The sequence below is a fragment of the Lycium barbarum genome, chromosome 10 (assembly GCF_019175385.1).
Source record: "Lycium barbarum isolate Lr01 chromosome 10, ASM1917538v2, whole genome shotgun sequence".
NCBI classification, from domain to species: Eukaryota; Viridiplantae; Streptophyta; class Magnoliopsida; order Solanales; family Solanaceae; genus Lycium; species Lycium barbarum.
Window position 1 is genome coordinate 46,948,080 of NC_083346.1, and position 72,089 is coordinate 47,020,168.

A 72,089-nucleotide genomic window follows, 5' to 3' on the forward strand; every position below is an offset into this window, starting at 1 on the left:
AACTGGTACCAAAGATTTCTGAGCATTCTGGAATTTGACATTTGGAGGCTACATTGTTAAAAACGGACCGTATTTCAAAACGTATTTGGAATTCGGGAAACCTTTCTTGATGAAAGTTGTAGATCTTTGAAATACCTTTCCAATGGTATATTATGGGGGTCAAGAAGACATTTGTGCAAAGAGTTATGGCCATTTTACTGAAGAGACAGTCCATACAGAATACAGACCGTATTTCAAAATACGGCCCGTATTTCAAAATACGACCAGTATTTTGCTGGATGTAAAATTTAATTTTCCAGAACAGTATATATTCGTCCATATCAGTTCAAATCATTATTTTTCATTCCTTCAAGCCCTAGAACGACCTCCTACCCTCCTCCATCATCAAGAACACCAAGGTAAGCCTACTCTAATTATTCCAACTCAATTCTAACATATACTCTAATAATCTAAACAAGAAATTATCATTCCTAAACTAGGGTTTTCAAGAAAATCCATCTCAAGGTTCAAGAATTCAAGATTTTGGAAATCTTCTTCAAAGCTCAAGTCTTTAATTCAAGTTTTGGAGCGATTAAGGTATGTAGAGTTGCTATTTACGTGTGGGAACATCATTGTTCTTCCCCACGCCTCATCATCCATAAATTATGATTCTTTACGAAAACTAGGGTTTCTATACCATGCTCATGATAACCCTAGGTCCATGTCCATGATTATATTGTGCATGAATTGTTATAATTCCATCATTGAGTTCTTAATATTTCTTTCTGATTATTAAGAATTTGTCCGTAATCTATGAAAAATCCATATATCTCATTCCATGGGTTTATGCATGCTAGTTTGTGATATATTATGCTATTTTCAAGAAAATACTATACATGTTTTACAAGTTCATGCAAGCAAGCTATTGTCACGACCCAACCCCGTGGGCCGCGACCAGTGCCCTAGCTGGGCACCTGTACGTACCCGATACCCAAATTAGCATATTATCAGAATAATAATATAATAATAACATTAGTGGATGCTACAGAATTTAGCAGAAGAGCAGACTTGGCACACAGAAGCCGATAAGGCTGTCATATAACAAAACATCCCAAACATATGTACAGAACCCACACAGATGTATCCACAGACCTCTACAGAACATATCGCAATCATAAGACGGGACAGGGCCCCGTCATACCCTGAACAAAGTACATATCCAGATAGCAGTGACAGACTGTACCAAAAGATGGGCTCTGTAGAAGAGAGCGCCCCAAAATAGCAGAAATGGGATCCTAAACGTGCGGATCAGCAAACCTGTCGTCCGTACCTGCGCGGCATGAAAACGCAGCCCCCGAAGAAAGGGGGTCAGTACGAAATATGTACTGAATATGTAAAGCGGAATCACAGAAGTCAAATCATAATGATTACAGAAAATGGGTACAAAATCCAGAGTGTCAAATGCATATTTCCAAATCAGACAGAATGTGTACAGAAACATATGTCATATCATATCATATCCGGTCCCTGCCACGGGACTCGGCAGACAGAATGTGGCCACCCTCCCGACGCTGGTGCCACTATACAGAGGAATCAGAAAAAGGGGCGTGGCCCCGTATCATATAATGCCATATCAAAATGGCCATAACAGATCAGATCAGAATAGGCGGACATGGCACATCATACTCCACAGACCCATGTACGCGTATACCTGCCCCCTCACATCGGGACGCGGCGAACAATGCAGAGAATTACGCTTGACAACATATCCTGGCCCGGGCTCAGTGTGGGAAACATTGGGACATCCACGAATGGAGTAGTGAGAGACTAATGCAATTTAAAAATATCATAAATGGTTTCAAAGACTCGATGAAGCGTATCAAAGCCAAACAAATCCAATGGAGTCGGACGGAATCAGAACTAATACAATTCGGATATCATAATAATTTACAGGAATATAACCTTCCTGAAGTCATTCCGAGTGTCAAAATAATTTATAAGATTTAATAGAATATTTAAAATAATATTCTTTAAGCGATTAGTAAGGTAATCAAAACATTTCTTTCAAAAATCGCTTAAAAAGTAAGCTTTAGCATATTAGGGGCAAAACCGGAAATAGTGGGCCCGCCTCGGGACAAATAAGGCGGCGGGCTCAAATTATGCCCTCTAAGCTTATGGTATCACCTAAAAAGGTTATACAGACATTCTATGACTTTCCAAGTAATTTGGAGCAAAGTTGCATAATTTCAAGAAATAGCGTATCAAAGATGGTTCAATTCTACTGAAGGAAAAACTGAAATTTTGTCTTGCGGATTCCGAGGGCCAAGAGGTCCTTCGAGGCCCGGATCCGACTCTAACACACTAAGGGCATGCCAAGGGAAGAATTGGGTTTGCTTTACATACCTTTCACGCTCCTTAAGCCTTTCCAAACTCACTTCCCGTTTCGTCGAAAAACTGCAATTGGTCAAGTTTACCAATTGTGAGTTATTAATGCCATTATTACAACTTTAATCATATTTGGCTACCGAAATTTCGGCAGCACTTCCCCTATACATATGGCACCCCGAGAATTCAACTCGGCTAGAAATCATCAACAACAACCCAAACGACGACATTAACATCAACAAAGAACATTAAGAACACAAATATCCTTCAACAAGACATTTTTCTCACAAGTTGACATAACCTTCATTTCAATCCAAACTTTCACTAATATCAATAATTTCACATTCATCAACAATCAAGATCATCACCATATAGTTCTAGATACATTTCATATCGATTGCCTTAAGATATACACTTGATATACATAATATACAATTGTCCGCCAAAGTCTTAACTTATGCAAAACATCAAATCTTTGGCATGCAATTCCATAACAAGTTTCCAACTTCCAAATTCATCAATGATTATCACCATTAACAACCAAACAACTTCATTTCCTTAATGTCGGAAAATCATACTAAAACGACATAAGTTTCTACATTCCAATTCAATACAAACTTATATCATTCTAACTTCATTTCTATGCCAAGCATTACAACAACACTCCAATACACTAAACAAACTTAATCAATTCCACTCCATAGCCAACATACCACACGGCCATATGCTTATTTTTCCATATCAACTAAATTCATCCAACTTTCAATTCCCACATGCATTTCATCACAATCATAACTAGAATATAACATAAATTCAATACAATTTGGCTATACAACATGCATATACACACGGCTACAAGCCATATACCAAACCCACATTGCAAACTTCCATTTCTTCATACAATCAACACATTTCCATATACTACAACACAATCAAAACTTCACAACACAATAAAAAGGTAGAAATTCATACCTTTTCTTCAAGTTTCCTTCACTTGGAGATATAGTCACTTTGATGATTCTAATGCTCCCCACTCCAATCCAACTATACCAAGTTACAAAGGAACCTTGACTTAGTAGGAAATCAACAAGAAATAAATTTTTGAAGCAAGATTTTTGGTACCTATTTTTTCCTAGCAAACCCGAAACCCTCTTCTTTCTCCTCTTCTATTTTTTTGTTCTTGGTTATCTCATTTCATACTTATCATAGTCTTCAATTATATAAGTATTGAAGTGCTTGGTCACATGACCAAGCACATGACCCATAAAATGGGCTTGGACCAAGCCAAAGTGGCCGGCCAAGCACCCCATTTTGGGCCTCACTTTGCTTCAATTATTTTTTGAGCCCAATACTTATGGATCACATTTTGTAATTCCCGAAACTAATTTCCAAAATTTCAAAATTACCCTTAACCTTGTCCCACACTTTCATGACTCTATTCTTTCATGCATAACTCCTATGTTCAACAAAATATCAAATTGATCTTATATCTCAAGAATCCAATGTAATTCAAGTCTTTCCAAACGTGTGAAAACACGGGTCATAACAGCTATAATTTATGATATCCATGTATAAGCAAGTTATATTCATGAAAACCATGGGCAGCAAGTGCCACTTATTTTACATGTTCATGATTTTGGGTGTTGCTTTAATTACCGAGGAAGGCTTCAGATAGCCTGAAACTACGTAGCTACCGTAGGATGAGGATCGCTGCACCCATGTCCCGGACGATCTCTCATAATGACTGGATCCTTTCATATTTTATTAAATCTCATGTTCCCTGACAAGGACTGAGTATTCTGCTGGCGGGACGCAAGCACCAGACCATGGATCGGTTATAAGTTATTGCTCTCCCTACTTATGATATTTTTATCATGTTTTATATATATATGTATATATGTACGTATTCATGTTCATGACCAGGTTTCAGTTCCTATCATTATTATTTCATGTCCCATGTTATTTCATTCAGTTGCTTTACATACCAGTACATTCTAAGTGCTGACGTCCCCTTTTTATTGCCCGGAGGGCCTGCATTTCACGATACAGGTACTGATATACAGGACGACACATCTGCTCAGTAGGACAGCATTCGTATCAGCTTATTGGTGAGCCCCATCTCATTCGGGGTTTAGTCAACTTTTGTTTTATCATTAGTTATGCATCTAAGGTATGCTGGGGGCCTTGTCGCAGTAAGTATGTTTTCCAGTCAGACTCATGATAGAGGTTTCATAGATTAGACAAGTCAGTTATGTTATGTCAGACATTCGGAGTAGTATAGCCATTTTGGCTAATTCATGTTATTTCTGCACTCATGTTTAAACAAGTATTTTTATTAAGTATTATGACTTACTATGTTTTATAAAGGCTCATCATGCATTCACGTTATATTCCGCTCATGTTATGCCTCATGATGATTCAGCAAGCTGTGTGGTTCACTCGATCACATGCAGTAAGACACCGAGTGCTGTGTTTCGCCCAGGCCATGGTTCGGGGCGTGACAGCCCCCTCCCGATGAGGCCTCGATTGCCTCTATCAACCCCCTAGTTCGTACTTTGGCTGGGGAATCCGCGAGCTCTGTACGGCTCGAATCGTCCTCTCTAATTCACAGTATTCGTACTGAACCTCGAATCTGGTCTTTTAGTGGGGTGATTACCCCCTTCTATCGGCTCGGCTGTTCGCTGATCTTTCTCAATTCACATTTTAGCCATGTATCTGAGGTTTATTTCACTCCATGTTTTGGCAGGGAACTCCCTTAAGCTTTCCTTCAATTTTTTGGATGCGTCCGAACTGTTCGGGTTAGATCATCTGCGAAGGCGGCTGCGGCCCAATCCTCTGGAATCGCAGGCAACAACATCCTTTCCCTTTGGAATCTTTCCACGAATCCTCTTAGCAACTTGTCTCTCTTCTACTTTATGGAAAATACGTCTTGCTTATGCGTCTCGACCCTCCTGGCCCCCGCGTGAGCTTTGACAAAAGCATCTACCATAAAGGGAAAAAAGTCAATAGAATTTTTGGGTAAATAAGTGTCCCAAGAAAGTGCTTCTTTAACGGGCGTGTGTTGGAGTTTTTTAGCATGACTGATTCAATTTCGTGTTGTTTGAGGTCGTGCCTGGCAATAGCCTCTTCAAAGGTCGTTGTGTGCTCCTCCGAATCTATGGTTCCATCGTATTTAGGCATGTCAGGAATTTTGAACCTTTTCGGAATAGGAGTCGGTGTTACACTCTCCGTTATAGTGATATCTCGTATTTCTGAACTCCTACACCCTTCACAATAGATGGCGCCCCCGATTTCTGGTTCATCTTTTCATGTAGCTCCTTTTTTACCCTGACGAGCGCCTCATTGATCGCGTCCAGTCATTCTTTCACAATGTCGATTTCTCTCTCTCTTGACCTGCGGTGCTGTGGAGGCTTTTTCTGCATTTTGGTTGGACGTCGGAGTCCCAACCCTCAAATGGTTGATCATGGCGGCCATAGCCGTCTCCATTCGCTGCATTATCACATTATACGACTTAAGCATGGCTACAACTTCATCGTTTGTCAGGGAGCCCCCCTTCTGAGGACCTCCCCTCCGTATGGATTTTTGCTTTCTCGCCCGAGACCTTGGCCGAGCCCTTTCTTTAAACACGTGCCTCCGAGGTCCCTCTGACTCCTCCGCACTTAAAATGCCTCCACTCCTCTCTTCACTAGGCTGTCTTCATGGAATCCAACCTTTGCCATTTCTTTGCTCCCAAGAAGACTCATCTTTATGTTCAGACACTAACACTTCCACCAGATTTGTCACAGCTCGCGTGCTCTCAGGTTCACGAGATTCGTGGGAACTAGTGCTTACCCTCGACATGTTTGGTTCAGTATCACGATCACCCTCTCTCTTCTATGGGTGAGTTCTTGCTATAAATCAGGACGACACCACAATTGTCTATCCCCACAGACGGCGCCAAACTATTTTCCGGTGAAATCAAATGTAACCAAAAAATCAGTTAGAGATTTGTTTTTATAGAGTTTAAAGACAAGTGGGACGTATCCAACCCAGAGAACTCTTTTTATGAGCCCGGTCCAGAGTATTTTGGATCGTGATAGAGTTTAGCAAGTAACCAAGATAATATGGTTAGATTCAAATGGCTAAAGTGATAAGAAAGTGTTGGTTTCATATATATTCCTTAGAGAAAATAATAACTGGATTACAAATGGTGAGAGCAAGAGGATGAATGAATCTGCCTCTTCCTTCTACCCTAAGCTATCTTATATAAGCCAACGTGCTTCCCTGCTGTGACACACTGATCGAGGTCTACAGATGTGACCTAAGCTGGTGGGGGTGGAGGCCAGTTGTATACCACCTTCGGCCTCCCTGATCATCCGGTCATGCGGCCTAACCCCGGGAGCGTATTTCTCCCAATATAGATAAAGCATAGAAACACATCTAAAGTATAGTGAAATTTTTAGTTACACACCTGAACTGTGTGTGGGGGGGGGGGGGGGGGGGGGGGGGTTTATGACCTCGTTGGACTTTTTTTTCCGTAATTTTACCCCCTTCAGTAATGATCTGGGCTGAAAGGTGCATACATGTTATAAGAGTGCGTATCAACCAACTTAATCCCATATATTCCTTATATATTTGCCACGTAAAGTTCCAAATCAAAAGCTAGTATCGTCTATATAAAAAAGGTCCTCTTCCCATCTTGTTTACCCATGACGAGCATTGAAGCTACGAAAATTCACGTTAGAAATTCTTGTTGGTTTGAAGAGGTAAGATTATCTTATTGTAAATTTTAGCTCTCAATTCATTTCTAACTGTTACATCTGAAAGCTGGAGTTTTTTATATATTCCCAAACTCTGTGTATAATTTTAGGATTAGCTATGTAACACCCTAATGTTGATTCACAGAAGAAAAAGATAAAAGAGGAGATTTTGGTCAAATAACTGTGAAAGAACGAATTAAGGGGTTGTGAGATGGAAGCGGGTCTGGTCAATTTTGGGTCTGAGAGAATAAAATTAAATAAAATGAAAATAAAACTCCTTTTTTTGAAGAAAAAAAATCTTGTATGGATGCCTTTATGTAGTTGCGTACGAAGAATTTTCAATAAGCGATATTGATATTTATAGAAGGAATGACAAAAATCTAATTATCACATTTATGGGCAAGACATATCCTTGACCTATAGGTTTAGGTTAGTTTTAAGCTAGAAGAGATCATAGGTTCAATACTACTTAACTGCAATCTTAAGATATAGATGTTACATTTTCCAAAAATATGCTTAGGTTGAGGTTGGTCCAACTTCAAAGATAAAAATGAGTTTTTAAACCTTTACAAACTTTTTTAGTTGTATGACCTTTTTATAAGATATCTTAATCTTTTACACATAAGAGATCTGAAAAGGTCATTTTCTTCTATTCAAATTGTAAGTGGGCAAGAGATTTCATTTCCTCACAAAACATGGCGTTGAACCACATATATTGTCAAGCAATGTTATTTCGTTCAGAACATCACTTTATGCATAGTATTAATATATCTATTTAGTAAAGTAAGCGGTGTCGCGTGACACTCCTTCTCTCAACGTGGGTCCGCCCCTGCTTGTATGCACAATGTCAAGTTTCAACTTATTTTCTTTACTAAGGCGTTATTGAAGGGGCTAAAAAATACATAATAAAATAAATAAATAAATAAATAAAAAATAATAAGTATAGGATGTCATATGACCTGCGTAATTAAGTGTAACTGGTAATTTTACTCCTCTTTAGGTTGGTGTTTTTTATGCTTTATTCCAATTTTTAACATGTGGCAGATTCACGTTACTATTATAAAATTTGTCCTTAACCCAACACACCTTTAATATTTTTGTACAAAGATTAATTTCTATCACAAGTTAGACACCGCATGGATGCAGTCATGCAGCACCATTAGATCAAATTAAAGGAGATTCCAAGATATTACCATGATAAGTGGTGGCAAATTCTACCGTACCCAAATTTATGCAACATCCTCCCAATCAATCAAAGTTCAACACAATCATTTAAAATATAAATTAAAGTTGGTGAATTCATTTGCAACCCGTAAGAAAATGCGCTAAAAGGGCTAAAAGAAAAGGGTTCAATAAATGGACCAATATGTCATATATCGGTAAACTCGACCTTTACCTCTTGATATTTTTGTTACAACGATATTCATCCCGTTAACAATGAAAGAAAAACAAACAAATAAAAAGAACATAATAACTTTCACAAACTTCTGTCTAACTTTAATTTAAAAAAAATCCAATTTCAATTCATATACTCATCCACACGCTAATCTCCTTCCCATTTTAATAGGCGTTTGGACATGAATTGGGTGATATTTGAAGTAAAAAAATAAAATTTAAAATTAAGTCAAAAAATATATTTTAAATTGAAAATATGTTGAACATGCATTTCACTTGAAAAGTATTGAAGTTCGTGAGGAAAAAAATTACTACTTTGAAAAATTGATTTGTAGCACTTTTTCAAACTTGAAAATCAATTTCAAGTTGGAGTTGGGAAATTATAACAATTTGTTAATCAGATATTGATTCTAAAATATTTATTTATATGTCCAAACGGGACGAATAGTTTAGCCCGGCAAAAAGAAAAAGCAATTTCACTGAAGGGAATCGCAATCAATTGTGGCAAGTGTAAATGATTGCGTATTGTCTTATAATCGAGGGGAGGCTTCACTCCAACTTTCTATATGAATAAATTGACATGATGACGTGGTCCAACAGGTCCAAGTGGCTAGCTGACTTGACCAACTTGTATCATTTCCAATTTCAAGCATTTCAATTGTGTACAGAAATTAGTGTGAAAGTTTGTTTTCTGTTTTGCCTTTTATTTTTAACTTATAACAATGATGTATGTCTTCAGATATAGTTTTAATAAATGAACTTGTGATTCTGTTTTGTTACCCGTATAAGTTAGGGTGTTCGTGGTATGGTATAGTGTAATTTTGAAATTTTCAATTTTCAATTTTGAAAAAGAAGTATGGTTTGCTATCTTTTAGTTCGGTTTTGATTTTGTGCAGTACGATAAACCAATAATCACAGTTTGCTAATTTTGACTTACATACAGTGGAGAATTATGACTTCAACAATGGTGTGAACTCTTTTATGCTTGAAATGAATAAAATTGTCTAGTATTGGTTGGAAATGACACACATGTTTAAGAAGTATACACACATGTAATTAATAAAGTATTTAGCCTTATACTTGGTAGTAAAGGCAAGAAACTTTTAGTCCGGAAGATTCTAGGCCTTTTATTAGTTCATAGATACATTAATTAAATTATTATTCATTAAATAATAGGATATATATGTAATTAATTACACTTTGGCTCAAGAAAATGTTTGTTTGTGCAATCAATTTAAAATTTTCTGAGAGACGTTGAACAAGATAGAAAGAGGGGAAGTGAAGGCAGCTGAACTTAGTGGCTGAAAGATAAGCATTCCTCCATTCTTCACAAAACATAATTTGACATTAGTAAGTAAATGTAAAGCATAATAAGTGCATGAGATTACTTTTGAGCAAACAAGTTTCCATTGAAACTATACTTAATTGGTTGTCCGTGGGTCCTCATCAAACTATTGAGATGCAAAGTGACATACCTACTAAAATAAAACAACAGAAATTGATGACTTAAATCTTCAAATTAATCCTCAGATGCTTAGTGCAACAGAGTCAATCAATTTGCACTGAAATATCTGAGTTTGAATAAGTGATAAGTCACTACATAAAAAAATACCATAAACAATGTCAACTGCAATATTATAGAGGTTGGATGAAAAAGTAAGAATTTGTGGCATCCATGATCACATTAAAGTGGCCTGCCCATGATCTCTACATTAGTTATCCTATTTTCTACCATGATCTCCATAAATCATTCACTATATGTCTTTTATTTTTATATTCATTATATGTAAAAAATTACACCATGACTTGTGATGAGTTATAGCATTTCATAGTTTTGATAATTGACAAACGATCCAAGGACCAGGTCCTCCATCAGGTCCCGTGAAAGTAATGCACGGTACTTAACAGTTGTAAAGCTGCTGCACTGTTCAGGCAGAACTGCAGCAGCACAGCTGTATGTATGATGGAAACTAAAAGCCCTTGAGACGTCACTATTCATGGTCACATGTTTCTCACATGCTCTCTATTTTGTCTCATATTTATACAACATGTTGGGCATCTTTTTGACCTATCACTTGCAAATCTAAAAAGACATATTTCTCTCAAGTGTGGCGGCTACCTCTTACAAGGTGTCCACAAGAACAATATCTCAACAATCCAAGGGACCAGTTCTTGCCACTAAAGACATCTGAAGTCCTAGGATAGTTGAGCCTTGTTTTATGCTCTAAATTTGTATTCCTACACTGCTTTTCAAGAAGCGTCATAGTAGGACAAATTTCAATCTTTGTAACTTTGTTTTCTTGGCTAGAGTTAGCTAAGTATCAGTTGGGTCGTTGGCTAGAGGCAGTCAAGACTTGGAGCTTTGCAATAGAGTTATTGTAAAGGTGCTTACAATAGGTGTATTGTAAGGGTTAGGGATTAAGAGTTTAATTCTTAGGTTGCAATAGGTTGTAATCTGAAGTTGCTCAGTTTAGTGAAGTTGGAAATCCTACTAGGGTAGGTCGTGGTTTTTAATCCATTGAGCAAGGAGTTTTCCACGTAAATATCTCGTCTCATTTACCTTCCATTATTTTTTGTGAAAACGGTTCAGGGACCAGGTCCCCTAGACTGTTTTGTGTAAACTCTCAGGTTGTGAACTAGCCAACGGTGAACCCGTAGGTTATATCAATTGGTATCAGAGCTTGGACTTTCTAAAAGGGTAACACCTAGAAAGGATCCTCTTATGGCCAGGTCACCAAACCTAGAGAAGGAAGAATCTAGCACAAGACCACCAAGACTCAATGGAGAATATTATAAGGGGTGGAGGGGAAGAGTGCGAGAGGTTATAGAAATGAAGAACAACGAGCCTATTCAAGATCTTGAGAAAGGAGAGTCAAAGATAGATGGCTCAGAAAGCGATGGCATCGACATGGAGTCTCTCACTCAAAGATTCCAAGATATGGCTCAAAGAAATAATGGAATCTCAAATAAGGGAAATCCAGCAGGAACTACAAAGAAAATAATTGTTGTCACAAGTGCGGAAAGCTTGAACATCTCTCGGAGGAATGCTCTCCTCATATTCAAAAGCTTTATAAAAATCACAATGAAGATAAAGTTGCATGGAACCAGGTGCCTGTCAAGAAGGCCAACAGAAGAAATGATGCTGATGATCTTGTGAAACAAATCATGGCAACCAGAAAAGACTTATTCACCATGTATAAAGATAAACAAGATGATATATCTATGATGAGTGTTGACAATGAACTTAACTTTACATTTACACTCAAGGCAAGATCTGTTGCTAAAAATGACAATAAATAAGTAAAAAGAGAAGACCAGATTCCTGACAAAAAGGTGATTTTTGTTGATACTCAAAAGGATCTGGATTGCTACTCTCAGAAAAGGTTGATATCTCTTGCCAATCTCTCGATTAGTATATATTCTGGCTGGGCAGGTGTTTTCAAGCAAAATAGAAACAACGGAACTATGTCCTTAGTAAATCCAAATAATCAAGTTATAGGAGAAATCAGAGAAAATGCCCTGAACACTCATCAGATGAAGAAGCTAACAAACATTTCTCCTAGACTAAAATAAGAGATTTGTGAGATTCATCTTAGGATTGAGAAAGAACTTGAAAGAGCCAAGGCAAATCTCATCGTTGAGCTTGGAAAGAATAAGCTATTTCAGGAGAAGGTAAAGCAGAAAAAGACAGATCTTGAGATGTCACATCTTTGGACATGGCCTTTTGGTGAACCTACTCCAATCCGTGCTAGTTTCGATGTGAAACAGAGCATTTGTGCAGAAAGAGCCACAATTTCACACAATACTCGGGGCAAATACAGATCTAGGTGTGAAAACTGGACTTACGTTCATTCTGACCTCGCTGATTGTTATGATACATAGGGCAAAGTAGGAGCTCGGGCTGAACAGAGTAGAAGAAAAGTGTTTGAAAACAAACTAAAAGGCAAAGGACCCAGTCCTTAGTAAAAGAAGGGAAATTGGCAAGGAGGGCTAAACAAAGATCAAGCCTATCCTTTCTATTGTTACTTGGGATCCAAACTGGTTTTGGTTCCTAGGGTTAACAAGTGATCAAAGGAAAGGGCTGGAGTGAGAAAGGGCAGTGGAAATGCTGACTGCTTGGAACATAAGATCGAAGAAATGGATAGTCTCTCACTCGAAGCCTTAAAACACAGGAGTGCGTTAGTGTCAAGAATGAAGAAAATGACATTTTTATATAAGCAAAACTGCAAGGCACTCCTCTGTGAAAGCATGCACCAAGACCGAAGGATTTAGCTACAAATGAGAAGGAATTATTCAACCACATTGTCACTTAGTACAGAGATTGGTAGGTGCTTCTCAGTTAAATTTACTTCTTCAAGGGATCTGGTACTCAGTGAGTTAAATCCAAGAAAGTGACAACTCTTTATCATTAAGAGGGAAAAGATTTTTGCTGAGCAATTCAAATGTATTCAATGCTTTAAATGAAGGGGACTGAGACTTCTGATGTCTATCAAGGTTCAAAATGGAGTTTCTCTCATTAGAGGGTTCAGAAATAACCTAAAGATAAAGGACTTGGTCCCTATCATCCCTCTTTGAAAACGACTTCAAAATAGATGGCTCAAATCCATCCTGTTTGAAGCTGAAATGATTCTGCTATCATGTGGAGTGTTGCTCTGATCTATAGAAATCTGAGCACGTGAGCAGCAGCAATCTCAACAATTTAGAACAGTCTCTTCTTGAGGGAAGATGTGAAGGAAAGGTCAAGTCATCTGAAGTTATGGAAGATGGAGAGTTATAGTGCATACATTCTTCTTAAAGCACCAAGCAAAGGGTATCTTTAGAGAAACCAACTGGAACTGAGATTGTCCAAAATCACTTACATCTCCTCAATGGTCAGCTATGATTGATAATGGGTGTGCTTACATAACCACATCATGACAATATAAATGTTGAAGACATTTCATTCCTCAGACTTCTTTGCCTAAGCTATCTCAAAAGCCGAGGGACCTGGTCCTTCTTGCTCAGGTTAGTAGTCTTTTCGAGCATCTACATACATCATTAATGTCGTTGAATGCAGTGTCAGTCATTTCTCCCGCCTTTCTGAAAATTCATCTCATCGATTCACATTCTTCAAAGCCCAACCTACATTGATCCGATAACCCTCTCTCGACCAATCAAAAGGGGGCTTCTCATTTAATATTTAAACCAAAGTGCTTTCTCTCTCTCCTCACCTCACAAATTCTTCGTCGATCAAAACCCTTTCCTATTCCTTCAACATCACTTCTTCATACTAAAATCTTGTCATGTCTAACCAAGTTTTAACCTTCTTAAATGCTACTGAATCCATCCCCACATATCCATCCTCTCAAGCCTCTCTTCCAACAGACCATTCGTCCTCTGTTTTCGAGTCAGAAACCCAAAATTCCCATGAAAACAACCAAATAAGCTCTGCTTCTAAATCAACTGTTCCTGGTCCCTATGAAACTCAAAAGGAGAAACAATCACAAGATTGTGCCCTTGAATCCACACATCCTTCTCAGTCCGACAAACCCATCCCCGATAATAGTGCCAATTCTGTCACTACCTCCAAACTCTTCGAGCTCACTAAGAAGGGAGCTGAAAAGGATGATGGAGTGGAGATAACTAGCAAAGATGCAACCAAAGGAGGTTAGAGAGGTTCAAAAATATTGAATGAAGCAGCAGTAAACTCAGGTAATCAAAATCTCTTAGACTCAGAAGTAAATGTAGATGAGTTCATTAATCAGGAATATTTGCTTGCTGGATGTGTACTAGAAATTGAGAATTTTTTTAAAAATTCAGATGATGTTCTTGAAAGCTCTAAGTGTAAGGAAAGACTGAGTGTATGCCAAACTGCTGATGATGTTGCTGAAAGCATTAAAAATATGGAAACTAGGGATAAGGTTACACCTGAAGTCCTTGTAGAAAGTGGAAACTTGAACAGACCCTTGGGTAGTGGAAATCTTGTTAGGAATATTGCAAATGTTGTAAGTGGATGTGTCAATATAGGAGAGGAGTGTGAGTCTTTAGAAATGCAAGAAAAATAAAGAAACGATGAAGAAGCGAGTTCTTAAGTACAAGGGAAGGTACCTGGTCCCAATAAGGAGACTTTGGATGATACGCCTCTATCTACCATTGTCATTCCTTAGAAGAAATTATCAGCAAAGGGATCTGGTTGTGCCAAAGGGTCTGCTAAGGGACATGGTACCGCAAAAACAATCAAGAAAGGAAAGTTGGGAAAAAGTAAATCTACTGCACAGAGGAAGACTTCTTTTCAACACATTGAAAGTCCACCCCCTTCCAGACCAAGGACTAGAGGACAACTTGCATCATAGTCCAAGAGTAAGCAGAGTACAAAGAAGAAAATGAAACTGGTAAACTGCTGAGTTGAGTCACATAAGGGACAAAGAAACTGTGTCATTTGTGAATGATCAAGAAGATGAAGAGGAAGAGATCTCCTTAACAAAAAAAAAGCTCTAGGGAAGAGTGGAAGTTGATGAAGGAGAGAAAGATGGCATTGAAAAGGGAAAGGTACAAAAGATTCTTAAGAAAAGAAAGACACATGAAAACGAAGATGTTGGATCCTCAAAAATAAGAAATTCATGCATGGATAAGGAACTTGGTTCTTCTAAACTGAGAAGTGCAAAAAAGGAGAAATAGTTGCTGAGATTAGAAAATCTAAGAGGACAGAGCGTATTAGTGGGCAGGGTGTTTCATTCAGAGGTGGAAGCGTACCAAGGAATGGTTGAGCTATTGGAAATTCTGAGAATTCAAGGATGGGATCATCTTCTTAAAGGTACTGCTCTAGCATATAAGGAAGAGGTTGTTGATTTCTTTGTGAACTTGCAGTACACTGATGATAACACTCTGGTGTGCAAAGTTGGAACTTTACTTTAGATAAGAGTCAGCTTGATGAGATCTTGGGAGTACCCATTAAAGTTGTGAAGAAGCTTAGAGAGGACAAGGCCTCTGACGAATTCAAAAGTCTGATAGTTAGATTTGGTGAAGAGATAGCCACTGATACTCTCCATAAAAAATAGATGAAACCTACCTATCAGATTCTTTTTGAACTCATCAACTAAGTACTGTTACCCCAAAAAGAGAAAAGGTGCATTGATTCTAAGAAGGACCTGGTCCTTATGGAAATCTTGGATGCTGGAAACAGAGTCAATCTGCCTTCTCTTATGATCGAACACATGGTAAAGCTGGTTAATACTAAAGACGGTGTACATGGACTCCCCTATGGATTCTTACTGACGAAAGTGTTTAAACACTTCAAGGTTGCTCTGGGAAATGTCACTAAAGGAATCAAGAAACAAATGTTCTCTCTGGGTACATTAGAAGAATGTGAAATCATACCTAAGAAAGGAGGAGTGGGATGTACTTCCACCATTTCGTGATTGATTGAGGTAAATGATAAAACTCTAGCAGATATAAAGATGCTGAAGGTTGATAATGCTCTGGTAAAGACTGAAAATGCAAATCTGAAAATAGACGGAAATGGTCCTAGTACAATGCTGAAGGCCGAGAATGATGTGCTAAGAGAAGACAATGCCAGAATAAAGAGAAAGGTTGAGGAGCTCCAAGAAAAACTATTGGTTGCACATCACGTAGCAGAGGCTAGAGTGGACATGCTGATTACAGCTCTCAACTCCAACAAATCAGCCACCCATTGACTCTCTTTTTGCTATATCAAGTCCTGGATCACCTTGTCGCTGTTCTTTTTCTAATTGTGTTTTTTTTGGGACTGTAATACTGACAATGTTTTTGGGGGATTTATTATGTATGTTTATGCCTATATTGACTGCTATGGTCTCTACATATGTTTTTCCTTAATCTATGTATTGTTACTTCTGATAATCTCTGCTTGTGAAGTTCATAGTCCCTTTTTCGATGATGCCAAAAGGGGGAAAGATGTTATAAAAGAATACTAGATACTTTGCTTCAGAGGAAAAACTGTAGGCAATGTTAAAGGGGGAACCTGGTCTCCAAATTGAAGATTGACTGATATAGTGTCATGCTATTAAAGGCCAAATCAACAGGGGGGACCTGGTCTCCAAATGGAAGATTGACTGATATAGTCCAAATGGAAGATTGACTGATATAGTTTCATGCTGTTAAAGGCCAAATCAACAGGGGGAACTTGGTCTCCAAATGGAAGATTGACTGATATAGTTTATCATTCTCCTTCATGGAATCGGGTTGAACCTGGCTCCATTTGAGCCTGGAAGACATTGCCAACGTGAAGGGTCCAATACATGACATGCTTTTCAAGTGCTGGTAAAAGGTGGAGAATGTTGACCTGCTCTCATTGCTCAACAATTTGCTGAAGTTGACTATGCAAGAGTACCTGGTCTTGATACGGTACAATGCTGTTGAGGGACATGTTCTCAGGGGAAGTTGTTCACAGTTGTGAAAGGGTGCAACATGAAGATTGAAGGTCTAGTATGAAAAAGCTACATCGTCCATCCTACATGAGCTTACTCTGAAGAAGAAACCTTGGTCCTTAGGGGAAATATCACTTACAAGTTTGTCATCATCAAAAAGGGGAAAATTGATGAGTTATAGCATTTCATAGTTTTGATAATTGACAAACAATCCAAGGACCAGATCCTCTATCAGGTCCCATGAAAGTAATGCACGGTACTTAACAGCTGTAAAGCTGCTGCACTGTTCAGGTAGAACTGCAGCAGCACAGCTGTATGTATGATTGAAACTAAAAGCCCTTGAGACGTCACTATTCATGGTCACATGTTTCTCACATGCTCTCTATTTTGTCCCATATTTATACAACATGTTGGGCATCTTTTTGACCTAACACTTGCAAATCTAAAAAGACATATTTCTCTCAAGTGTGGCAGCTACCTCTTATAAGGTGTTCACAAGAACAAGATCTCAACAATCCAAGGGACCAGTTCCTGCCACTAAAGACATCTGAAGTCCTAAGATAATTGAGTCTTGTTTTATGCTCTAAATTTGTATTCCTACACTGCTTTTCAAGCAGCATTATAGTAGGACAGATTTCAATTTTTGTAACTTTGTTTTCTTGGCTAGAGTTAGCTAAGTATCAGTTAGGTCGTTGGCTAGAGGTAGTCAAGACTTGGAGCTTTGCAATAGAGTTATTGTAAAGGTGCTTACAATAGGTGTATTGTAAGGGTTAGAGATTAAGAGTTTAATTCCTAGGTTGCAATAGGTTGTAATCTGAAGTTGCTCAGTTTAGTGAAGTTGGAAATCCTACTAGGGCAGGTCGTGGTTTTTAATCCCTTAAGCAAGGAGTTTTCCACGTAAATATCTTGCCTCATTTACCTTCCATTATTATCTGTGAAAACAGTTTAGGGACCAGGTCCCCTAGACTGTTTTGAGTAAACTCTCAGGCTGTGAACTAGCCAATGGTGAACCCGTAGGTTCTATCAACTTGTAACTCATATAACCTATGTAACTTCCAAGACATAATGGTGTATTAACCAAGGTTAATGTATATGATTGTGGGTTATCGATTCTTAATGATGGAAGACAAAGAGTCAAATGCTTTGTTGATGGGATAAGACACTTGACACTATAAATAGGAGGGCTCTTGGTCCCTCTGTCCACTCATGCACACACATGTACACTAAAAGTTTTCGCTCGTAAGTTGTTAGGGAAATAGGTGATATGCCCTAGATCAAGTTCCACACACCCCTCAACTTTGTGACTTTGAGCTAATATACCACTCGTTATAAAAGTGGCTCATATATACTCTCGTCATCTAATAAATAATTTGACGACGAGGGTATTTACCCTTTTCGTTAATAGATTCATATTTACTGAATTAAAAAATAATATGACTTCTTTTTTAATTTAAAAATTGCCACGTGCCTTTTAAAAATAACTCTCACACGTGTGTACATGTGTGTGCATGACTGTTGCCCCTTGCAACCCCGCAGTCAGCCCCACAAACTTGACATAATACAGCTAGCTAGGTGAGTCCTTTAGTAACTTTCAAATTTAATAGAACAAATGAACAATATTAGAAACCTGCTCAAATTCAATTACGTGATCTTACAAAGTAAAACATAAAAATCTATTTCAGATAACGAACAAACAAGTAATTTAAGGGATTTCAAAAGAATAAGTCGGAGAAAAAGAGTGTTGCGTGACAAATGAATTCACTAAGTTTGAGCGACATTAATCTTTATCCCTCTCACAAATATGCGAACTCCTCAACGACCTCTGTTCTATAGATAGATCTCTATAACAACACAAAAAACAAACAGCATAATCATCTGATTATATACAATTGTATTTAAACACAATCATATATTCATCAAACAAATAAAATTTCTATCTAAGCGTTGGACAATGAACCTGTATTCTAGGTGTTTGGTGGGGTACAAATAACCACCAAAACAAACACTACGAAAATTGGGAAATTAGCGAAAGAGAAGAGAAGGAACCAAAAATTTAAAAATTTGAATAAATGAACTAATGAAAGTAGCTAGTTAAATGAAATTTTCAAATATTGTAATATACTTGGCCTCAATTTTTTTATTTTTTATTTTGATCCTTTTTGTTCAAGATTCAAGAGGTCTTTTTGCCAATTCTCCTCGTGAAACTTATAAAAGAGTTAAGTGGTGGGCGGCTGGTACTATTAATTTAACGTACTTATAAAAGAGTTAAGTATGATATCCCAGATTAGTGCACCTTGTATTCACTATTCACAGTTCATGGTTTTACCACAAGTTTTATCTTTTTATTTTGTTTGCACGAAATAAAATAGCAACCAACATAAATAGCAAAAAATCTATTGGTTATGTATTTTGATTTTTTTTTTCTTTTTTTGACTTATATATTTGGATATTCTCATTGGTATTTATATTTAAGTTTCCCATGAAATTGGGATGATGTCATTGTCGTTCATGCCCTCAACCTTTGTCTTAGGAAGGCTTTATACATAGTTTACATTTGAGCTTGTAGTTAAATTCTTATTACATACTATCTCTCATGATTCACAGTAATGTTTTATACATATATCAAACGTTTCTCCGAGTGTGTTTAAGTCCTATATATCTTTTTTTTTTTTCGTTTGACCAGTTTTTCAAAACATGTGTATGTCACACACCAATAGGGTCGTGAAATGTGTCATTAGTTATTTTTAAAAATAACAGCACTTAAAGATATAAATATACCTCCCAATTAAATAAGTGATTTTCTTACTTAATTTTCTATTGTTTGATAAATGAGCAGAAAATACTGTCCCCGGAGCAATGATATATAATCTAGGCAAACATAATATGGTGGGAGTTGGGGCGCAAGGGAAGGAGGTGAGGAGGAGACAATCAACATAGAATTCCATTTATAGAACTTGTTTGATCCGGGAGTTATTTCCTGGTTCTAAGGAACTTGCTTTCCTAGAAAAAAATGTTTTTCAAAATATTTTGACCAACGAAACACTGCAAAATTAGAAAATATTTTGCAAAAAAAAAGAAAATCCGCCATACCAGACACATCCCTAAAGTATGAAATATCTTGAGAGATTGGCTATCATAAACTTATCTCAGTTGGGATCGAAATAATCAGGGCGTCATGCAGAAGGTAATAATTGCAACCCTGGAACAACGATAAATCAGACGACCAAGAAAAACATACTAAAAGAAACATAATATTCTTATATGGTTTGATCAATTGATCTATATATAAAAAAAACTAATATAAAAGCTTAAAAACTATTGAGAGAAAATCTCCCCCTAAACAATACTCTTTGAACGACTACATTGTGGATGCTATTGTGTTGTTGTTTGATCAAGGGAATATCCTCAATTTATAAAGTGCAAAACTTCTCCTCCAAGAAAAGGGATAAATATGGAAGAGTCCTTTTCTACTAAAAATTCTTTTTTCTACCAAGAAAACCTTTTGAAATAAAACACAATTATGGTAAAATTCAAATAAGGTAGGAAATTCAAGGCAAATCCTAACAAATCTCCCCTTGGCCTGAATTTTCTGGCAAAAATAATCTTGATTTTTCATCTTTTCATATTCTTCATCACTGCTGGTTAAAAATAAGGTTAAAAATATTATGGTTTAAGAATATTTTTCTTTATTTTTAAAGATGCAGCAGCAGGGATGTTGAAAATATGGTTGAAAATTCATCTAGACATGTCGCATTCTGGACAAAATCTTCATTATCATGAAATTGGTTGCAGCTTGATTTGAACACGCCTTGAACCTGTCTTCAACCCGCTAAACCGTTGGTTGAACCATCGGGTTTGATACCGCTTGTTGGGATTGAAATAATCAGGGCGTCATGCAGAAGCTAATAATTGCAACCCTTGAACAACGATAAATCAGACGACAAAGAAACACATACTAAAATAAACATAATATTCTAATATGGTTTGATCAATTGATCTATATATGAAAAACTAATATAAAAGCTTAAAAATTATTGAGAGAAAATATCTCCCTAAACAATACTCTTTGAACGACTACATTGTGGATGCTATTGTGTTGTTGTTTGAAGGGAATATCCTCAATTTATAGAACTGTAAAACTTCATCTCCAAGAAAAGGGATAAATATGGAAGAGTCCTTTTCTACCAAAAATTCTTTTTCTACCAAGAAAACCTTTTTGAAATAAAACATAATTATGGTAAAATTCAAATAAGGTAGGAAATTCATCTCATACCCTTCCAAACTTAAGACCGGAAGATTTTGTGTATCAGTTCCAAACAAACCCTAAGAAGGTACTACTTGTGTTCTTTTTCTTTCCTTTCTAGGAAACCGTTTGAAGTCTGAGGGAGGAAAACAAGGAAAAAAAAATAAGTATCCTGAACCAACTAAGTTTGATCAATGATTTTATTTTTAATTTCAAACCTTTAATGACAACAAATACCTAAGAATTAGTGCAACATTATTAACTTTATTAGCATACCTTTTTGTCCCACTAATTTTTAAACTTATAACGTGTCAATGAACATGCAATCGATATGCACTGATCACCACTTAAGATTATCATAATATATATTGATTTAATTGGTTTTACTAGGCGGGGAGAGATGAATTATGGACCACTATTTCCAACTTTTTGTTTTCAATTTTCCGATCTAATTAATTATCCAATTGGTGCATAAATTAATATGTTGGTACTAGTATATAAATAGCATCCATTTGTTGTCCAGTCCAAAATTATCAATCCCTTAAGAAATGGGAAAGTATGAGTTGTTTATGGTGATATTGTTGTTGGATATAATAGTGAGTGGATGGAGATTTGATGGAGGGGGAGGATATGGATTAGTTGATGGTCTGAGAATGGATTATTACTACATGATGAATTGTCCATTTGCAGAGGGAATAGTGAAGAACACTGTGAATAGGCATTTGCAAACTGATCCTACTCTTGCTGCTGCCCTTATTAGGATGCACTTCCACGATTGCTTCATCCAGGTTACTTTTCTCCCTCCCTCTTTCTATAAATAACAATGATAAATTGTGTAGTCACCACAAGAATGAGTGGCTAGTTCTCTTAGTATTCTAGGGTTGTGGGATTAATATCCATGAATATTGTTTATGTTGAAGCTTTATGTTATATAGATTGATTATATTTGATTATCACTGATTTTGATTGGTTAAACTAGTTTACTTATGTTATTGCGCTTAATTTCTATACAATTATACAATTAAGACCTCTCCTTTAATTTATATTCTACAAGTAATCTAGCTAGCTACGCATGCCGTAATTAAAGATACGGTTGCGTTTCTACAAAACAATGGGAGTAACTCTTTTTTTACTTTACTGTACAATATCATACCATGCATGAGACATGAGAATTCTTTTCAATCTACTATCTAGTTACAAGAATTTCTACACTTTATTCTTTTCTTACTTTACTGTACAATATCATACCATGCATGAGACATGAGAATTCTTTTCAATCTACTATCTAGTTACAAGAATTTCTACACTTTATTAACATATATACTATTTCATATTAGTATTAACATATACACCTTGGTATTATCCTTATTGAACATCTTAATTAATTTTTTGTTGATAAATGAATGGGTTAAAAGGGATGTGATGCATCTGTGTTGATTGATTCAACAAAGGGTAACACAGCGGAAAAGGATTCGCCAGCAAATTTGAGCTTGAGAGGCTATGAAATCATTGATGATGTCAAAGAACAGCTCGAAAATCAATGCCCTGGTGTCGTCTCTTGTGCTGATATTCTTGCCATGGCTGCAAGGGATGCTGTCTTCTTTGTAAGATCGATACATTCATCTCCATAATATTGTTCTCTTACTTGATTCATTTCTATCACATAAAATATATAGTAGTACGTCCTTTGTAGATAATCTCTTAATTAGAGAAATAATTAGTGGTCTAATTGATGAATGAATGTTATGTTAGGCTGGAGGTCCAGTGTATGACATACCAAAAGGAAGGAAGGATGGAAGAAGGTCAAAAATAGAAGACACAATCAATCTGCCTTCCCCCACTCTAAATAGTTCAGAGCTTATCAGAGTGTTTGGCCAACATGGCTTCACTGCTCAAGAAATGGTGGTTCTATCTGGTAAATAAATAAATACCGTATATATATTCTTCAGTAATGCCTCAGTGATATAATTATTACACTACAATCCATTATATTTATATTACCGATGAACTCATTTAAGGTGAATTACCCTCCGGTTCATAATAAGTGTCATTTTGGCCTTTAACACACCCCTTAAGAAAATATTAACTCTTAGAAAAATAATAGATATTTTGACTAACTTACCCTTAATTGAATAGTACTTATTTAATAAAGTTTCTTGATTACATAAAAACTCACTTATCTAAATAGAATTTTTTTTGGAAGAAAACAATTAATACCTACTTGATTATGTAAATGAACACTTAGTTTGGACCAAAATAAACAGGCTAAAAGGACACTTGCTATGGACTAAAAGGAATGTATAATATTGACTCCTGCGTGTTACATATAACCTTAGGGGTCATTTGGTAGGATGTATTAGCTAGGTATCATTAATCCCTTGTTTGTAGTGTTTTTCAATTTATGTATAACTAAATTTGTATTTTAGTTATACACCATATTCAGTACTATTCTTATACCTAGCAAATCTATGTATAATTAACTGATAGTAGTACTATTCCTATTCTAATACACCCTATTCAATACTATTCATATTCTAATACACTCGATTCATTTAATACAACAAACCAAATAGTCGATAAAAAATAATATCAGTATAACTAATCCCAACGTAACTAATCTAAGCATTACTAATACACCCTATTTAGTATTGTTCTTATATACCCTGCCAAACGATCCCTTATAGTTTTGTTGATTATTTGTGTCCTTGTACTATATATGTATAGGTGCACATACGCTAGGAGTGGCGAGATGCTCATCATTCAAGCACAGATTGAGTAACTTTGACTCAACACATGATGTGGATCCAACTTTGGATACCCAATTTGCAAAGACTCTATCAAAAACATGCAGTGGTGGAGACAAGTCTGAGCAGGCCTTTGATAGCACAAAGGACACTTTTGACAATGACTACTATAATGCTTTGCAAAGGAAGACTGGTGTCCTTTTCTCTGATCAAACACTTTATAATAACCCTAGAACTAGAGGGATTGTTAATGCTTATGCCTTTAATCAAGCCATGTTCTTCCTTGATTTTCAACAAGCTATGGTTAAAATGGGTTTACTTGATATTAAAGAACGATCCAGCGGGGAAGTGCGCGCCAATTGCCGTATCATCAATTGAAATTATGCATATACAACATGTAAGTGTAATCTCATAAGTGGAGTCTGGGAAAGGTAGGATGTACACAAATCTTACCCCTACCTTTGTGGGGATTATGCATATATATATATCATTATTGGTATTCGTATAGATGTAAAAATATAATAGCCAAAGCAATATATTGTGTCTCTTATGTTTGTTGGTCCATATTATATACGTGAGTTCTGTTGTTAATGCAGGCAAGTTCTGTCCCTCTATCTGTTTAACTAAAGTTAAAGGAATTAATTGAGTTTTTGTATTATACAATAAAATAGAATGTGAAATAGTCCATTCAAGTTCCACTATGGTCACAAAAGAGTTAATAGTAAAAAATACAGCTAAAATATCACATTTCCGAGAGTTTCATACGTCAACTATCCATTATTCCATTTACTAACCTAAACTACATACACATCTCGATGCTGAGTTCACATCTACACGCCTATTGTCGATTGATTTCAAATATTTAGCAACTGCATTGAGGTATGTTTTAATACAAAAAGAGTGATAGTTTGGGTAGGTAAAAGGAATAATGGATAGTCCAGGCATGAAACTCGCGAAAAAATAATTATTTAGGTGTGGTTTTGATCTAACGTTATATCCTTGGTTTTAGGTACCAACAACCCCACTGTACTTTTTGCGAGGCGCTATATTTCATACGACGCCTTGATTGAAATCCTGGTTGTCTGACGTCTCTCTTCCCTTCAAAAAGAGAATATTCCAAACCATAACTGCTCGTTAACACAAACTTGGCTAATACACATTCCAGTAATTAACAGTTACAGACTTCATCCATTTTGATCCATAAAAATCACATGTTTGAAACTGTAAGACCATATTACATACTATGCATTATAAACAACAGAGTTGATAAATATTCATCCTCAAATGTAGCAATAGGGCGCCAGAATGAAGTCCTTAATGCCCAAAGTTGGTTCTCCTCATCATTCTCATGAAGTCTTCAACATTAACCTCTCCATCACCTGCAACATTTACAACCAAGAGTTATGATCCAGAGGAGCGGTGCAAAACTAGGAGTTACATCCGGCAGCATCCAAAGAGAAGTTGAAAATCAGGTAGCATCCTCACCATTGAGGAAATGAAGTGAAAGAGAAAGAGATCACACTTCCTAAAGCATATGCCAAAAACTAGACCTCAATGTCATGGAAGTGCGAAATTAGAAAAGGTTATAAAGAATAACAAAAAATAGAAATTAATAACAGACGGAAGGCTGGAGAGCACTATAAGCTAAGTCATGGCATGTGAATGAAAATACAGGAGTCGTGTACACTAATGAGTCGGAGATTAGTAAGATTTACCTCGTGGAACAGCTTGGAGATTAGTAGTTAAAAAGTTGACCATTGTTTACAGTTTTCATATAGCTATGCTATTATTGAAATGTGTGCAGATACGTCAATCGCATGGAATACTTTGTCATCAGAGGATGCTCATTAAACATTAGCAATTCAGCAGTTAATTGAACATTTAACCTAGTAGTTAGGATAAAATGTACTAAAATTGGGCCCCAAGGGTTTTGGTGTAGTGGTAAGAGCGCAGTGTGTGATCTGTGGGTTTGGCACACATCACGAATTCGAACCTTGCCACCAACAAAAGCCTGGTTAAGTAGGGAAGGGTAGAGGGATGGGGCCATTATCTAAAGTTTCGAACCGTACGTTGCTGGTACTTGGGGATTTCTTGGTTATCAAAAAATTTATACTACAATGGAAAAGGGACTTTGAAAAACTACATGGTATTAGTCTACAGCATCTGTTCAAGATTTTATTTTATTTTTTAAATTCACATGATCATTGGCTCTCTAAAAGAGATCAGGAATTGAGATTTCAATTCAGCAGAGTGCACATCATTTGTTCTACGGAAAAGGGCCAAAAATACCCCTAACGTATGGGAAATGGCTCATAAATACCCTCCATCCACCTATCGGTCCAAAAATACCCCTCCATCCACTTGTTGGTCTAAAAACACCCCCAACCTATTTTTTGGCTCAAGAATACCCCTCAAACTAACACCCTAATTTTGATGGTATTTTTTCCAATTTTAAAATGCCACGTGGCTTGTTATGATTGGCCACATATATTATTTAATTTAAAAACTATACCCCACCCATTTAATCTAACCCATTTTTTTAACTTAAACCCACTTCAGAATGCAGATATATATATTATGGTCATGCTTGCAAGCATATCTGATGAGCGGCCATGGGTATTACTCCTAATCAAGCCGCCATTGATGTACTCAAAGTTACTATAAGAAAAGCAGCTAGAGTTCTCCCAAGAAGGAAACCACCTAATGCCACATGGAAGTTCGAAACTTCCTCTCATCAGAGACCAACACTAGAGAGAATGCAGAGTATCAAATAATACCCGGACTAGCTCCTTACGGGAACATTATTTCCGATGAACTATTTATCAGAACAGCTAATACTTGAAATCAATTTGAACAACTTTTTATCATCATGCACTAACATAAAAAGGTTATATGCAACAGCTCGGACAATTTGGAATAAAAACTTGTCCAAGGGATTAATTAGCTCAACATCACCTACCCGATTTTAAATAGCCACCAAAATGCAAGTTCTTAATGCTTGGCAACAGCAATACAGGTCTTTTTATTAAGCTTCCATAACATCAAAATGGCCTCAATATATCATAAACCAAAACTTGAGAAAATCAAGATAAACCATGTGACATTGATGATCAATAATTTGAGCATTGCATGTTGTTGGCAATGAGAATGAAATGTGGGTTTAAAAAAAGGGGTCAGCGGCTATGGTTTTCAAAGTGGGTGGGTTTAATTTTTTAATTTATTTAAATAATATATGTGACCAATCAAAATAAGCCACGTGGCATTTCAAAATTGGAAAAATACCATCAAAATTAGGGTGTTAGTTTGAGGGGTATTCTTGAGCCAAAAAAATAGGTTAGGGGCTAAGTTGCACGGACTCTTTACTTTTGTTGCCGCACCCGTGTCGGATTCTCCAAAAATGCACTACTTTTGGAGTGTCCGACACGCACCAGTCGATATTTTTGAAGAGTCCGAGCAATATTAGGGGTATTTTTGGACCAATAGGTGGATGAAGGGTATTTGTGAGCCATTTCCCATAGTTAGGGGTATTTTTGGCTCTTTTCCATTTGTTCTAAATGCTATTTAGGTTTTAGTATCAGTAGAGCATATCTCAACAATCTAAGATTTTAATATATTAGCTAAGAGAAACTAAGGGGAAGGAAAACAGTACACGAGGTCCAAAATAAAGGTTTAAAATAGACTTTCCTCTTACTACATAGTTTGCTATATCATTATCGTCCTAAAAAACTGGCTAGGGGTAACAAAATTGACCCAAACCCATGTAACCTGCTAATATTTTAATGGCTTTGGACAGGAGTGATTTTGATGATAGGCTGATTTGGTTAGTCCAACTTAACCCATCAAAATCAACAGCTCAAATAGACCCATGTGGATGCCCAAACTAGCCATTGAAACATATCCTCTTTGTGCCGAAAAATGAATTGCCCCCTCTGCCATTACCAATGGCTTCATGTAGAGAACAATCCAAAGTTAGTTAACTTGTTCTTCATTACATGATCTTTCTTTTTCCTTTTCAAGATTACTTGATCTTCTTGAACTTAGAAAAGAAGTTCAAATATAGGGTGTGTTTGGTATAAGTTCAAATGCTTTCGAATTTTCCCATGTTAGGTTGATCAAAATGTTTTGGAAAACAGTTTCTCTAGGAAAACAAGTTCCTTAAAAATGAGGAAAATGACTTCCCTAATGGAAGTAGGGAAAACAAGTTCCGAAAGTAACATTCCAAGTTCATTGTATCCTCCCCACCCACAAAGGCCCCCAACCCCCCACCTCTAGATTACATATAAATGTTCTTGGAATAATATTTTTTGCTTACTTGCCAAACACTAGAAAATAAGTAAGAAACTCACTTGTTTTACAAGGAAACATTTTCCATGACATTTCCCTTCATACCAAACACACCCTTAGACGACTTTGGTTGTTTTGTATATAGACATGCCAAGAGACATTTGATCAGATAGAAACAATAGTTCGAACAAGTCGAGGTTCCTAAATGAAAAGAATGAAATAATTGTTATCAAAAAAATTATCAAGTTCTTAGAACCGAAAAGCATATTTAATAAACAAGTCTTTGTTAACCAACACAGTTTTTATGTTTCTGTAATGTGAGTTTGATCAATTTCAGGAGTTAAATTGGGATCTATTAATTTAATTTAATTTCTTATTTTAAAAATTGATGTCTAACCAATAATGCATTCAAGTCAAATTATGCTATAGGTCTCTCTTTTATTAGATGGAAATCATGGAATATAAGTTTGGAAGTGCAAAAATGATGGGTCATGTTGGGCGGGTAGGCTATGAGTTATGACCTAAGTTACACAGACTCGCCATTTTGGGTGCCGTCCCCGTCCCGGATACGGACGGGTGCGGGTGCCGGAACGGCAAACGTTCTGGATATGGTCAATCACATACGGATACTTTGACCGGAATCCGTCAACAAATTTGGGGAGAAAATTTGAGATTTTGATTTCTCAAAATTAAAAATAAAACAGATTTAAAATAAGAAAAATGACATACCTAATATTATAGTACTTTTATCTCATATTTGTTGCTTCATGTTTCGAATAAACCAAGAATACAAGGTTGTGTTAAGTTTCGGATGGCAGAGAAGCAGTGATATAGATGGAGGGTTTATTTTCGACCTTGAATGGCTTTGTCTTTCTATCTTGAGGAAAGAATGAAAGACTATGAAAGAGACGACCTAGAGACTTGAAAATTTTGCTCTGTAAAAGCTTTGCTCTTTAAAACCCTAAAAAGAAAATTTGGGTAAATATGAAAAAGACGACGCTGGAGGAGACAGTCGTGTACAAGTTGAATTATAGTCGTGTACAAGTTCATTTAGGACTATTAAAAGTCTTAATTGTATTAATTAAAGTACAAATACGACCCCTTTATTCTTTATATGTGCTATTTTTATCCCCTTTATTTTCATTATATGCTACTTGTGACACAAAATTAAAAGGCACCTAATTATGCTATTATAATATTTCTTTATAAATATTTCTTTCTTATACAATATAGGGATAATTTTTAAATTAATTATTAGCATGACAATTTTTTGATAATTAATTTATATTTTTAATAGCACAAAAGCACGGACACATTTACTTGTTGAACATTATAAAATTGACCCCTTTGTACAACAGATTATTCTTAGAACATATTTTTCATATGCCTTTTAAATTATTAATTATTGTAACTTATAGTATTTTTCACATAAATTCAAGTATGTAATTTGATAATGATTTGAAAATAACTTAGAAAAATGACAAAGAAGAATGATCGAGCTTTTTTAGATAACTATATCAAGAATGAGAGAATTTAAGAGCACTTAATTTATATTAATTAAAATTAATTAATAGTTAAGGTTATATACTCACATTAATTAACTAGACTTGTTGGGGATCTCGTTTTGTTAGACCGTTTGATTCTTTCTATCAGTACAAGCTCTGAACTATCGAGATACTTGAAATATAACTAAATGAAAGATTGAATTCTACAATACATTACCCATCTTGGAGAATGAAAGATTGAATTCTACAATATACATGTAAGTTTTTCATAAGAATATCTCTCAAAATTTGCAATATCTTTATAGCTCTGTTTTTAATATAATTTTGAATTTTCTTAGCCGAATCCCCGCACCCGTATCCATAACTGGATGCGCACCCCCGAATCTTAAATTTAGATTTTGCCGAATCCGACACTCGAATCCGGACCCGTATCGGATACCCGCACCCGAGTCCGTGTAACTTAGGTTATGACCCATTGACTAGTCCATGTTGAACCAACCCATCTCAGTTGACTAACTTTTGACTAACTTCTGACAGGGTTGGGCAGAAACATTTATCGTTGTTGCTCGGACTCAGGTGTCCGATACGGGTGCGGATCTAGAGGTCGGATCCTTCGTGTTCTAATTTTAAGATTCAGGATACGGATTCAGGCATGGATACGGGTGCAAGGATTTGGCTAAAAATAATTGAAATATCTAAAAATAGAATTATAAACCTAAATTATGAGATTATTATGTGGAAAACTTGAGGAGAAAATATTGATCAAGAGGAGAATTTCGGAAGGAGATAAAAGGAAAATGAGTGACATAGAAATTTCAATATACAAGGTATTCTATTTTCTTCGAGTCCACCTTAGCTTTTGTTTTGATTATAGAAATCATTGGATCTGTCCGGAATTTCTCCGTCGATTTTGGTCAAAGTACCCAAAAACGGTTGACCAGATCGGGTACGAATCCCACACCCATGTCATGTCAACACAGGTGCGGCACCGAAAGTGAAGAGTTCGAGTAACTTAGGTTTCAGCCCATTTTGACCCGTCCAAATCCAGCCAAAACCGCTCATTTGCCACCTTTAGCAACTAGTAATATATTAAGAGGTCAGCATTTTGGTATAGCAATTTTTGGAGTAGCTAGGTCTTTTCAGGAGCTTGAGAGCTTCGCAGTAAAATATCTTAAATACTCCCTCCTTCCCAATAAAATTGTCTTACTTTCCTTATTAGTTTGTCCCAAAGAGATTGGCGCACATTTCTATATTTAGAAACAATTTAACTTTATGAGATGATTTACAGCCACACAAATATCTAAGGCTTGTTTTGGACCACATTTCAAAAGTCTTTCTTTATTTTTTAAACTCCGTGACAAGTCAAACTAAGCCAATCTTTTTGGGACGGAGGGAGTACCAATCATATTGAAGCCCTAAGGGCTTTGGTCAAGAAGTTAAGAGAGTAGTTGTATAGTGCAGGTTAGGGACACATCATGGTTTTGAACCTTGTCGCAGACAAAAGCCTAGTATTTAAGTGGGGAAGGGTAGAGGGGGAGTCCATTATCCACCGAGTTTCGGACCATGCACCACCGACACTATGGGATTCCTCGGTTATCAAAAAAAATATATATATATATATATATATATATACTGAAAAAAGTAAAGCACTAAAGTCAAAATAGGAATACTAGGAAATAAAGCCTAACTTACGATCACGATCTGCCTCTTCTATCATTTCCTGTATTTCTCTATCAGTAAATCGCTCCCCCAACTCATCAGCAATTCTTTGAATGTCTGCAAAAGAGATCTTCCCCTGCATTTAAATGCTTTAATGATTAGTAACAAGCCAAGAAAACAACCTAATTGTGAGGAAGACAACCAAATAAGCAGAAAGCAGGAGGGCAAGAAAAGCAAGCACATTTTTATCTTGATCAATAATTTGAAATGCCTTCATGAGCTCTTCTTTAGTGTCCCTTTCCCCAAATTTGGCATTCATCATGTGCACAAATTCATCAAAGTCAATTGCACCACTGCCATCCTTATCAACTTCTGCAATCATTCGATTGATCTCCTGGTAAAACAAACACAATCATGAGTGCACTAACACATACGAGAAGGAACTGACAAGGGCAGAAAAGAAGAAGAAAACTAAAACCAAGTATTTTAGCCAGGAATAAACAGTATTTGACACGATGGAAAGCCTCCAAATTTGCACAAGAGAGAGAGAGAGTAAAAAATGAACTTATTCCCAGAATGACCTACCAAATAACAAGTGAAAGAATAATCAGACACTAGAAAGGTAAAATCCTTGCGGGGACTTCTCCTCTGTAAATATGGCTTCAGCACTGCCCTAGTGCTATCAATACCGGTGTTACCAATTTCCAAAAAAACGAAAGGTAAAATCCTGATACAGGCACCTAAGGCTAAATCTTCTTAACATTTCGCCAATGGGATCACTGACCAGCCAGCACGTTAAAGGCAAGGAATACAAATCAGAAAGCAAAACAAAACAAAAAATTGAAGACCACTTAGATAATCTATATATTTCCTTTATTTCCCTGGATCAAAACAATAAGCTGCACGACTAACAAAAGACCACATCACTTACATCTTGGGCATCACTTCACCACAAGTCAAACACAAAATAATGCAACTCAATTTATGTTAAGGTCAAAATCATTCTCAAATCTGTAACCAGGCTATCCACTTCGAAAAATCATGTACAAAGTGGAAGCTCTGCTTAACAGTCACTAGTAATGCAGTATGTAATAGCCACCCAAGACATTTCCCAAGCATCTGGATTAGTGTATCAATAGAAAGGAGCAGAGTCTTTAAATAAACTCAACCACTGTTTGTCCAAAACAGAAAAGGAAACCGAAGATGAAAGAACTTTATGTTAATCATTGCTGGGTTTCGGAACATTGATGCAAAAGGGGGGAAAACACGGAACATAAATCTGCAACTTGAATATGAAAAAGCAAAAGCACCAAATACAAATTTCAAGACTACAAGGAAAATCAGAGAATCTTTGGCAGTCAGAATGCAAGAAAACCGCCATCTGTAATAGGAGGAGACGTAAATTATTGCATCTCATATATTCAAATTATATGCTTCAGAAACAAGTACAGATATTGTTGTCATTCAGTATCTTCACTGTATGAAATATATGCTGTTAAACAGAAAGATACAGTAGAATATATGAACTAGCATATAAATACCTCTTCACTTGCTTCAAAACCCAGAGCCCTGTAACAAAACCATATAAGTTTTACTTATCATTAAAATGAAGCAGTAAAGGTACCACAGACAATGAGAGGTGAGAGAAAGTAGATAATAACAAAGTCAATTAGACATCGAGGACGTTATAAGGAATAGCAAAGAATTATCACAAACCTCATAGCAACATTGAGCTCTTTGGCATCAATGGTTCCTAAATAAGTTGCAAAAAAATTAACACAGTCAGAAAGAAATTAAGCATAAAAAAACTGCATCTAGTATGGATTCCTTGAGGTTTATTTATTACCAGAGTTGTCTGTATCAAAAAGGTCAAAAGCCTCTCTTATTTCTTGCCTTTTCTGTTGAGTTAACCCCTGATTACGTCCTCTGGGTTTCTCTCTTCGTGATGCACCTCTGTAAAGGCTTCCCTGCAGGAAGACATGATTCAGGTAAGTGACATGGACAGAGAATAGGGATAGAGTGAAGGAGACGGAAGAAAAAGAAATGCGGCAAAAATAGATAAAGATCAGAGATGGAGAGGTGTCAAGCACATCTAGTATCACAAAAAGTAGCCAGCCATCTTTCTATAGCATATTACTTTCTCTAATATCAACTAGCCTATTTAATTCTATATGTTACATCTATCATGTCATTCTCCCAATTCTCCCAGAGAACTAAGCTTGATATATAGAAACCACAGCCTGCCTAACCGCTCTTCCTTCATTCTTTTTTTCTCAAGTTGTCTTGTTATTCAATCACATTCCGTCTCAAAAGAAAAGGTAAAGAAAATTACAGTTTTCATTAACACCCCCAAGTTTTTAAACACAATCCACTAGAAAACACAATAGAAAAGGATATATAAGTCGTGGCATTTAAAACTTGTTGGTCAAATGTGTTCTGGCACCATGTACAGCCATCATTGCCACATTTACTATTAGAGAGGCCAAAAATGGAAGGACATTTGGAGAAGGAAGATGAGGATAAAGGAAGAGAATCAAACAGTTCGTAACAAGTTCCTACGTGTCCTTATTTGATGTTTCAAGTCGCTTCCTTCTTTCTCTCCCTTGTTTTTTTGGGTGGGAGTAAGGGCATTTGCAGTTAGTCTGCCAAATAAGGTTGCACCCAACAGAAAAAGGTATCCTCAAATGATTATCAACAGTTATATTTGTAGCAAAATTTGGAGACAAAAGTGGAGTCCCATTTGAAGCATGCAATGCATTCAGATCTAATTTACTTCAGTCAACCACTCAACAGACTTGGTCCGTGTCTTTAGTATGTCGTCAACGAGACACATTATCTATTAATGGACACACAAGGGAAGTGTTATAATTACGTCAAATTGTGGATGTCGATTTAGTACTCCTACAGTCCTATGCATCCTTTTTTAAAAACGGTGGTGTTTGAGTCATCTGCTTGCGCGCATCTTGACTGTTCGACTATTCCACCGCCACCTGCTACCTCCTACCAACGTATCGGGTTTGTTCTGACCACCAAGATTTAGGCAAATGGAAACAAAATACTACAACAACAAAAACAACAATAATAGCATTCCCACTGTGATCCCACAAGTGGGGTTTGGGGGGGTGGGGTGTATGCATACCTTACCCCTGACTTTGTGGGGTAGAGAGGTTGTTTCCGATAGACTCTCGGAACGCAAATAAGAATAAAAAACTTACTCCCTCCGTCCCAAAAAGATTCTTACTTTCCTAATTAGTTTGTCCCAAACAGATTGACACATTTCTATATTTAGAAACAATTTAACTTTATGAGATGATTTACAACCACACAAATATCTAAAGATTTGTTTTGGACCATACATTTCAAAAGTCTTCTTTTAGTTCTTAAACTTTGTGCCAAGTCAAACTAAGATACTCCCTCTATCCCAAAAATATTGTCCTCCTTTCCTTTTTAGTCTGTCCCAAAAAGATTGTCCCCTTTCTATATTTAGAAACAATTTAACTTTATGTGATGATTTACAGCCACACAAATATCTAAGGCTTGTTTTGGACCACACATTTCAAATGTCTTCCTTTATTTCTTAAACTTTGTGCCAAGTCAAAAGAGGACAATCTTTTTGGGACGGAGGGAGTAAATCTTTTTGGGACGGAGGGAGTAACTTTTATTTCGTCTCTACTAAGATTTGAACCCTTCTCTCCATAGTTTGCGCCCACTTCATTGACCAATAGTTCACACCCTTGGGTGCTACCCTGATGCATTCTATTATATAAAGGAGCTTTCTAAGAAAGTTTTTTTTGGAGCTTACTAAGAAGTTTTTTTTTTTTTTGAGCTCACTAAGGGAGCTTTGACGGAGTTTACCAAGAACCTTTCAGGAAGCTTACCAAAAAAGTTTTCCTCCTAAAAATTGGGGTTTTCCTCCTATTATCTCTATTTCTCTCTAAAACCCTCTTCTCTACGATCCTTGCTTTGTATTTTTTTTTCCTCTTATTACACATGAAAATTTTCACATAGCACAAGATTCTCAAGAAAGAACAGTGAAGAGTCTGAAGCCCGACTGAAAAATTATCTCATTGGAACCTTAATGAAATATATATTCTATATTTGTGTTTAAGTACCCATACAACTTAAAGACTAACAGCAAATCAATTAACATAAGGCGGACAAACACAAGAAAACAAAGCACCCTAGTGAATCTGGCAAAGACCACCTTCCAGCCCAAGCGAATTGCCCCGTTCTCTATATGGTATTTTTGTTCCTTTTTAGTAGGCACATCAAGAATTCAAATATGTTTTCTTTCCTGGTCATTTCCAGATCACATAACTTGATTTCCAGTCAGATCAACAGCCCAACAGTGCTCTATGCTTATATCATAAATGAAAACAACCACAGCAAACTTTTCAGAGGAGGTCTCAAACGGGATTCCATACATATAGATTGGGAAAATAGGAACAAAGGACTCGGATATTTGCTATTAAGGAAGAAAGTGAAAAAGGATACAACTCCATGCATCAGTTGAATTATTACCTACCTAGCATATTACTCCCTTTGTCCCAATTTATGTGACACCATTTCCTTTTTGGTCTGTTCCAAAAAGAATGTCACCTTTCTATATTTAGAAACAATTTAACTTTATGGAATGATTTACAACCACACATTTATATAAGATTTGTTTTGGACCACACATTTTAAGTGTTCCTTTCTTTCTTAAATTCTGTGCCAAGTCAAATGGTGCAACATAAATTGGGACGGAGGGAGTATAGAATTTTCACAAAATAGTAGTAGTGTTTCTCCCCGCTTAGAGGGGTGCCTATACATACATTTCTACCAAATTATAAGCTGAAACTAATGTACTGTTTTTCTTCTTCTTTTTTTCTCCCTTCCAAGTTCTAGACTCAAGATCAAGACTTGGGGGTCGTTTGGTATGCTGGATAAGCATAAATAACCTTGGGATAAAAATTCAGTACTGTCTTATCCCTTATTTGGTTACTAATCCTAGGATAAGTTATACCAGGATTAGAAATAATACCGGGATAAGTTATTCCCGCCAGATGGTGGACTAATAGTACCGGGATTTGTTATCCCTGGATAAAGCAATGAAAATGCAAAATACCCTTGAGGTCTGTCAAACCTTTTTTCTACTAAATAAGGTGGAGGGTATTTTTGTAAACAAACAACTTCTTCTTAGAAATTATGCAATGCATGTTATTTATAGTACAACAAATCAAATAATCAATAAGAAATAATACCAAGATAACTAATTCCGGTATAACTAATCCCAACATAACTTGTCTTCAAACCAAACTTAATTCTCAAGCTATGTGCTCCCTTCTATGTTAGTCCCTCCAGTTCAAAAAGAGTGTCCATTTAGCCATTTGCAAACCCCTTAAGAAAATACTAACTTCTAGGCAAAAATAGGTAATTTGACTAAAATATTCCTAATTAAATAGGTATTGGATTTGGTCATTTAACAATTAATAAGGGAAAATCTGAAAAAGTAAGGTTAATTAAGTGGACACTCTTTTTGAACCGGAGGGAGTAAATAACAAAAGATCAACACCTTCACAGAAAGATTAAAAAGATATGGAGAAAACCTAGAATCTTTACCGTTGATCTTTCTTCTAAATAAGTCTGCACAAAAAATCAAAAGGAAGAAGAGAATCATTAATCAACATCCAAGAAGCCTTAATAAACAGGAAACTCTAAGTTTATCCATGGTTATAGAGAACTTTGACAAAGAGAATATTATGAAATTGAAGGGAAAAAGCATAAAAATTTACCATTTTGATAAATTAAGTTAGAGATCTGGTGGTTCTGATGTTGTTCTAGGTAGAGTTATAGCTCTAGGAAGAAACGCGTTGGACTGCTTCTTGAAAATGGTCACTAGAGACAATTTCCCATTTTCAACTTTATATTTTTGGTTTGTTTTGAAAAAAGGATAATTCACTTAGACCCATGAAGTTCAATTTTAAACATCAATGGTCTGAAAAAGTCTAAGCATAAAAGGAGATAGTTTCACTTTGACCCCTGAAATTTTAATTCCAATCCGGAAACTTCACCTCATTTTAGAGCGCATGAGTAACGTCTTTGAGAAACAACCTCTCCGCCCCCATGAGGTAGAGTTAAGATCTGCATACATTCTATTCTCCCCAGTGTGCAATTACATTGGTATGTTGTTGTTGTAGATATTAGTCATCAAACAATGATATTCAAAAGAAATTTGGTTCGTATATTTCTACTTCAATTTAGAGTTAATATATAAATACAGTTTAGCCTATATTAGGAACATAAACTAAGAAGGAACAAAATAAAAAGATCTTATACAAAGTTAACTCGGAAAACTAAATCGTCTATAAACAAAGAAGGAAAATAAATATAAGATGCTAAAGTACAAGCAAATAAATCAATTACAAGGAATCAACTATTTTAATATATACGAAATTGACACTCCCCCTCAAGTTGGTGCAAAGATATTTTTCATGCCCACTTGTCAGTTATACCATGAAACGCCTTTTTGGACTATACCAGCATGCCGTTTATGTTTACTTCCATGAATTTTTCTATGTGGTTTGTTAATATCTTATTTACGAGCCATTGGTACGTGGCTCCTGCGTTCTTGAGTCTGAAAGATCACTTTATAATAAAAGATATCTCACTCGGTGATAAATGTGGTTTAATCCTGTTAATAAAAGGCATCACATAATCTGTGGTTTGCCGTAGCATCGACCACTTGACAAATGTGTGGCAAGGGGAAAAGGCTTTTGGACAGTTTTTGTTCAAATTAGTAAAGTTTATGCATACCCATTTTAGAGGCAAAATTCTTTTGTATGGTTAGTTACATAATGAGGTCTACAACGATGCACCAGAAGTAAGTAGGACCAGTAAGTAAATTGTAGCTAATAGTGAAGGAGAGAGAGATTTAAGCATTTTTATTGATATCCTTCAAGTTTTCAAAGTACAATATAGTGTCGGAGATAAAGAGCTTAAACCGAACAATATCCATCTTTTTAAGGGAGAACATTGGGGGTACAATCTATCTCCTGCAATAGAAGATACTAAAGAACGAAACAGAATGCTTTTACAAATTAGAAAATGCAATTTGAAGAAGAAAACTATTGTACTATATATAAGAGAGAATAACAAGTTTGTAGTCCTCATAGGGCTAATATATGGTGTAACTTTGATGCTCTTAAATTGTTACACATGGCTGATAAAGTACTTTTTCCCTACATATTTCCTTTCTCGCCACCTAAGCCTTTACACTTGATCTTGTCATAATATGAGGAACTAGTCTACTGATTAATTTTTTTCCTTGTGTTTTCTATTGTTTACTAATTGGTAAATACTTCTAGAAACTTTCATTATGATGTTCTGTTTCTCTTACATTGCATATTGTTTAATCAACTCAATTAAAAAAAGTAAAATATCCAATAATCAATTTCGTCCGTTAAATTACTTGTGTTTCATGATTTTATATGCATGACATTATTTTTATAGAATTTTGGCAATAGTTATTTGATGACAAGATCGAAAAGCTTTCATTTTGACTATCTTTAGAATTTTTCCCATCCAAATTGATCATTTAATTAATCTTCAAATAATTATATCGTCTTAGAAAAATAATGTTATATATGAGTTTCTATTTTACGTGTTTTGAAGAATTTATCTAATTTATCAAAAATTACTTTTATGGGTTTAGTAAAAAATATTTATAATTACTTAAGATCTTTTACATAACAACTGTTCTTTACCATAAACATATTATGTTTGTGTAGAACTTTCTTCCTTTGTATGAACAATTCGTAACTCTATTTCTCGTTTCTTAGATTTTGTATCAAATAATTTTGTTTTCCTATGAAAGAGGTTTGTAAAAATACTTTGGGGATGAAAAGGGGGAAAAGCCGAACCCATTAGTAATACTGTCTGCTTTAGGTCTAGACCCGCACGACTTTAAAACACGTCACTAGGAGGTAAGGCATGCTTACTTATATACCCAACATCTCTCTTGTGCTTTGCCGTTGTGGGACTCTTCTCCTAACCTGGGGTGTCACGTGCACCCCATTTTATGGACTCAGCGTCCTCGTTAAGGGTTGACCCACCGCATGGGATTTGCCTAAACCCAACACTGTGGTTTGCCCTGTCTACGCGAAATTTACCTAAACTTAGTTGAACTCTGACCCTCCATCGACAAGTTAATAAATAAGTGGCTCTGATACCATATGTAATAGCCCAGTCCACTAGTGATATTGTCCGCTATGGGTCTAGGCCTGCACGCCTTTAAAATGCATTAATAGGGGATAAGGCACACTTACTTATACACCCAACATCTCTCTTGTATTTTGCCGATGTGGGACTCTTCTCCTAAGTTGGGGTGTCACAGTTAAAACTATTCGAAATTTTAGTTATTGTATGAGGTTGTATTTTATTCCTGTTAAACTAAGTATCGTTATCATGTAATTAATTTTCTCCTAATTAATAATAGTAGTTTTTTGTGGATAGCTTTATCAATCGATTTTTAAATATATGATGTATTTCTAATACTGAAAGTAGAAATTGTTAAAAATATCGAAAATAAAGGTAGTGCTATCATTCAAGATCGAATTATATTTAAATCTCTCTTATTTGGTTAATTGAGAATTAATAATTTCTTAAGCATAAACTATATATGAAGAACTAATTGATTCTTGAGGTTCATTTTGATGAATTTAGTTTTCTTCTTCTTAATTTCGTCTAAAATTAAGCTTAAATCACCACATTTAAGTAGCATAAACTCTTGTCACATGAATTATAAATGAAATTAAGACTTAATAAGTATCAAAAAAAATATTTCTATTTATAACTAAAGAAATTATATGCTCACAAACTCATAAAAATGCTAATGTTTTCCAATTTATGATATTTCGTGGAGTTGTAATTATTTTACATACTTTAAATCATGTTATTTTATAGAATATCAAATCACTTATGTTACAGGCTATGCGTCTACCAAACACAGTACATGGAAGGACCTGATTGTGTACCAGTTCCTTTATGCAATGTAGTAAGTACAGAAGGCAAAATTTTACCATGGAAAACTTCTTGCTCAAGGGATTAAAAACCACGACCTACCCCAGTAGGATTTCAACTCCACTACACGAGCAACTTCAGATTACAACCTATTGTAAGCTAGGAACTAACTCCCATAATCCCTCAACTCTTACAATAGTAGCAACCTAGGAACTAACTCCCGTAGTCCCTCAACCTTTGCAATACACCTATTGCAAGAACCTCCACTTGACTAACTCTAACCAAGGAAACTAAGGTTGACTACCTCTAGCCAAACACAACTAATATACCTTAGACTAAACACTAGCCAAGGGTACCACTTAATAGATTGAAAGGTAAACTGCCTAACAACTACTAAGAATTTGAAATACCTACAACAACTTCTTTTAAGAGAAGAGTAGGTTTACAAGTTAAAGCACATGAAACAAAGCTTAAAACAAACTAAGAGTATAAATCATCTTTCAGTGTTGGAAATAGATCCTTCAGTTTGTGATTAGCTTTGTTGAACACTTGGAGAGTCTTGTGACGGCTACACCTTTTGGGTGATTTTTAGGTTTTCAAGTGATGCACAATATGTTGCAACATGTTGTATGTATAGTGGGAAGCATGTGTGATGGATAGAGACCACTCATTCACTATGACCTAAAGCATGGGCCAACTCACAACTGTACTTGTGTGCAGCAAGTGGCTCGGCTTTACAGCTGTCTCTGCCGACAGTGAGAGCACATTACAGACCAGGTCTCTATCAGGTTCTGAAATAGTTTGACAATCATCAAAACACGAATGCACTTGGAACTATCAATTTCCCCCTTTTTGATGATGACAAACTCATAGACTGATGTTCCTCTTGAGAACCAGCTTCCCACTTGTTCCCCCTGTGAAGCAGACCATCATTGTCATGGCACCTGTAACATGTTAGCAACAAAATACATTTCCTCTGTGAACCAGAAGACCAGGTCACCCACTAAAGGGTCCAAAATTTTTTGGCACATATCAATCTTCCAATTCTTCCCCGTTAGTCATAGCATATCTGTCACGACCCAAATAGTGGGGTATGACGGGTACCCGGAGCTGAGTACCGAGCACCACTCATCGTGCTATCTATCATACTCAAAATGGACATGCATCATTCTCACCACAAAACTTATCATAAAACGATCGTCAATATCTCTGAAAACATACATGTGTGCATAAGCCCATGAGGCTACAAAAATGATGCACAGAATATACAATGAAGGGGTCACATAGCATCTACAACCCACACATAACTATCTATGAGCCTCTAACTAGAGTACTGAAATCATAAGGATGGGACAGGACCCCGCCATGCCCCAAATATGTACACAAAAGAATATACCAATAGGCTGCACCTCCGGAGTAGTGGGGTGCTCCGGTACAACTACTGATAAGGTTCCTAGGTGTCCGGTCCGTCTCTCTGTCTACCTGTGGGCATGAACACAGCGTCCATAAAAGAAAAAGAACGTCAGTACGAGCAATATGTAAGGCATGCATATCAACATAATAAAGAAGTAAGAGAACATGAGATGAAGAGATAACCTGTGACTGATTGCCTCTTAAGGCGGAGTCATGCATGCTACTTTTAATAATAAACATCATCATATCATGTGTACATATATAAACTGCCCGTCCATATAGGTACGGTGCGATCAGCATTAGCCCACGTCCGGGGTAAACATCTCAAGCCATCCACTAGTGGTGTCTGTGTTACACCTTAGAAATTTCTCCGTACTTGTATGATGAGTGAAATGATGAAAAGTTGAGTGAATGATGTTTTATTAAGTCGGGAATGGCTAATTAAGAATTTTTGGAAATAAGAAAGTCGCGGAAAATTTTCTGTCCAGTGGTCGTATATGGCACTATACAACCCATAAAGTGATTTACGGACCGTATAGTGCGATCGTCCTTCAGCTGGCCAAAAATCTCAAGTTCTGCCCAGTGATGATATGGTTAAATACGACCCAGTTTACGGCCCGTAAACTGGTTTACGGTCCGTAAACCAGGTCGTAAACTACCATGTCCATCAGCCAAAACTTTCTGTCTTTGAAATGGTTAAATACGATCACAGTGGACGGACCGTAAATCAAAATACGGTCCGTATATGGTGGTTTACGACCACTGTTCATCCCGACAAGAATTCATTAAAGATCAGATTTTGTGATTTTAAAAGGGGACTTAGACTTCATATTAGTTCATTATTCATCCAACAACTCAAGAGACCTCTAGAACATTCCAAATAATTCCTCCACAAGAATTCAAGAGAATTAAAGGGAATATCAAGACCAACAACACTAATTTCATGGAATCAAGTGTAAGAACACATCAAAGGATCTTCTAAGTCAAGAAATTCCCAAGAAGGTGGAACTAGGGTTTTGCCTAATTGAAGTATTTCAACTTAAGGATTGTTCAACCATCATCCAAGGTAAGTTTCATGATTATTCCATGTTGTTTGAAGTATTGGAAAGCTTAGACACTTGAAATGTAGAAGAACATAGAAATGGGTCATTATTGAGTGAATAGTGGCATAAATGAATGATAGTGGAATTGAACTATGAATATTGAAGTGTTGTGAATACAAATACGTTATAAATGATGTTTATATCATGAAACAAGCATTAAATGCATGAAAACGCAAGGATGAGCTAGAAGTAGAAATAAGGGAAAATTGGAGGAAAATGGTGGATTTTGCCAAATGTACGTAAATGACGATTGTCAATGATGATATTGCGAGTAATATTATGAATGTTGGGAGTTGATATAAAACATGAGAAAAATGGTATGAGCGAAGGAAGCATTGTCCGACTTTTCCTAGAATTAGCGATGCGTTCTTGTAGTTAGTTTACTAATGTTGATACGGATTCTCTTATGAAGGTAACGACGTGGTATCGACGGAGAACAAGTGAGCGATATCTTAGCTAAACGACCAAGGTATGTGAGGCTAGTCCTTCTTTCTAATGGCATGAATCTTTTAACTTAAATTCCTATTCCTTTCATGAGTTCTTGCATTCTAAGAAGTTAAAAGCTTATACTCATGAATGACTATATGAGATAAGTTATACGATATGATGACACTAGAATGATGATGATGTTATTCCTTGCCTACACTCACCTTATGTACTAGTCCTTTCAAGGTGAGGCAGAATGTCCACGATGGTTCCATAATGTAATCGGGGGATCACGACCTTACGTCACCCCGATAGAGTAAAGTTGATCATGAGTCTTATATACGCATTATGATAAGAAACATATTTTATGATAAGCATATTACTATGAGTATTTACGCTAAGTATGTCATGATTGCATTCACACCGGGCCTAGTTGGCCGGGCAGACACCGCTTCGGCGGGCGGCGATACGGATACACCACAACCTACGGGCGTGGGCAGACACCACTAGTGGGCGGCATGAGATGGTACCCCAGACGCGGGCTAATATTATTGATTATCACACCGTTCCGACATGGACGGGCAGCTTGCATATGAAGCATACATGTCATGATGATGAGTATGAGTAAGATAGCATGCATTACTTCATTTATGATTATCAGTCAGATCCAGATGTCTCATGTTAATGTTATCCTCATATTATTGATGTTTCCTTTCATTATGTATGCCTCTCATACTCGGTACAATTTTCGTACTGACGTCCTTTCTTCGGACGCTGTGTTCATGCCCACAGGTAGACAGGGAGGAGAGCTTGGCCCAGGTCCCCAGTAGGTGTCAGCTGATAGATAGCACTCCATTGTTCGTAGGTGCTTATGGCTCTTCTTTGATGTACATTCATATATGCATATTTTGGGCATGACGGAGTCTTGTTCTGTCCATGTATTCATTATGTTAGTAGAGGCTCGTAGATACGCAGTGTGGGTTAGATGGTCTCACAAGATATTTTCATATGTATGTATGTTATTTTGATGGCCAAGGGGAAAATGTATATAAAGTATTTATATTTTGATTAAATATGATTTTCCTACAATTGGTATGTAAAATTTATAAAAGAGTATTAAATGAGCGAGACAAGCAGTAGAGTAAGCGGTGCTCGGTAATTGCTTCGGGTACCCGTCGCGGCCCCTAGCTGGGTCGTGACAGAAGTGGTATCAAAGCAGTTCGCCCTAGGAAGTGTCTACGAGCCGTGTCTAGTAGAGTCTTGTTTATGGTGTGTTGCGCGCCACGCTAATAAACAAGAGGCTACAGGGCATTTAGGAAAATGACTATCTTTCTTCTCATGAGATCGTGCGATAGAGCCATGTCTGGGATTATATCATTCCTAAAAGTGCGTTATGGTTTCAGAAAAATGTCGCCGAAAGGAAAAGCTACAGCTGCCCAGAAAGGCAAAGCTTCGACAAAGAGGCAGGCGGAAAGAGAGCCTCCGGCAAATGTAGAGGAAAGTGAATCGCAAAGTGAGGCCGCGCCCAATGTAGAAGAGCAGGGAGGAGCCTCAGCTCCGATTCCTCCACCGGGTGCTTCAGGTCAACAAGTGTCCGAGGCCATACATTTATTGACGCAGTTGGTTGCCGCTCAGGCACAACGACAGAATGCGGGCCCAAGTGATCATTCAGCTAGTACAAGAGCCCGTGATTTCCTTACTCTAAATCCTCCAGAATTTTTTGGGTCGAAGCCGGATGAGGACCCACAAGGTTTTATCGATGAGATGTTGCGGACGCTGAAACTTATGCATGCTTCTGAGACCGAATCCATGGAGTTGGCCTCATATAGACTTCGTGACGTGGCGGTACTATGGTATAAGAATTGGGTGATAACAAGAGGGGAGAATGCACCACCTCCCGTGTGGCAAGAGTTTGTAGATGCCTTTATTCGTCACTACTTGCCACCTGAAGTCCGCCGAGCTAGAGCGGACAGGTTCTTGAATTTGAAACAGGGAAGCATGAGTGCCCGAGAGTATAGTATGCAATTTAACTCATTGGCCCGGTATGCTCCAACTATGGTGGCTGACATGGGAGACCGAGTCTATAGATTTGTGAGTGGTTTGGGGCCACATTTGTACAGAGATTGTTTGACAGCCTCTTTGCAAGACGGGATGGATATTTCCCGAATACAGGCCCATGCTCAGAACCTCGTGGAATGACAACGACAGCAGAGAAGTGATCGTGAGGGTGACAGAAGACAAGGTAAGAGGAATAGATCTATGGGGGAGAGCAGTGAGTACCGAGGGGGACCGAGACAGACGTATTCCAGGCACTCAGGTCAGTCAGCGACCAGTGCACCTCCCAGATTCTCGGATAGGAGATTTTACCGTTCTTTTCAGTCAGGTCAGGGACAGAGTTCGAGGGCCTCAGATTCGCAGTCTAGGGGAGACTTTAGCAAGAGGAGACCTCCAGTACCGCGGTGTAGCCAGTGTGGCAAATTACATTCCGGACAGTGTCGCCAGGGTTCGGATGCTTGTTATGCTTGCGGGCAGGTTGGTCATATGATGAGAGATTGCCCTTTAGCGAGAGATAGAGCGGGGACTCAGCCCACAGGTTCAGCAGCGGGGTCTTCTTCAGTGCGCCCGACAGCACAGACTCCTCAGACTACAGCAGGCAGAGGCAGAGGTAGAGGGGGAGCATCCACTTCAGGAGCTGTTCAGCCCCGTGTGTATGCTTTAGTTGGGCGACAGGATCTTGAATCTTCCCCAGATGTTGTCACAGGTACCTTGACTATATTTTCCCATGACGTATATGCTCTGATTGATCCAGGTTATACCTTCTCATATATTACTCCGTATATCGCTGATTGTGTTGGGGTAAGACATGAGCCAATTAAAACTTTCGAGGTATTCACTCCGGTTGGTGATCCTGTAATAGCGAGGCAAGTATATCAGAACTGTGTGGTCATTATATGTGATCGTCAGACAAGGGCTGATTTGATTGAACTTGAGATGATAGATTTTGACGTAATTATGGGTATGGACTGGTTGGCATCATGCTATGCTAATGTTTGTTGCCGGACAAAGGTAGTTCGATTCCAATTTCCGGGAGAGCCCATACTCGAGTGGAAGGGTAATATAGTTTCCCCAAAGGGTAGGTTTATTTCCTACCTTAAGGCGAGAAAGATAATAGCCAAGGGTTATATTTGTCATCTAGTTCGGGTTCATGACACGGAAGCGGAAGTGCCAACTTTCCAGTCTGTCCCGGTAGTGAATGAATTCCCAGATGTGTTTCTCGACGAGTTCCAGGCCTTCCTCCAGAAAGGGAGATCGACTTTGCTATTGATGTAATACCAAACACCGAGCCTATTTCTATTCCTCCATATCGAATGGCTCCAGCAGAACTGAAAGAGCTAAAAGCACAGCTAAAAGATTTACTTGAGAAGGGGTTTATAAGGCCTAGTTCCTCGCTATGGGGAGAACCAGTCTTGTTCGTAAGGAAGAAAGACGGATCTCTACGAATGAGCATCGACTACAGGCAGTTGAACAAGGTGACAATAAAGAATAAATACCCTCTTCCTAGAATCGACGACTTGTTCGATCAATTGCAAGGCGCTAAATGGTTCTCCAAGATAGATCTGAGATCGGGTTATCATCAGGTGAGAATTAGGGAAGCAGATATTCCCAAGACCGCCTTCAAGACAAGATATGGTCACTACGAGTTTCGAGTAATGTCGTTCGGGTTGACGAATGCCCCGGCGGTGTTCATGAATTTAATGAATAATGTGTTCAGGCCGTTTTTGGATCTTTTTGTGATAGTGTTTATCGACGATATCCTGGTATATTCTCGCACAGAATCAGAACATGCAGATCATCTAAGAATTGTTCTTGGCGTTCTTCGAGATCGGGAATTGTATGCAAAGTTTTCGAAGTGCGAGTTTTGGCTAAACTCAGTGGCATTTCTAGGCCATGTTATTTCAGATGATGGTATCCGAGTCGACACTCAGAAAATAGAAGCTGTGAAGACTTGGCCAAGACCTACGACGCCTACAGAAGTTCGTAGTTTCCTTGGGTTAGCAGGATACTATAGAAGATTTGTAGAGGGCTTCTCATCTATTTCAGCCCCATTGACAAAGTTAACCCAGAAGTCGGCTAAATTCCAGTGGAGTGATGACTGTGAGCGTAGCTTCCAAGAGTTGAAAAACAGGTTGACCTCAGCGCCAGTGCTAACACTTCCAGAAGGATCAAATGGCTATGTAGTATATTGTGACGCCTCTGGTGTGGGATTAGGATGTGTATTGATGCAGAATGGGAAAGTTATTGCATATGCTTCGAGGCAATTGCGAAAACATGAACAGAATTATCCCACTCATGATCTTGAGCTAGCTGCGGTCATTCATGCGTTGAAAATATGGAGACACTACTTATATGGTGTGCACGTGGACATCTATACGGATCACAAAAGCCTTCAATATATTTTCAAACAGAAGGAGTTGAACCTGCGGCAAAGGCGATGGTTAGAATTATTGAAGGATTACGATGCGAACGTCCTATATCATCCAGGAAAGGCGAATGCAGTAGCAGATGCACTTAGCCGCCGATCGATGGGTAGTTTATGCGGAGTTCCTTCGGAAAAGCGAGAAATGGTTCGTGAGGTCCATCGGTTAGCAAGTCTCGGCGTACGGCCAATTGATTCAGGAGATGCAGGTATTAGCGTCAATGACCCCACAGTTTCATCATTGAATCTAGAAGTGAAGGAATGACAATATGAAGATATAAAGTTAAGCCACTATCGAGATCTATCCCATGGAAAGGAAAATTCTCCATTCGAAGTTTCCATAGAAGGGGTTCTTAGATATCGAGACAGGTTATGTTTACCGAATATAGCAAACTTGCGCAAACGGATTTTAGAGGAAGCACATTATTCCCGGTATTCTATTCATCCAGGTGCGACCAAGATGTACCACGATCTCAAATTGGTATATTGGTGGGATGGCATGAAGCAAGACATAGCATAATTTGTAGCACAGTGTCCAAATTTCCAGCAAGTGAAGGCCGAGCATCAAAAGCCAGGAGGGTTATTGCAAGCAATGGAAATTCCTACGTGGAAATGGGAAGAAATTAACATGGATTTTGTGGTAGGGTTACCCTGTACGCGAGGGAAGTATGATTCTATATGGGTGATCGTGGATAGACTCACGAAAGCAGCTCATTTTCTCCCCGTTAGAACCACATATTCAGCGGAAGAGTATGCTAAATTGTATCTCAAGGAGATTGTACGACTTCACGGTATTCCTTTGGCCATTATCACAGACAGAGGGGCACAGTTCACAGCCAAGTTCTGGAAGTCCTTTCAAGAAGGTCTAGGTAACTAAGTTAAGCTCAGCACAGCGTTCCATTCGCAGACTGACGGACAAGCCGAGCGCACTATTCAGACCTTAGAGGATATGCTACGGGCATGTGTATTGGACTTTGGCGGTAGTTGGGATGAGCATTTTCCTCTTATTGAATTTGCCTATAATAACAGCTATCATTCCAGTATTCAAATGGCCCCGTATGAAGCCTTATATAGAAGAAAATGCAGATCTCCAATTGGATGGTTTGAAACCGGAGAAGTACAATTGATAGGCCCCGACTTGATCCAACAAGCAGTTGAGAAGGTTAAAGTGATTCGAGACCGACTGTTAACAGCTCAAAGTCGCCAAAAGTCTTATGTAGATAATCGCCGACGAGACTTGGAATTTCAAGTGGGCGATTGGGTGTTCCTGAAGGTATCGCCGATGAAGGGAGTGATGAGATTTGGCAAGAAGGGAAAGCTAAGTCCCAGATATATCAGACCCTACCAAATCATTCGCAAGGTGGGTCGAGTAGCCTACGAATTGGACTTGCCTTCAGAGCTTGAATCCGTGCATCCAGTATTCCATGTTTCGATGCTCCGCAAGTGTATTGGAGACCCAACAAGAATAGTTCCGATTGATGATGTGCAAGTAACAGAGGAGCTAACATACGAGGAAATGCCCATTGCCATTTTGGATAGACAAGTATGAAGGCTTCGGAATAAAGAGGTTGCTTCAGTTAAAGTTCTATGGCGGAACAATAATCGGGAAGAAATGACTTGGGAAGCAGAGGAGAAGATGAAATCTATGTACCCCCATTTGTTCCAATCCCCAGAAGAGATTCAAGATGAGACGTCGATGGTGTAAGGTATGTATGTTTTAGTTTTATGTTTTTGGTCGTGTGTGGCCATAAATGTGTTGATATTGTGATACAACCCTGTGAGGCGAAGATATTGTGGGTTGTTGTAATGGAAAGGTAGTATCCAAATTACAAAGGAAACTCTGGAATTTTTTTTCCAGAATCCCCGAGTGTCGAACATTCGAGGACGAATGTTCCAAAAGGGGGGAAGAATGTTACACCTCGGAAATTTCTCCGTACTTGTATGATGAGTGAAATGATGAAAAGTTGAGTGAATGATGTTTTATTAAGTCGGGAATGGCTAATTAAGATTTTTTGGAAATAAGAAAGTCGCGGAAAATTTTCTGTCCAGTGGTCGTATATGGCACTATACGGCCCGTAAAGTGATTTACGGACCGTATAGTGCGATCGTCCTTCAGCTGGCCAAAAATCTCAAGTTCTGCCCAGTGATGATATGGTTAAATACGACCCAGTTTACGGCCCGTAAACTGGTTTACGGTCCGTAAACCAGGTCGTAAACTACCATGTCCATCAGCCAAAACTTTCTGTCTTTGAAATGGTTAAATACGATCACAGTGGACGGACCGTAAATCAAAATACGGTCCGTATATGGTGGTTTACGACCACTGTTCATCCCAACAAGAATTCATTAAAGATCAGATTTTGTGATTTTAAAAGGGGACTTAGACTTTATATTAGTTCATTATTCATCCAACAACTCAAGAGACCTCTAGAACATTCCAAATAATTCCTCCACAAGAATTCAAGAGAATTAAAGGGAATATCAAGACCAACAACACTAATTTCATGGAATCAAGTATAAGAACACATCAAAGGATCTTCTAAGTCAAGAAATTCCCAAGAAGGTGGAACTAGGGTTTTGCCTAATTGAAGTATTTCAACTTAAGGATTGTTCAACCATCATCCAAGGTAAGTTTCATGATTATTCCATGTTGTTTGAAGTATTGGAAAGCTTAGACACTTGAAATGTAGAAGAACATAGAAATGGGTCATTATTGAGTGAATAGTGGCATAAATGAATGATAGTGGAATTGAACTATGAATATTGAAGTGTTGTGAATACAAATACGTTATAAATGATGTTTATATCATGAAACAAGCATTAAATGCATGAAAACGCAAGGATGAGCTAGAAGTAGAAATAAGGGAAAATTGGAGGAAAATGGTGGATTTTGCCAAATGTACGTAAATGACGATTGTCAATGATGATATTGCGAGTAATATTATGAATGTTGGGAGTTGATATAAAACATGAGAAAAATGGTATGAGCGAAGGAAGCGTTGTCCGACTTTTCTTAGAATTAGCGATGCGTTCTTGTAGTTAGTTTACTAATGTTGATACGGATTCTCTTATGAAGGTAACGACGTGGTATCGACGGAGAACAAGTGAGAGATATCTTAGCTAAACGACCAAGGTATGTGAGGCTAGTCCTTCTTTCTAATGGCATGAATCTTTTAACTTAAATTCCTATTCCTTTCATGAGTTCTTGCATTCTAAGAAGTTAAAAGCTTATACCCATGAATGACTATATGAGATAAGTTATACGATATGATGACACTAGAATGATGATGATGTTATTCCTTGCCTACACTCACCTTATGTACTAGTCCTTTCAAGGTGAGGCAGAATGTCCACGATGGTTCCATAATGTAATCGGGGGATCACGACCTTACGTCACCCCGATAGAGTAAAGTTGATCATGAGTCTTATATACGCATTATGATAAGAAACGTATTTTATGATAAGCATATTACTATGAGTATTTACGCTAAGTATGTCATGATTGCATTCACACCGGACCTAGTTGGCCGGGCAGACACCGCTTCGGCGGGCGGCGATACGGATACACCACAACCTACGGGCGTGGGCAGACACCACTAGTGGGCGGCATGAGATGGTACCCCAGACGCGGGCTAATATTATTGATTATCACACCGTTCCGGCATGGACGGGCAGCTTGCATATGAAGCATACATGTCATGATGATGAGTATGAGTAAGATAGCATGCATTACTTCATTTATGATTATCAGTCAGATCCAAATGTCTCATGTTGATGTTATCCTCATATTATTGATGTTTCCATTCATTATGTATGCCTCTCATACTCGGTACAATATTCGTACTGACGTCCTTTCTTCGGACGCTGTGTTCATGCCCACAGGTAGACAGGGAGGAGAGCTTGGCCCAGGTCCCCAGTAGCTGTCAGCTGATAGATAGCACTCCATTGTTCGGAGGTGCTTATGGCTCTTCTTTGATGTACATTCATATATGCATATTTTGGGCATGACGGAGTCTTGTTCCGTCCATGTATTCATTATGTTAGTAGAGGCTCGTAGATACGCAGTGTGGGTTAGATTGTCTCACAAGATATTTTCATATGTATGTATGTTATTTTGATGGACAAGGGGCAAATGTATATAAAGTATTTATATTTTGATTAAATATGATTTTCCTACAATTGGTATGTAAAATTTATAAAAGTGTATTAAATGAGCGAGACAAGCAGTAGAGTAAGCGGTGCTCGGTAATTGCTCTGGGTACCCGTCGCGGCCCCTAGCTGGGTCGTGATAGCCTGCCCGGCCAATTAGGCACGGCGTAATCATCATCATAGCTGCCCACTATTCTTGTCGTAGTGGTGACTTCCCGGCTAACTAGGCACGGTGTAATCTTATATATACATAATCTAAAGCATGCATAAGAGCTCAAGTAAAAACTGTAACTCTATCGGAGTGACGTAAGGTCGGGAACCTCCGATTACATTATGGAATAATCCTCATCACTATGTCTCACCTTGAAGGAACTAATATCATGAGGTGAGATAACAACAAGAGGTAACATCAATGAAATCATAAAGATAAGAATATCAAGCTCATCATAGCATCATTATCATCATCATCATTATCATGGAGCATATCTTGCCTCTAGCTCATAAGGGACTCTTAATTATCTTAGACTTTCAACTTTGGAATGTAAGAAGGTCATGGAAGCATAGAAAAGAAATCATAGCATAGGAGTCATGCCTTTGAAAGAAGGGGACTAGCCTTACATACCTTTATGTCTTCTTAATGACTAAACGTTCTCCTTTCAAGCTCACAATTCTACATTCAAGAGAATTCGTACTACATTAGATCATTTGAATCATACTTACGTCTAATCTAAAGCGACTAAAGGCTAACGAAAATTGGGCAACATTTCCTTTGTTTTGACAACTTTCTCCATATAATATAATAATTCCAAACATCAATAGCGACACTCATAATATCATAATCAATAGATTTCTCAAGTTAAGTATTGTTCACTTCCCAAATTCACTTTCAAACCATCCATAACTATGAGTACAATACCACATTATATTCGCTCTTCACATAAAACTTCCTCAATGTCATTATCATCATTCATAATAAGATTATACTCATCTCATACTAAGAATCATGACTCAAATTAGCTTACTACTCAAAATGCCCTTACTTCCATATTTGGGCTCATATTCTACATTCTTTCTAATCCAAGTCTTTCAACCACTCAATACCTTTAATAACATGAAATAAGTGTAAAAATCACCTTTAATTATGTAGGAATGATCTTTAGATGAAGATACTCCACTTGAGAAACCCTAACTTCAATTCCAAAGGGAACCTTGGCTTCCACAAACCCTAGTGATCTTCTCTACACTTGATTCTCTTGGTTCTTGATGATAAATCTTTGATCTCTCTTGAATTTATGTTAATAAGGTGTATGGAATATTCTAGAGGTCTCATGAAGTGTGGAGTAGGTGGAAAATGAGAAATAAGGACTTGGGTCTTATATTTATAAAAATTTAGAAGCTGCCCGTAATGGATTATACGGACACTTATACGGTTCGTATAATTTTATACGGTCCGTATAAGTGACCGTATAATACTTCCAGTGATGACCCTTCACTGTAACTGTTATACGGACCGATAATTGGTCGTATAACTCACCCTCTTCCGAAATTGTTCTCGTTGATTCGTTTGATCTCCAATCCTTATGGAACCTTCTTAACACTTGTTTAATACTTCATTAACCATCTAAGGAGCCCCATAACTTCCCCTCAAGACATTACTAAATAATCCCTAACTCGATAACTTGCGAGACCTCTCCTAAACACAACTTATACTTCACTTCTCCTCGACGAACTTAGTTTCCCCGAGTCATATGACTTCAAAATCTTATCATATATACTTCAAATCTACTTAATACTCTCCTTACTGTCATAAGGGCTTCATGTTCGCCTTGATCTTGTGCTAGTCTATTCATAGTACGACAACACGGAATGTCCGAGGTATAACATTCTTCCCCCTTAAGAACATTCGTCTTCGAATGTTAAGTTCTCGGGGATTCTATAGAAATTTTGCCAGAGTTTCCCCTGTAATATTGCACTACCATCCCGTTACAACAACCCAAAATAACATTGCCTCACAGGGATACAACAACAACAGCAAGAAAACATGGCCACACATGACCCAAAAGCATTAAAAGAAAGCATTACATACCTTATGTCAATGGCGTCTCGTCTTGAACCTCTTCTGGGGGTGGAAACAAATACGAATATCTAGACTTCATTTCTTCTTCAGCTTCCCAAGTCATTTCCTCTCTGTTATTATTTCTCCACAGGACTTTAGCTGAGGCTATCTCCTTGTTTATGAGTTTCCGCACTTGCCTATCTAATATAGAAATGGGTACCTCTTCATAAGCCAACTTGTCAGTAATTTGGACATCATATACTGTCACGATTCTAAAAGGGTTTCCAACTGTTACACCTCGAAATTTTTTTCGTTGATGCACAGTGAATAGACTAACGAAGAGCACAAAGTATATGGTATTTCAATAAGTAAGGAATGACATTTGATGACCCTAATTAAGATTTCAAAGATATTCGAGGTAGGGGGAGAAAGTTTGCCAAGAGAAGGCAAGGCATACGATATGTATCGGAAATGATTTACGAGTAACAAGTTAATGATGATTTAATGATGCTTTGGAGAAGAGTTATAACATCCCTTAGATTTTTAATGATGTGATAAACAAGTTTCAAGAAGGTTCCATAAGGATTGGAGATCAAACGAGTCGACAAGAATGAGTTCGGAAGAACTGGGCATTATACGGCCCAACATACTGGCCGTGTAAATTATATTGGCCGTATGTTTGGCCGTATAATCAGCCCAGATTAGCATATCTCACTGGACCAAAAGTAAGACCAAACATACCGTCAGTATAATTTATACGGACCGTATGTTGGTCCGTAGAAATTGGTCGGGACAGATTTGAGTATTATTAATAAGGGATCCAAGTTATTTCATTTCATTTCCCTTTCACTCCCCTTCTCTATAAAACATTTTTCCACACTTCTCCCACAAGAATTAATGAGATATTAGTGATCAACTTCATCAAACTAAGAAAACCAAGTGTACAAAACTCATTAAAGTTCATCCAAGACAAGAAATCCAAGTGGAGGTGGAACTAGGGTTTTGCTCAAGTGAAGTGTTTCCACCCAAGGTTCATTCCTACACCATCTAAGGTAAGTTTTATGGTATTTTCCATGTTGTTTAAGGTATTGAAAAGTTGAAACACTTGGATTGTAGAAGGGTTTAGAAAATGGGTCATAAATGTGGGAATAGTGTCATTTTTTAGTAATAGCTTGGATTGAGTCATGATTCTTGATGTGTTGTGATTATGGTTATGTTACAAATGATGTTAAGAACATGGGATAGACATTTTATATGAATGAATGTAATCGTGTGCTATGACCATGGATATGGATGATTGGAAGTGAATTGAGAAGTAAGGATAATGTAGGTGAATAAAGAGTATTGTTATGTTATTGCGAATGTTATTATTGATGTTTGGGAGTTGATATATGATATAGAGGAAGTCGTATAAATAAAGGAGATGCTATCTGATTTTCTCTAGCTTTAGTCATGTATGCTAAGCTATCGATTTTCTAATGATAGCATAACTCTAATGAAGGTAGAAACGTGAGCACTGAAGGAGAACATGCAAGTGATAGAATAGTTGAACGAAGAGGTATGTATGGCTAACCCTTATTTCATAAGGCATTGTTCTTTGGCTAAATATCTAATCTTCTATAAGCCTATGATGTCCTCCAAATGATGCTATCTTCAAAAGCTACTAAGCTCATGATTCTCGATATGTTACGATTGTACTAAATTCCTCATATGACGAGTAATCCTCTAAGGATAGATGTAATGAACGACGATAGTAATGATGCTAAAGATGCTTATGAGCTCTTATGTATATGTGTCTTTGTATGACTATTATGAAACCCCGAGCTTATATGGCCGGGTAGAATATATATGTATTGCGCGCGCACCACTGCAGTTGGGTATGGAAAACACTGAGCCTTGGTAGGGCCAGGTATGTATAACACTGAGCCTTGGTAGGGCCAGGTATGCATGACACCGAGCCTTGTCATGGCCGGGTATGTGAAACACCGAACTTTCATAGTCGGGTATGCTATGTAAATGATATGTATATAAATATGAATATGTATATGATTATGAATATGATTATGAATATGTATATGAATACGAAAATGGATACGAATGTAAATGAGTACGGATATGAATACGGATACAGATATGGATGTATGTACACAATCACGCATTAGAAATGGAAAGTCCCTATGAAAAGCAAGTAAGTTTTTATGACGATGATACTACTATCTCCCATCCTATGCTATTTCTTATGTTGTCTATTATGCTTTCATAATGATATTGATCATGCTTTACATACTCAGTACATTCTTCGTACTGACGTCCTTTTGTTTGTGGACGCTGCGTCATGCCCGCAGGTGGCCAGGGAGACAGGCTTGATCCATAGCTTTATTTCGTAAGGACTACATAGCGAAGCTCCATTTCATTCGGAGCTACAACTTTTGGTACTTATTCTTTTGTGTGCATATTTATGGGCATAGCGGGGTCCTGTCCCTCCTATATGATATGACATACTCTCCTTAGAGGCTCGTAGACATGTGTATATGGTTAGATGTGTTTGGCCTTGTCGGCCTATATTTTGGATGTCATTTTGTTAGCCTCGTCAGCCTATGTACTTCTATATAGGCATTGTTATTGATGATGATATATATGTATTGTTACCCAATGGAATTGGTATGAATAATGGATAGAAAGTATGATTTAGCTATGTGACTCACCTAGATGTGAATGGGAATGTATGATAAGAGGTGCCCGGATGGGTTAGCACCGGGTGCCTATTGCGGCCCTCCAGTTGGGTCGTGACACCAACACACTTGCGGAGCATCGACACATGAAAAACTGAGTGGACTAACTCTAATTCTGGAGGTAGATCTAGCTTATAAGCTACTTGGCCCACTTTGCGCACAATCTTATAAGGCCCAATATATCGAGGACTAAGCTTTCCCTTCTTGCCGAATCTCATTACAACTTTTATCGGCGACACTTTTAGGAATACCCAATCATTAACTTGGAATTCCAGGTTTCGTCGACGATTGTCCGTATAAGATTTCTGGCTACTCTGGGCTATCAACAATCGGTCTCTGATAAGCTTGATCTTTTCCACCACTTGCTGAATCAATTCTGGACCTATTAATTGTGTTTCTCCGATCTTAAACCACCCAGTTGGCTATCTACACTTTCTTCCATATAGAGCCTCATATGGGGCCATCTGGATACTGGAATGATAGCTGTTATTATATACAAACTCGATAAGTGACAAATGTTCATCCCAATTACCTCCGAAGTCTAATATACATGCCCGCAACATATCTTCTAAGGTATGAATAGTGTGTTCAGCTTGTCCATCAGTCTGTGGATGAAAGGCTGTGCTGAGCCTCACTTGAGTTCCCAAACCTTCTTGAAAGGACTTCCGGAACTTAGAAGTAAATTGTGATCCTGTATCTGTGATAATAGATACTGGGACACCATGAAGTCACACTATCTCTTAAAGATACAACTTTGCATAGTCTTCTGCTGGGTATGTAGTTCTGACTGGAAGAAAATGAGCTGATTTTGTAAGTCTGTCCACGATTACCCATATGGAGTCATACTTACGCCGAGAACGAGGAAAAGCTACAATAAAATCCATGTTGATCACCTCCCATTTCCAGGTTGGAATTTTTATAGCTTGCAGTAATCCTCCTGGATTTTGATGCTCAATTTTCACTTGTTGGCAATTTGGGCATTGAGCTACCAACTCTGCTATATCTTTCTTCATTCCATCCCACCAATACATTAACTTGAGATCGTGGTACATCTTGGTCGCTCCTGGGTGAATAGAATAACAGGAGTAATGAGCTTCTTCCAGAATCTGACGACGTAGTTCTGCAACATCTGAAACACATATTCTGCCTCGGTAATTGAGAACTCCATCTGCAGAAATGTCAAATGGTGACTTCTCTTTCTGAGGAAGTTTATCTCTATGGTAACTCAACTGGGATCCTCATATTGACGCCTTTTCACTTTCATATCTAAGAAGGAAATAGCTGGATTTTGAGTATCAACTCCTGCATTGCCTGAATCGATTAAACGAACTCCTAGGCTAGCTAGCTAATGGAGCTCACGGACTAATTCTTTCTTCTCCAGCTGAACATCACATAGACTGGCCATAGATTTACGGCTAAGAGCATCGGCCACCACATTTGCCTTTCCGGGATGATATAAGATACTCACATTATAGTTCTTCAATAGCTCTAACCATCGCCTCTGCTGCAGATTCAACTCCTTCTGCTTGAAGATATACTGGAGACTCCTATGATCTGTATAAATATCAACATGAACACCATACAAATAATGTCTCCATATATTTAGTGCATGAATAACCACAACTAGTTCAAGATCATGGGTCGGATAGTTCTTCTCGTGTTTCCGCAACTGCCTGGAGGAATAGGCATTAACCTTACCGTGCTGTATCAACACACAGCCTAAGCCGACACCGGAGGCATCACAATAAACAACGTAGCCTTCTGATCCTTCTGGAAGTGTCAGGACTGGGGCTGAAGTCAATCTATCTTTCAACTCCTGGAAACTGCGCTCATAAGCATCGGTCCATTAAAATTTTCCTGACTTCTGAGTTAGCTTCGTTAATGGCGCTGAAATAGAAGAAAAACCTTCCACAAATCTTGTATAATAGCCTGCTAACCCTAAAAAGCTACGGACCTTTGTAGGTGTTGTAGGTCTTGGCCAAGTCTTCGCAGCCTCAATCTTTTGAGTATCTATGTGAATACCATCAGCTGAGATAATATGGCCCTGAAAAGTCACAGAATTAAACCAGAACTCACATTTTGAAAAATTTGCATATAATTCTCGAGTCCGAAGAATTCCAAGGACAGTACGTAGATGATCTGCATGCTCTGCCTCTAACCGAGAATATGCCAAGATGTCATCGATGAACACGATCACAAATAGATCTAGAAAAGACCTAAATACATTATTCATCAAATTCATAAACACTGCTGGAGAGTTAGTCAACCTAAATGACATTACCCGAAATTCATAATGACCATATCTAGTTCTGAAAGCCGTTTTCAGGATATCTTCTTCTCTAACTCTCACTTGATGATATCCCAATCTCTGATCAATTTTGGAAAACCACTTAGCATCCTGCAGTTGATTAAACAAATTGTCGCTTCTTGAAAGCGAATATTTATTCTTTATTGTTACCTTGTTCAACTGCCTATAATCAATACACATTTGCAAAGAACCATCTTTCTTTCTTATGAACAAGACAGGCGCTCCGCATGACGATGAACTGGGTCTAATAAATCCCTTCTCAAGCAAGTCCTTCAGTTGTGCCTTTAACTCTTTCAATTCTGCTGGAGCCATTCTATAAGGAGGAATAGATATAGGTTTGGTGTCCGGCAGCACATCAATGGTAAAATCAATTTCCCGTTCCGGTGGAAGACCTGGAAGCTCATATGGAAATACATCCGGAAACTCATTTACTACCGGCACAGATTGAAGAGTTGGCGGCTTTGCTTGGGTATCGTGAACTTGGACTAGATGATAAATGTAGCCCTTAGCAATCATCTTCCTTGCATTCAGATAGGAAATAAACCTACCTCTCGGAGATGCTGTGTTACCTTTCCATTCACGCGCTGGTTCCCCTGGAAATTGGAATCGAACCATCTTAGTTCTGCAATCCACATTAGCGTAACAAGAAGCTAACTAATCCATGCCCATAATAACATCGAAATCTAACATTTCCAGATCACTCAAATCAGCTGTAGTCTGACGATCACATACCAGAATCACACAATTTTTATATACCTGTCTGGCTATTACCGGGTTACCAACAGGAGTAGACACCTCAAAAGGTTTAATTGGCTCGGGTTTCACCCCAATACGATCAGTAATATACAACAAAGTAGAACTCGGATCAATCAATGTATAGACATCATGAGAGAATACTGATAGGATATCTGTGACAACGTTAGGGGAGGACTCAAGATCCTGTTGTCCAGCTAATGCATAAATACGAGGCTGAGGGACACCTAAACTGGGTGCTCCCCCTTTTCCCCTGCCGCGGCTTGCTGAAGTCTGGGGAGTCTGCCCTACAAGGCGCACAGACGAGGAAGAACCAGCTACTGATCCTTTGGGCTGGGCCCCGACTCTACGACTCATCGATGGACAGTCACACATCATATGCCTAGTCTGACCACAGGCATAACAAGCATCTGAGCCTCGGCGACACTGACCTGAATGTAATCTACCGCACTAGCTGATCGCGGTACCGGTGGTCTCCTCTGACTAGAGTCACCTCCAAATTGAGGACCCGAGACCCTCAAAATTTGACTCGGATCGGAATAAATGGGGCGATCAAACCTCCTGCCGGTGAACCGAGGAGGTTCACTAGTCGTGGAGTGGCCTGAATATCTGGAATATAACTGTTTCTGACCCCCTCTATACTCGCTACTAGCACCCGCAGATCTGGCCCTCTTACTATGCCCTCTCTCAATATCGCGCTCACCCCTTTGCGGCTGCTGCTGCTCTTTTAAATTCTGGGCGTGGGCCTGAATACGGGAAATGTCCATCCCATCCTGAGTTGAAGCTGTCAAGCAATATTTGATCAAATGTGGCCCTAAGCCACTGTCAAATCGATGTACTCGGTCTCCCATATCGGCCACCATGGTCGGGGCATACCGGGCCAATGAATTGAAGTGAAGACTATACTCCTGAGCACTCATATGTCCTTGCTTTAAATTCAAAAACCTGTCAGCTCGGGCCCGACGGACCTGGTGGCAAATAATGGCAGATGAAAGCATCTACGAATTCCCGCCAAAATAGGGGAGGTGCATCTTCCCCTCTTGAAGAAACCCAGTTATTATACCAAATAACGTCTACATCCCGCAATCTATAGGATGTCAACTCCACTAACTTTGTATATGAAGCATGTATAATCCTCAGCGTCCTCAACATCTCGTCTGTAAAAGCCCTGCGGGTCTTCATCCGGCTTTGACCCGAAAAATTCTAGCAGGTTCAAACTCATAAAATCACGGGCTCTGTCACCTGAACCCGCATTCTGCCGCTGAGCTTGAGTAGCAATTAGCTGGGTCAATAACTGAATAGCCTTGGTCATCTGCTGACCCGAAGCACCCGGCGGAGGAACTGGAGGCATTGGAGCCGGAGCTAAGGCCCCTTCATGCTCCACTGAAATTGGTGGGGTATGAGAAGTACGAGACAGAGCCTCATCATGCGACTCACCTTCCTCTATATGTACCGGGGACTCTCGTTCAGTCCACCTTCCTATTGCTGTGTTGCCCTTCTGGGCGGCTGTCTCTTTCTTCTTCACCATCATAGTTGAAATCATAGTGCACAATTAAAGAGAAAGGAAATCTTATAACATAGCTCTATCGCACGATCTATGAAGAAGAAAGCCGGTCATTATTCTTAAATGCCCCGCAGCCTCTTGTTTATAAGTGTGGCGCCCTTTACACCCATGAGCAAGACTCTATTAGACACGGCTCGTAGATACACCCTAGGACGGAACTGCTCTGATACCACTTTTGTCACGACCCAACTAGTGGGCCATGACGGGTACCCGGAGCTGGCTACCAAGCACCACTCACCATGCTATCTATCATACTCAACCTTGACATACATCATTCTCACCACAAAACTTATCATAAAACGATCGTCAATATCTCTCAAAACATACATGTGTGCATAAGCCCATGAGGCTATAAAAATGATGCACAAAATATACAATAAAGGGGTCACATAGCATCTACAACCCACACATGAGTATCTACGAGCCTCTAACTAGAGTACTGAAATCATAAGGACGGGACAGGACCCCGCCATGCCCCAAATATGTAAACAAAAGAATATACCAATAGGCTGCACCTCCGGAGTAGTGGGGTGCTCCTGTACAACTACTGATAAGGCTCCTAGGTGTCCGGTCTGTCTCTCTGTCTACCTGTGGGCATGAACACAACGTCCATAAAAGAAAAAGGACGTTAGTACGAACAATGTACTGAGTATGTAAGGCATGCATATCAACATAAAACATAATAAAGAAGTAAGGGAACATGAGATGAAGAGATAATGTTACACCTCGAAAATTTCATGTCGTTGTGCCCTTAAGGGACTAATGTAAGTTAAGAGGTATACGATGTCCCTACAAGTAAGAAGGAGTACTTAATGATTCTAATTAAGATTCCAAAGACATCTGAGGCAAGAAAAGAGAGTTCGTTGGAGAAAGTTAAGTTAGAAAGCGTTGTACTCCGTGTACAAATGTATCAGTAGGTATTCTGGGTAAATTATGGAGTTAAAAGTTGAACGGATCGAATCGACGAAATCTGAACTGAATCAGGAAATTCTGCAGACACCAATCACTGTCGACGGGCCATCGACATGTCGACGGACCATCACTGTGCACCGTCAACATGTTCCTGCAGACTGAGATCTACAGGCGCAATTCGACGGGTTAAGTCGATGGACCGTTGACACGTCGACCGGACCGTTGACACGTCGACGAGATCGTCGACCCAATCGTCAACATGTTTCTGCAATCAGGGGTTTATAGGCGTAAGTCGACGGACCGTCGACACGTCGATGGGTCGTCGACCCGCTCGTCGAACCGCCTCTCTGGAATATTCCAGTCCCAGCTATAAATAAACGACCCCTGATCTTATTTTTTAGTTTCCACTTTCTTTGCAAATCTGGAGAGCTCTAGAATATTCCCTCCATTATATTAGCACATATCCAAGATAAATTAGGGATTAAACATCAAGAATTTGGTAGAATCAAGTGTATGGATGCTCACTAGGGTTTATGGGAGCAAAGATTCCCTTTGGAATTGAAGTTGGGGTTTTCTACAAGTGATGTATTTTCATCCAAAGACCATTCCTTATATAATCAAAGGTGAGTTTTACACTTAGTTCATGTTATTAAAGGTATTGAGTGGTTGAAGGACTTGGATTGAAGAAGAATGTAGAATATGAGTTCATATATGGAAATAATGGCACTTTGGGTAGTAAATTCATTTGAGTCATAATTCTTGGTATGAGATGAGTACAAAATCGTTATGAATGATGTTGGCAACATTGAATAAGTATTTTGTGAAGAACGAAAATGGTGTTGTATTGTACTCATATTTATAAATGGTTTGAAAGTGAATTTGGGAAGTAAACAATGTTTAACTTAAGAAAGTCTATTGATTATGATATTATGAGAGATGTTTTACTATATGGAGGAAGTTGTTGAAACAAGGGAAATGCCGCCCAATTTTCGTTGGCTCTTAGTTGCTTTAGCTTAGCCTTAGATGTACTCCCAATGGCCTAATCATGATATGACTTCTCTTGTGTCACGACCCAGCCCCGTGGGCCGCGACTGGTGCCCTACTTGGGCACCCAAACGGACAAACATACCAAATCGTCATATTATAGCTAGGTCAATTTTCAAATTCATCATTTTAAACGGATCTGAAAATCATTTTCTTGAGCGATCACACGTGTACAGAGATATCACATCAGAACAAAAAGGGGTGGCGGAATACACATCGCCGATCATATACACACATATACAAACATACAGGCCATTTAGGCCGCATCAAAATCTAATAGATTGGCGGAATGTACATCGCCAGACACAAATATCACACGCTGCCACAAATCGTATCAAACTGTCTCAAACACATTTCAAACACAACCATATATGTACATATATATCAGAAGCCGACTAGGCTATCAAATGGCACAACGGCCCAAAACATATACAAATGCACGCCGACGAAGCTGCCATGGCGAGTGTGATCATACAAACACACCTGTGCAGAAGTAGGCACAACCCACATATACGTCTACAGACCTCTAAACAGACCAACCGAATCATATGGCGGGACAGGGCCCCGCCGTACCCCTGAACAAATACATACATATGTAGCGAACGAAGATATATACCAAAATGTAGGCTCCGGAATAAGAGGAGCACTCCAAATAGCAAAAGAGGGTGTCCTAAACAGGTGGATCACCAAACTGTGCGTCTGTACCTGCGGGCATGAAACGCAGCCCCCCGAAGAAAGGGGGTCAGTACGAAATATGTACTGAGTATGCAAAACAGAAGATACAGAAAACAAACCTGAGGCATAAATGAAATAGAAGTACAGAACATAAGTGCAAACCCAAAATATCAAAATGTTTACTCTCAAAATATAAGTCATGCATAGGGCACAGAGAATATGGTCGCCCGCCCGTCGATGGCGCCATAACACAGCATAACACCAGAAGGTTTCAAATCTCCGTATCCCCGTCACACATCATCACAACATATCATAAGCCATATCACAACATAACTCCATAAACGGAACCCGGCCCTATGGCGAGGTCTCGGGAACCGTAACACAGCATACTGCCGAATATATCATAGTGCGCACGATCACAAAATCGGCCCGGGAACCGGCGAACAATATCATAATAATGGGCACGAGCAGAGTAGTGCGGAAACTAATGCAATTTACATATCAAAACATTTATGAAACTGGACATAATCATATGACAACCCGTTAGGCAAACTAGTCCGGACAACTGATCAATACGGAGTTTATCTCACAAAAGTACTTCTGATATCGTATTCATAGTTCAAAATGTAAATCAGAATATCATGGAGTAATCAAAACATTATTCTTTAATAGCTAAAGTCATAAGCAAAAGTCTCTTTCCGATATCGAACAAAGTTAAGTCAATTAGGGCAACGAAGGAGACTCGGGGCCAGAGGGCCCACCTCGGTCCAAGTCGAGGCGGCGAGCAAATTTTTACAGACATTTGACCTTATGGAATCAACCATGAAAGCTTAGGGGTGATTCGATCATGTTTACGAAAGTTACGAATGTTTGAACGTTTCTTTTCAACAAAGCATAAGTTTCTAATTCAATTTCACTGAATGGAATAGTGCTAAAAGTAAGCTCAGATTTCTATGAATAGAATGATCCCCGAGGTTCAAACTCAAACCTAGTACATCTAGGACATGCCAAGAGAAGAAAAGGGATAGCTTTACGCTCGTCCAAACTCAATCCCCGTTTCGTCCAAAATCTACAATTGGTCATAGTTGCCAAATATAAGCTCCACGCTTTTAGAATTTCAAGTCTTAAATTCATATTGTCTACCGAAATTTCGGCAGCATTCCCCCTATAAATTCAACGTCCCCGAGACTTAGCTCGACCATAATATCAACAACAACAACCACAACAATAACAACAATCATCAAAATCACAACAAAACACATTCTAACATAATTTTCCCTTCCTTTCCACATAATGTAACTCTTCCATTCTTACTTCACACTTCCAACCCAACATTTTCCATATCCATTAACCAATTCAAGATTATTTAAACATATTTCAATAACATTCCAATCAATACCCAAGGATATAAACAATTCCGCCAATTCCATATTCTATCCGAAACTTCAACGAATGCAACAACACCACCAACTCGGCTTGTTTTCTTTCAAATTCATAAACAACAACCATAATTCACATCTAGAATCTTACTTCCACAATTACATAAAAATCATATAAAAATCACATAATTTCCCATAATAATATACAACCATTTTCAATACCAACTTAGCTCGTTAAACCTTTATTTACGTCATAAATGCCATGACGGCACAACTAACATATCAAACAAAGTTAATTCATTTCCATTTCAACTTCCATATACCACACGGCCAACATCTATATTTCCAACTTCAACCAAATTCATTCAACTTTTATTTCCAATATAAATTTCACCATAACCACAACTAGAATACAACATAAAATTCAACTCATCATGTTCATACAACATCACACACACACGGCTACATGCCTACACACACACCCACTTTGCAAACTTCCATATTTCCATAATTTCTACTCATTTCCACATACTACAACACAAACAAACCTTCATAACATAAGAAAAAGGAATTGATTCTTACCTTTTCTCTTCAACTTCTTCACTTGACCAAAGAAACACTCTTTTGCTTCCAAATTGGTATCACATAGAAGAGGACCTTGAGCTTAGTATTAATTCAACAAGGGATGAATTTTGGACTAAAGATTTGAGCTCAAAATTCTTTTCTCTTTTTTTTTTGAAGGGGGCCGAAACCCCTCTTCTTGCTCTTGCTCTCGCTCTTTTTTTTTTTTTTTTTTTTTTGTTTCTTGAACTTTCTAATGGGGAATGACTAATGGTCCCTTATATTTATTTGTCACATGATCATCATGTGACATGGGCTTGGGCCAAGGCTTGTTGGCCACCCCTATAAAAATTGGGCCTCATTTTCTCTTTTATTTAGAGCCCAATAATTCATGGATCTTTTTTTTTTGTAATTCCCGAAACTAATTTCCAAAATTCCAAATTTTGCCTTTGGCCTTCCTCCGTATTTCCGCAACAATATTTCTCATAAATATCACACACATATGTTAGATAAAACAAAAACATAGCCTTATTTCCTACAAGGCAAGATTATTCCAACTTTTCCAAATGCGCAAAAACGCGGGATATAACATCTTGAATGTAGAGTTGTGAGCTTTCAAGGAGAATGCTTACTCGTTACGGAGACGTAAAGGTATGTAAGGCTAGTACCCTTCTTTCAAAGGCATGACTCTTATATTGTGATTTCTTTCCTATATTCCCATGACCCTCTTACACCCCAAAAGATGAGAGTTAAAGATTCTTAAAGGCTTCTTATGAGATATGTTCTATTATAGTGACGATGATAATGATGCTTTCATGAGCTTGATAATCCTATGTTTATGATTTCATTGATATTACTTCTTTTTGTTATCTCACCTTATGATATTAGTTCGTTCAAGGTGAGACATAGTGATGAGGAATGTTCCATAACATAATCGGAGGTTCCCGACCTTACGTCACTCTGATAGAGTAATAGCTTTTATTTGAGCTCCCATGCATGCTTTAACTTATGTATATATACGATTACACCATGTCTATACGGCCGGAAAGCACCACTACGGTGAGCGTAGTGGGCGGCTTATGGATGATTACACCGTGCCTAGACGGTCGAGCAGCACCGCTAAGGCTGGCGGCTTACTGCACCGTGTTTATATGGCACGGGCAGCACCACTAGTGTGCGGCGTGAGATGATTACCTCGGACGTGGGCTAATGATGTTATTGATTCAGAGAGTTTATGCATGTGTATGTGATATGTTTAAAGGTAAAAGTGAGCATGCATGACTCTGTCTCAAGAGGCAAGCAGTTACAATTATCTTTCCTTCTTATGCTTTCTATATTTCCTTATTATGTTATCATATATGCCTTACATAATCAGTACATTGTTCGTACTGACGTCCTTTTATTTTATGGACGTGTTCATGCCCACAGGTAGACAGGGAGACGGCGCAGATGCTTAGGAGTTCACTTAGCAGTTGTACAGGAGCACCCCACTACTCCGGAGGTGCAACCTATTGGTATATTCTTTTGTGTACATATTTGGGGCATGGCGGGGTCCTGTCCCATCCTTATGATTTCAGTACTCCAGTTAGAGGCTCGTAGGTACTTATATGTGGGTTGTAGGTGCTATGTGACTTCTTCATTGTATATCCTGTTCATCCTTTTTGTAGCCTTATGAGCCTATGTTATATACATGTTTCGGGAGGTATTCGGAGATCATTTTATGGTATGTTGATGTTAAAGCTGATATATGCCCAGGCTGAGTATGATAGTTAGCATGATAAGCGGTGCTCGGGGGTCAGCTCTGGGTACCCATCATGGCCCACTAGTTGGGTCGTGACAGATAACTTGTGATTGATTGCCTCTTAAGGCGGAGTCATGTATGCTACATTTAATAATAAACATCATCATATCATGTGTACATATATAAACTGCCCGTCCATATAGGTACGGTGCAATCATCATTAGCCCGCGTCCGGGGTAAACATCTCAAGTCGTCCACTAGTGGTGTCTGCCCGGCCAATTAGGCACGGTGTAATCATCATCATAGTTGCCCACTATTCCGATTGTAGTGGTGACTTCCCGGCCAACTAGGCACGGTGTAATCTTATATATACATAATCTAAAGCATGCATAAGAGCTCAAGTAAAAACTGTAACTCTATCGGAGTGACGTAAGGTCGGGAACCTCCGATTACATTATGGAATAATCCTCATCACTATGTCTCACCTTGAAGGAACTAATTTCATGAGGCAAGATAACAACAAGAGGTAACATCAATGAAATCATAAAGATAAGAATATCAAGCTCATCATAGCATCATTATCATCATCATTATCATGGAGCATATCTTGCCTCTAGCTCATAAGGGACTCTTAATAATCTTAGACTTTCAACTTTGGAATGTAAGAAGGTCATGGAAGCATAGAAATGAAATCATAACATAGGAGTCATGCCTTTGAAAGAAGGGGACTAGCCTTACATACCTTTACGTCTTCTTAACGACTAAACGTTCTCCTTCCAAGCTCACAATTCTACATTCAAGAGAATTCGTACTACATTAGATCATTTGAATCATACTTACGTCTAATCTAAAACGACTAAAGGCTAACGAAAATTGGGCAACATTTCCTTTGTTTCGACAACTTTCTCCATATAATATAATAATTCCCAAACATCAATAGCGACACTCATAATATCATAATCAATAGATTTCTCAAGTTAAGTATTGTTCACTTCCCAAATTCACCTTCAAACCATCCATAACTATGAGTACAATACAACATTATATTCGCTCTTCACATAAAACTTCCTCAATGTCATTATCATCATTCATAATAAGATTATACTCATCTCATACTAAGAATCATGACTCAAATTAGCTTACTACTCAAAATGCCCTTACTTCCATATTTGGGCTCATATTCTACATTCTTTCTAATCCAAGTCTTTCAACCACTCAATACCTTTAATAACATGAAATAAGTGTAAAAATCACCTTTAATTACGTAGGAATGATCTTTAAATGAAGATACTCCACTTGAGAAAACCCTAACTTCAATTCCAAAGGGAACCTTGGCTTCCACAAACCCTAGTGATCTTCTCTACACTTGATTCTCTTGGTTCTTGATGATAAATCTTTGATCTCTCTTGAATTTATGTTAATAAGGTGTATGGAATATTCTAGAGGTCTCATGAAGTGTGGAGAAGGTGGAAAATGAGAAATAAGGACTTGGGACTTATATTTATAAAAATTTAGAAGCTGCTCGTAATGGATTATACGGACACTTATACGGTCTGTATAAGTGACCGTGTAATACTTCCAATGGTGAACCTTCACTGTAACTGTTATGCGGACCATTATACGGACTGTATAATTGGTCGTACAACTCACCCAATTCCGAAATTATTCTCGTTGATTCGTTTGATCTCCAATCCTTATGGAAGCTTCTTAACACTTGTTTTATACTTCATTAACCATCTAAGGAGCCCCATAACTTCCCCTCAAGACATTACTAATGTTATACCTCGGAGATTTCCCCGTGAACGTACAACGAATAGACTAATGAAGAATACGAGTATACGATGTTTTAATGCCGAGGGAACGACGTTTGACGACCTTAAGTAAGATTCCAAAGGCAATGGGAACAAGAGATAGGTGATGCTCCACAATGGCTAATTATAGGTTTTGAAGACTTGAAAGTTACAGATTTGCACTTCGACCCAGTGGGTCGTAAAATAGAATACGACCCGTAAAGTGGTTTACGGACCGTAAACTGCCATCGTCCTTCAACATTCCAAAAACTTCAACTTTCTGCCAAATGATGAAATGGTTAAATACGACTCAGAATACGGACCGTAAGTCGAAATACGACTCGTAAACTGCGACCGTAAACCACCATGACTCCAGCAAACCTTTCTGTTTCTGATATGCTTAAATACGGTCGTGAAGGACGGACCGTAAACTAGAATACGGCCCGTAAACTGGGTTTACGGCCACTGTGCACCCGACTACTGTTCATTAAAAATCAGGTTTCGAGTTATTAAAAGGGACCCTAAGCTCATTTATTCATTTCTCATCTACACGACTCAAGAAGTCTCTAGATCACTCTAAACACTTCATTCATAAGAATTCAAGAGGACAAAAGGAAAATCAAGGTCAATAACATCAAATCCATGAAATCAAGTGTAAGAATCACATCAAAGTTCATCTACACCAAGAAATTGCAAATGAAGTGAAATAGGGTTTTTGGTATAGAAGAGTATTGCTACTCAAGGCTCGTCCCTACAACATCTAAGGTAAGTTTGATGACCTTCTCATGATGATTGAAGTATTAAAACGTTGAAACACTTGGATTATGGAAGAGTGTAGTAAATGGGTCATAAAATGTGAATAGTGCCATAATTGAATAATAGTTGGATTGAATTATGAATGTTGATGTGTTGTGAGTATAAAGATGTTATAAATGACGTGTAGACCATGAAATGGGTGTGATATATACGAAAATGTGATGACGAGCTAAGACCCATAAATGTGGAGAAATTGGAGAAAAACGGTGGGATGTGGTAGATGTAGGTAAATGACGATTGTGGATACGATATTGTGAGTGTTGTTATGCATGTTTGGTAGTTTATATAGAATATGGGAAAAAGTAGTATAAACAAAGGAAGTACTGCCCAAATTTTTCCTAGAATTAGTAACGCGTTCTTATGGTCGAATTAACTAACGATAGTGCGAACTCTCTTTTGAAGGTAGAAACGCGATATCGAAGGAGAGCAAGCAAGCGATAGCTTAGTTAAACGTCAAATGTATGTGAGGCTAGTCCCTTCTTTCTAATGGCATGAATCTCATAGCATAATTTTCCTCCTCTTCATGAGTTCCTATATTCTGGAAAGCTAAAAGCCTATATCTATGAATGGTAATATAAGATAGGAGGCATGATATGATGATCCTAAAATGGCATGATGTTATTTATTTCTCACACTCACCTTATACGTTAGTTCCTTCAAGGTGAGGCAGGATGTCGATAATTGCTCCATAATGAAATCGGGGGATCACGACCTTACGTCACCCCGATAAAGTAAAGCTGTTCATAAGCCTTATGCATGTATTATGATAAGTATGTTACGTTAAGAATATTATGATGAGCATGTATGTGTTACATCCGACATTTTTGTTCATTCGGAAAATTCAGGATAAATGGGCTTGTGATGAATAAGGCCATAATTGGACATTCCTTGGTATGCACGTGTAGGTTATGAATTTGATGGTGTGGAATTACGAAAGGTGGCCAAGGGCAAAAATTGGAATTTTGGGAAGTTGTTCCATAAATTACAAATTCTAGCCTATTGGACAAAAAAAAAAAATAAGAAAAACAAGGCCCATTAGGGAGGCCCAACCGGCCATGGTTGGCCCAAGACCATTAAAATTGGTCATGTGACTAGTCACATGACTAATTAGCATAAAGGATATATACATGAATCAATGTTCATCCCTTAGAACATTCAAGAAAAAAATATAGAGAGAAAGGGGGAGGTTTCGGGTGAAAGAAAAAGAAAGGAAGAAAAGAAAAAAAAATTGGAGCCCATTCCTTGGTTCTAAAATTCATCTCTTGTGAGATTTGTACTAAGCACAAGGTGCTCTTCAAGTTGATATAAAGATTGTGGCAAGAAAACAACTTCAACCCCAAGTGAAGAACTTGAAGAAAGGTAAGGATTTCATGCTTTTGTTGTGTTAAAAATGATGTATGTATGTTGTAGTATGTGTGAATGAAGGAAAAACATGGAAATTTTGTGTGTTGAACAACTTGGGTGGTGGCCGAATGCATATGTATGTATTGCATGCTTTTAATGGCTTGAATTCTTGTGTAAGTTAGTTGTAGGATGGTGGAGATTGTATTAGAAATGAAAGTTGAATGAATTAAGGAAAATTGAGAATTTTGGGGTGTGGCCGTGTGTGTGTGTTGGTGTTGGAAGGTGAGTTAAATCTTGTTAGCATGTTAATTGTGTTGTTATGGCCTTATGAAGTAGACGGAAGGATAATGGTTAAGCTAAAACGAAGAAAGTGTTGATTAAGTTGTCGTCGGAAAGTATGTCGCGTTATCGTGATTTCTTGAAAATATGATTAAGGATAATGAATTTGGAATGTAAAAACGTGTTGATGAACTTGTATGTGGAAGGTTGGAAAAATTGGATAAGTAGTGGCTTTAATGGAAAGTTTGTA

General features: G+C 38.0%; 2 protein-coding genes across 3 annotated transcripts; one reads left to right on the forward strand and one right to left on the reverse strand.

Moving 5' to 3' along the window:
• Positions 1 to 21,476: 21,476 nt before the first annotated feature.
• On the forward strand, positions 21,477 to 24,438 carry LOC132616198 (peroxidase 47-like). The gene is made up of 4 exons (XM_060330809.1): positions 21,477 to 21,913; positions 22,541 to 22,729; positions 22,878 to 23,040; positions 23,850 to 24,438. The coding sequence occupies exons 1-4, from the start codon at positions 21,674 to 21,676 to the stop codon at positions 24,245 to 24,247; spliced, it is 990 nt and encodes a 329-aa protein (XP_060186792.1). The 5' UTR covers positions 21,477 to 21,673; the 3' UTR covers positions 24,248 to 24,438.
• Positions 24,439 to 24,981: 543 nt separating this feature from the next.
• On the reverse strand, positions 24,982 to 37,224 carry LOC132616200 (caltractin-like). 2 transcript variants are annotated; one of them, XM_060330810.1, is made up of 9 exons: positions 37,092 to 37,224; positions 36,919 to 36,942; positions 33,164 to 33,284; positions 33,034 to 33,070; positions 32,859 to 32,886; positions 31,559 to 31,711; positions 31,351 to 31,453; positions 28,216 to 28,354; positions 24,982 to 25,248 (listed from the first exon to the last, which is right to left on the reverse strand). In XM_060330810.1, the coding sequence occupies exons 1-8, from the start codon at positions 37,092 to 37,094 to the stop codon at positions 28,221 to 28,223; spliced, it is 603 nt and encodes a 200-aa protein (XP_060186793.1). In that variant the 5' UTR covers positions 37,095 to 37,224; the 3' UTR covers positions 24,982 to 25,248; positions 28,216 to 28,220. The 2 variants fall into 2 exon arrangements, with proteins under 2 accessions (XP_060186793.1, XP_060186794.1); XM_060330811.1 differs by lacking the exon at positions 28,216 to 28,354.
• Positions 37,225 to 72,089: the final 34,865 nt, after the last annotated feature.

Coding starts and splice junctions, on each gene's coding strand:
- LOC132616198 (XM_060330809.1), top strand. CDS start 21,674: ATGGGAAAGTATGAGTTGTTTATGGTGATATTGTTGTTGGATATAATA. Junction 21,914..22,540: donor TCCACGATTGCTTCATCCAG/GTTACTTTTCTC, acceptor ATGGGTTAAAAG/GGATGTGATGCATCTGTGTT. Junction 23,041..23,849: donor AGAAATGGTGGTTCTATCTG/GTAAATAAATAA, acceptor ATATATGTATAG/GTGCACATACGCTAGGAGTG.
- LOC132616200 (XM_060330810.1), bottom strand. Junction 32,887..33,033: donor GAGCTCAATGTTGCTATGAG/GTTTGTGATAAT, acceptor GTTTTGTTACAG/GGCTCTGGGTTTTGAAGCAA. Junction 28,355..31,350: donor AGAAGAGGCAGATCGTGATC/GTAAGTTAGGCT, acceptor CTTTTCATTTAG/GAACCTCGACTTGTTCGAAC.